Source organism: Hibiscus syriacus, unplaced genomic scaffold (genome assembly GCF_006381635.1).
Source record: "Hibiscus syriacus cultivar Baekdansim isolate YM2019G1 unplaced genomic scaffold, ASM638163v2 tig00110890_pilon, whole genome shotgun sequence".
Lineage (NCBI taxonomy): Eukaryota > Viridiplantae > Streptophyta > Magnoliopsida > Malvales > Malvaceae > Hibiscus > Hibiscus syriacus.
The window spans coordinates 9469801-9541889 of NW_024062900.1; the positions used below are offsets into that span (position 1 = coordinate 9469801).

Genomic DNA, 72089 nt, shown 5'->3' on the forward strand with positions numbered 1-72089 from the left:
TTGGGGCATCTTTGGAGATTCAACATCAAATATTGGGGCATTTTTGGATATTGGGGCATCATTTGGGGATTCAATATCCTAATTCAAATTATCAGACCTTTTTCAGGAGAAAAAATATAACCAATTCATGTTACATGCATCTTATGCATACATTTTAGAGCATCATATTTATCATTTTCCACATACATAATTTTTTGCAGCTTTTAGAGTCAAGTTTCAACTTCAAGACGAAGGATACTCAATTCAAAAGCACCTTTAAAGATTCATGTTGGTTGCTTAACTCAGCAACAAGAAGCTACACTTCGACCAACTCGACAGATTGAAAGTTTCTCTTGAAACAACACAATTTGCTCGAGAGTGGATTTCAACTTCACGAAGAAGGATATCTAGCTCGAAGCCAAACTTCACAATAAAGGGGTCTCCACGGTTTCAACTTCACGGCGAAGGGAATTGTGTCCACCCGCAACATACAATACTTGGATTTCAACTTCACGACGAAGGATATTCAAGTCAAGGCTCAACTTCACAACGAAGTGGCTATCCGCGATTTCAACTCCACGACGGAGGATATCGTGCCACTCGAGATAACACAAGTTCAACTTCACAACGAAGGGACGGCTGGTTGTCAACAAAAGACTTCCCAAATTCAGAGCCAATTTCAACTTCACAGCGAAGGATATTGGACTCCAGACAACACAAGTTCAACTTCACGACGAAGGGACCGCTGGTTGTCAACAAACAACTTCTCAATTTCAGAGCCAATTTCAACTTCACAACGAAGGATATTGGACTCCAGACAATGCAAGTTCAACTTCACGAAGAAGGGACCGCTGGTTGTCAATAAATAATTTCCTAATTTCAGAGCCAATTTCAACTTCACAGTGAAGGATATTGGACTCAAGACAACGCAAGTTCAACTTCATGACGAAGGGACCGCTGGTTGTCAATAAACAACTTCCTAATTTCAGAGCCAATTTCAACTTCATAGTGAAGGATATTGGACTCCAGACAACGTAAGTTCAACTTCACGATGAAGGGACCGCTGATTGTCAACAAACAACTTCTCAATTTCAGAGCCAATTTCAACTTCACAACGAAGGATATTGGACTCCAGACAACGCAAGTTCAACTTCACGACGAAGGGACCGCTGGTTGTCAATAAATAACTTCCCAATTTCAGAGCCAATTTCAACTTCACAGCGAAGGATATTGGACTCGAGACAACGCAAGTTCAACTTCATGAAGAATGGACCGCTGGTTGTCAACAAACAATTTCCAAATTTCGGAGCCAATTTCAACTTCACAGCGAAAGATATTGGACTCCAGACAACGCAAGTTCAACTTCACGACGAAGGGACCGTTGGTTGTCAACAAACAATTTCCCAATTTCAGAGCCAATTTCAACTTCACAGTGAAGGATATTGGACTCTAGACAACGCAAGTTCAACTTCACGACGAAGGGACCGCTGGTTGTCAACAAACAACTTCTTAATTTCAGAGCCAATTTCAACTTCACAACGAAGGATATTGGACTCCAGACAACGCAAGTTCAACTTCACGACGAAGGGACCGCTGGTTGTCAACAAACAACTTCCCAATTTCAGAGCCAATTTCAACTTCACATCGAAGGATATTGGACTCGAGACAATGCAAGTTCAACTTCACAACGAAGGGACCGCTGGTTGTCAACAAATAATTTCCCAATTTCGGAGTCAATTTCAACTTCACAACAAAGGATATTGGACTCGAGACAACACAAGTTCAACTTCACAACGAAGGGACGGCTGGTTGTCAACAAATAATTTCCCGATTCCAGAGCTAATTTTAACTTCACGACGGAGGATATTGGACTCGGAACAAGGCTACTTACTTGGATTTCAACTTCACGACGAAGGGGCCACCCGCGGTTTCAACTTCATGACGAAGGGAATCGTGAACACAAGCATCATCCATCTTTAGATTGGATTTCAACTTCATGACGAGGGATATCCAACTCAAAGAAGGATTATCTATCAACATAGATCTTCGAGTTCGACTACGCTCAGCTCCAAGGCACATCATTTACAACATAACTCAAGGCTAGAAGGGTTATCTGCCATCAAAATTGTCGAGTTCGATTCCATTCAGCTCGGTGACACATCAATCGCATTACTTTCCGGTTGCAGTCGAGGTTTTCAAGTCGAGAAGAGGACCTGGGTTAACCGTGCCTGAGTGACAAGCAACCATTTTCAAGCAACATAGCTTAAGTCAAGAAAACGCTATCTGTCAATGAAGATTTTTGAGTTCGATTCCGATCCAAGGTCTTTAAACCGAGAAGAAGACCGAAGGGCAACGGGAAGCCACGTGTTGATTTAAATTCCAAACTACGGCTTCAATTTAATATCATTTCAAGATGAACTCGACTTCACGATAGAGGAGTCATCCGTAACTCAATTCGACAGGGAGTTATTGAAACATCAGAGTCAATTTTCAACTCCACTGAACGAAAAGTGTGCCTTTTAATCTTTGCCCTATCCTCGTTACACGACTATGGGCAAAGAGGGGCAGCTGTCAACACACCTTTTCGTCCTACTAGGATTCAAACTCCTAAAAATAGGATATAATTTTGCTAGGATTCAAACTCCTAAAAATAGGATAGAGTTCTACTATTATTTAAACTCCTAAAGATAGGATCCACAAGCATTATAAATAGTCATTGTAACTCACTATTGTAGCACATTCGGAGGAGGATATACGAAATACCAAGCAAAAAATTACAAGCAACTCGTAGCCATTTTTCGAAGCATTTATATTTTGAAAGGTAAAGTTCATACGCATGTTATTTTCCTTACCCTTGCTGTGTTTTGATTTCGAAAGAAAACTGAGAGAAGTGTTTTTGGCCGATGAACGTGGGCGTTTTCGAGATCTATTTTTGTAGATCTAGTCCCCGAGGCTTGTGTTTTTGAAAAACTATTCGGATTTTTATAAACAGGTCGTGTGGATCCGCGTTTATCGTTTTTTCTTCGATTGGCTTTTAATTTTGACCCCTAATTCATTTTTATTTTAATTTAACCCTATTATTTATATGTATATATGTATATATTAATTATATTTTATTTTTTATTTATTATAATTTTTTTCATTTTTCTTTACGTTAGATTATATTATTTCCTATTATATATATATATATTATATTTTTTTTTATCTATGTTTACTTATTTACTATGTTTTTTTATATTTTCCTAACGTTATATATATATATATATATATTCTTATTTTATTTTTTATATTTCTATGATTACTATTTTTTAATTAATATTATATGTATATTTATTTTTCATTTATTTATTATTATTATTTTTATTTATTATTTTATTATATTATACATACATTTTTATATTTATATTTTTATATTTATATTTTTTATTATTTTATTTATACTATTTATTATTTTCATTATTTTTAGTTTCTTTTCTTTATTTATTTTCTTTTTTAAAAAAACTTTACATTTTTTATTCTTTTTGTATATATATATTTTATCTTCATTTATTTTATTTTATTCAATTTCATTTTTTTTCATCCAATTATTTTATGTTTATTATTATTGGTTTCATTTATTTCTTTGGTTTACGCTTTAGTTTTGTTACTTTCTTTTATTATTATTATTTTCTTTTAAAATCTTATTTTTTAAGGGTATTTCCGTAAACTCATTAAGGGTAAGTAATTCGGATCAAATTTTACCTTTTAATTTAACTTGCAATTTTCTTAATCAAAGACAACAGGAAATTACATAGTACCGAAAGGTCGGTTCAAGGGTGTTAATCCTTCCTTGACCGTAACTGACTCCCGAACCCGACACATCTTTGGAAAGACGCAGATCAGGTAAGAAATAGGGTATCCGATTAACCCATTTGTTTTAAATAAATGATCGGTGGTGACTCCAATCCACATTTTTCAAGTCGAAGCCCAATTCATGGGGCCCAACCGAAAGATAGTTGCGACAGGATGAATCACTAATCACTAAAAGTTATCTCTATTGAATGACTAAACTCGAAGGATTGTTTGGAGAAGAATTGGTATAGAGAAGAAAGAGAGAAAAAGATGGAGAAGGGGTGATATTGTAACAATCCTTACTCGATCCAGAAGACATCATGAGTTATATATATTACATTATCTATCATAATTAAGCCCTAGTAATTTTGGTTATAATTTAAAATAGTAGAGATTGAAAAACATATTTATAACATTTAGAAGACTTGAAATTGATCTAAATATCATGCATTTATGTATTACCTTAAACTGAAGAGGTCATTATGAAAACATGATGTAAAATAAGTTAATTTAAGCCAAACATACACATATAAATAAGCTTATTTGAATGCTTTTAGAACTTACAAAAACATACAAAGAAAATTAGGGTTTATTGGGGGGAAGAATTGGCTAAGCATGGGAGAGGTTTTTCGAAACCTACCTTAGGGTTTCAAAACCTCTTGGATAAAACTATTCATTTTTCATAATGGTTAAAAGGTTTCAAAATCTTCCTATACAAATTTTAAAACCTTTGGAGCAAAATGTTGAAATCATGCAAATAATTGATTTTAAAGCCTCTTACACCTAGTTTAGTCTAGAATCATTTAAAACTTTATAAACATGAAATAATGCATTCAACCTTACATTTTAATGCCTAATATACAAGCATTCATATTTCCCATAATCAATGCAAACATAATAAAAGGAGTTTCTCTAAAATATATAAAGCAAGCTAACATACCAATTCATCATAATAAGGACAATAAACCTGTTATCCGAAATAACAATCTGAGACGAAATCATTCCTAAGAAAAATAAAAAGAAGAAATTAAACTTCGTTAAAAAAAATAAAAAAGAATAAATTGAAGATAAAATACTCTTTGATTTTGATCTTGAGATCGAAAATAGTTGAGGCATGTTGCTACAAAATTTCCTTAAGATAGATTTTCGGCCACTCCTTAGGTGCTCGAGCTCTTTGGACGTCTGTCTCCTAGAATACAACAATTAGATGATCAATGAAAAGTTGCACAAACTTTTGAGATCATGAACTATCTTTGCCTTCAACTATCATCGGAAAAAACTAAAAAGGAGATAAAATATTTTCAAGAAAAGAGAAGTTATTGAATTTTGAAATGTGTTTAACCTAGAAGGTTAACACTCTATTTATAGGGGTTCTCAAAGGAAAATTTACTAAAAATAGTGTTATTCATTTATATTCAAACTCTAAAAGATAATATCTTTTAATTTAAAATATTCAAAAAAATATAAACTCTTTTTACTATTCAAACTTAAATTGACGTACATTACGTTAATTTAAAATATTCAAAGGTATATAATTATCTTTTAATAATCAAAGTTAAATATATAATAAATACCTATTTAATTTGACATATTCAAAAGAATAATTATCCTACAAATATTAAAATTAAATATTATATTTTTAATTTGCAATATTTAAAAGGAATATGAATTTAATATCAATATTAAATCCATGAATGAAATTCACTCATTTTCCAACAATCTCTCATATGAATGAAATTGATGATTTTATCAAAATATTTTTTACACGATGTGGTGATAACCTCTATGATCGATAGTTGCATAAGATAGGTAGGTGCCCTCTTTTAAATCTTTCATTGTGACAATATATTTACTGGCTAAACAATATACGTGTTGTCCTTGAATTGTTCTATTGTTTGTGTAAACGATGACATATTTCACACAACTACCCGTCTAACAAGAATTTAGTTCTCATGAGTATGTTCTTTAAGCCATGGAAATCGCCTGGTTCTGCAAGAGTTTGACAGAACTATCCCCAATAATCTCCTTGAAGCGGCCCCACTTCACTCTTACATAAGAGACTTATGTTGCTCATCACCGCAACACACAATGATCATTAAAAGCTTTGCTTAGCCTATACCACTTTGATCACTATTTACATCATAGGAACATACTTGGGGATAAGAATCCCTACATTGACTATAAACAACATTGACTATAAACAATTTATGCAATTAGGTTGTCCCTTTGTACCTATATCTTGAAATCTTCAGTCAACAAGGTAGCGTTTTCCTTCACATAAAGCATTTAAATTTCATGGGCTTTAGTCCCATTCTTTTAGATGTTTTATTTACTTGATCTCGATTTAGCCCTTTGGTTAGCAGATCCGCGATGTTATCCTTTGATATTACAAAATCAATAGAGATAAATCCATCTGAGATCAGTTGTCTGATGGTATTGTGTCGATGATGCATATGTGTCGATTTACCATTATAGATGAAATTTTGTGCTCTAACAATTGTTTTTTTGTTGTCACAGTATATACATACTGTGGGCATAGGTTTTGATCATTCTAGAATATCCTCAAGAAAGTTTCAAAGTTATTATACTTCTTTTCCATATTTGTATAAATCTACAAACTCAGATTCCATTGTGGATCTATTTATAATCATTTGTCTTGAGGATTTCCAAGACACAACTCCTCCTCCTAAAGTGAATACATATTCACTTGTACCTCTGATATCTTGAATATCATATATCCACCTAGCATCGGAGTATCCTTCTAAGATAACATAATATATGGAATAATGCAACCCATAATCCTGAGTATATATGAGATATCTCAGTATCCTTATTATCACTTTCTAGTGATTTTTACCTGGATTGTTCGTGATCTCTTAGACCGCTCACAGTAAAAGTTATTTTTGGTTTCATATAGCTCATATAGTACATTAGGTTGCGCATGACCCTTGAATATTTCCCTTGGTGTACACTTTCACCTTGTTTTTAGACAAATGTGAACTCGAGTCTATTATAGTTATGACTATACCAGAATTATCCTTGTTAAATTTCTAAAGGATTTTGTCAACATAGTGTGACTATATTAGTATAAGGCCTTTAAATGACATTTTAATTAGGATGCCTAGAATTGTATCAGCCAATACCATATCTTTCATGTCAAATCTTGAATTTAACATTTACCTGGTACATTTTACCATTTCATTGTTACTTCATGCAATGAGTATGTCATCAACATACAAGAATATAATAATATATCCAATGTTTATGGTTTTGATAATACACACTTGTCACAGTCATTTATCTTGAAGTAGTTTTTCATCATGACACTATTGATATTCTCATGCCATTGTTTTGGTGCTTATTTAAGTCTATACAATGACTTCACCAACCTACAAACTTTCATTTCTTGATCTAGAACTACATGACCCTCAGGCTATTCCATGTATATTTCTTTGTCAAGTTCTCCAATTAGGAAAGCTATTTTAACATCCATTTGATGTACTTATAGATTTCGCAAAATGAAAATTGCGAGTATCATTCTTATGAGTGTTATCCTTGACATAGGTCATAGGAGAGTATTATCAAAATAGTAAAGGCCTTCTTTTTATTGGTATCATTTTATTACCAATCTAGCCTTGTACTTATTAATTGTTTCATCTGCTTTCATTTTTGTTTGAAAATCCATTTATAATTTAGTGGTGTAATCCCTAGAAGAAGATCCATCAATTCCCAATTATGGTTCTGCATGATAGAATTTATTTCGCTCTTAATGACTTCGTTCCATAAGGTGCCTTCACAGGATCATATAGTTTCACTATATGTTTGAAGTTCAGCCTCTAATATAAAAGGTGAGGAAGTCTGGTCCAAAGGATTTTTCCACCATTGCTCGTTTACTCCTTATTGTTTCTATATTAGTTTTAGCCTCTTGTTTACTGTCTAGACCATCCTTATTGTTAGTCTATAAAGTCCGTTTTATTGAACTTTGATCAACCTCCTTAGATTTATAAGGGAAATACTTTCAAGAACGATACATTATTTGATTTCATTATCATATTCTTGTGAATATCAGAATTCTTTGATTCATACATAAGAAATTGATACACATTATTATGTTCTACATAGCCAATAAAAATGCAATCCACTATTTTAGGACCTATTTTCATTTGCTTTAGTAATGGGGTCATTACCTTGGCAAGACACCCCCACATTTTCAAATTTTTGTAGGATTGTTTTTGACCTTTCCATAATTTGTATGGTGTCATTTTTTTTCCTTTTGGGGTACCTTATTTAAAAGTTAATTAGTTGAAAGAATAACTTCCTCCAACATATTTTGTAATAACCCAAAACTGCCTAACAAGGCATTCATCATTTCTTTTAGAGCCTATTTTTTTCACTCGACTGCTCCATTTGATTGAGGAGAATATGGTGGTGTTATTTCGTGAAAAATACTATATTATGAACAAAATTCACCGAATGGTTTGAAATATTCACCACCACGATCACTTCTTACCATCTTAGTCTTTATTAAGTTGGTTTTCAACTTTTTATTTATAGAAAACAAAATCCTCTATAACTTCTCTTTTGCTCTTTTGGCAAATACACATAAAAATACTTTTAGTTATCATCAATAAAGTAATAAAATATTTATTCCCTCTCGTCTATGACATTATTACGAATTTGATAACTAGATCAATACCTTAGTGTTAGTATATTTCGTTTCATATTTATGGTTCAATGTCATCCATAATTCTTTAGTCATTTAAAACACGATACACTTCATAACGTGCATCAGATAAGGCTTTGAGAATGTGATTACATCTTAGAAAGCCATAGTTTTCCCATGCTTTTATTAGATACTTCTAAAAAATAAATTCAACGATTTATTTCTTTTTACAAAATAGAATCATAGTTGATTCTCAAGAAATAAATTCAACGATTTAATTCTTTTACAAAACAGAATCATACAAGACTCCATGAAAATAAATTTAAAAATTTATTTCCTTCGACAAAATGAAATAGTTCAAGATTTCCAAGAAAATAAATTCAACGTTTTATTTCCATTTGCAAACCAGAATCATATAAGATTCATAGAAAAATAAATTCAACAATTTATTTTCTTTTCAAAGTTAGAATCAATGCAGGATTCTAAGGTGAAATAAATAAACAATTTATGTATCTTTTTTTTTCGTGTTATATGGACTGTTAAACGATGGAATTAGTAGCACTAAAACCCAAAAAAATATATCAAGGCGACCCGATTCTGCTTAACAACTAGAAATGAAAAGAACTAATCCTAACTTTGACAACCAAGTATTCAAGAACCTTTGATTAAACTTTGAATCTATAAAATCTCTCAAAGGAAATTAATAGTATTGTGTTTACAAACACAAGCCATAATTATTATAATATTTTATAATAATTATAAATATATAAAGATATTCTCTATTTATGTCATATTTAATATTCTATATTAAAAGACCATGATTAATGTTTACAATTTTTTTTACATGTGGTAACAATGCTTACCTCATCCTCTCTAATAGTAGGAATATCATCTCACATTTAGTCTAATTCTCTATGACCAAATAAAATAACACCTGTGTTATCACATATTGAAATTCTATATTTACAATTTTACAAACTTCTCGTTGTGGCTCATGACCACCAATAATCATGATTTTGTTTAACACAGGAAATTAAAATTAATCATAATTACAAAAAATAAAGCAAAATGAATTCTGATTTATTCTACCAACAAGATTTAGTTAGAAACTAAATCAGTAACAAAGTCGTTACTTTCAAATTATTTCTATTATTAATAGTAATCAAATAATTCTTTCAGACAATAGTATTAAAATCTCACTTGATTTCAAATACGAAATCAAAGATTCTAATAAAAAAATTAATTATCGTTTACACCGATTTTGTTATCAAACATAATCAACATTTTTGAAACATAATCAACATTTTGAAACAAAATCATTAATCAAAGTTACTTCCACGACAATTTCTATTACACAAATTTGTCGACTTTGAGATTTTAGCAAATTCGTTAAAACAATACGATAAATCTCGAAACAAATTTATTTACTTTCTCAATTTTCTCACAACTTCTGAATCATCTCGAATTAAGAAAGGTAGAATAATGTGATTAATTTGTCTTAAGATTATTATCCGAAACAACAATCCAAGACAAAATCGAACCTGAGAAAAATAAAAGGAAGAAATTAAACTTCTTTTAAAAAAATAAAGGAGAATAAATGGAAGATAAATACTCTTTGATTTTGATCTTGAGATCGTAAACAGTTGAGGCATGCCGCTACACAGTTTCTTTAAGATAGATTTTCGACCACTCCTTAGGTGCTCGAGATCTTTGGTTATCTGTCTCCCAAGATACGACAACTAGATGATCAACGAACAATTGTATAAACTTTTGAGATCACGAACTATCCTTGTCTTCGACTATCACCCGAAAAAACTAAGAAAGAGAAAATATTTTTAAGAAAAGAGAAGTTCTTGAATTTTGAGATTGTTTAACCTAGAAAGTTAGCACTCAATTTATAGAGGATTCTCAAAGGTAAATTTACTAAAACATTATTATTCATTTATATTCAAACTCTAAAAGGTAATATCTTTTAATTTGAAATAATTAAAAATATATTGATATCTTTATTAATATCTTTTATATTTAAATTGAAAAAGGTAATAAATATCTTTTAGTTTAAAATATTCAAAAGATATAAACTCCTTTCACTATTCAAACTTAAATATATATTATGTTAATTCAAAATATTCAAAGGTATATAATTATCTTTTAATATTCAAAGTTAAATAGATAATAACAACCTATTTAATTTGACATATTCAAAAGAATAATTATCCTACTAATATTTAATTTAAATAATATATTTTAATTTACAATATTTAAAAGAAATATGAATTTAATATTAATATTAAATTCATCAGTGAAATTCACTCCTTTTTCCAACAAAAGCAACTAAAATATTGAAAGAGTCCCGTAGAAAGAGTTTTATGAGCTTTCATGTTAATATTTTTGAATTTAGTATTAAAGATTAATCTTATTTAAAAATATAATTATGATATAAGTAAAATATGTTATTGGGTAATATAATATTTTTTTTTCTAATTCTGAAAGAGAGATACTTAAAACATATGAGCTTGATCGTGCTCATACACAGCTGCAACCTCCGAGGGAGAAATTTGAAAGAGAATTTCACTAACTGAATAACCTTTAGCCATTTTAACAAGTTGATCCGCCACTACATTCGTCTCACGATGAACATATTGATTCTTGTTGCCCATGAACTAGAGCCACAACTGCATTCTCCTCCATTTTTTTTATATTGCCTGTTCAAGATGCTACCAACTTGCGGTCGGTTTCCACCTCCACACGTCTATATCCCATGTTCCAAGCAAGATTCAAAATATCATGAAGGGCCCATAGTTTAGCTTGCAAGGCCAAACATATTCCTAAGCTCCTTGAGAATCTGATAATCCATTCTCCTTGTAAATCCTTAAATGACAACCCCAGCTGCAGTAATCGAGTTCGATCCTCCCATCACTCCATCAGTGTTAGCCTTCACCCAATCCATCTCAGGTCCTTTCCACTTAATTTAAGCATGGTTAAGTCTTCCATACTTAGGATTAATGTTTGCTGTTAGGATTTTATGTTTAAGATGAAAACTTTATAATACCCTCAGACCGATGTGGGTAATCCGATCCGATCCGAGGTGTCACATTAGGGTCATCGGAGCGGCCCATAATAAAAATCCAGGAAAATTAAATTTTTTGTTCATCATAAAACAATTTATAAATAAATAAAAGGTCTCGACTCATTATAAAAATCAAATGTGACCTACATGCAATCTAATTACACTTGTACCGCACTCTGTAAGCAAAGACGAATGGAACTCCCCATACTGAAGTTGATAGTTGTGCTGGATAGATTCTTTTAACCTGAAAAGGAGAGTAAAAGATTGAGCTTTGGGAAACTCAAGAACACAAAACTACCAAGTGATGCTGAAGGACATGCAAATAATAGGCAAGCATAAAAATTTCCTTATCGATTCAGACATCTACAGGTTTTCGGGATGAGATATGGATCCACTGATATTTCTTCGAGTAAAAGATATGCATATTTCATTTCAGAGGAAACACTCAGAGGAACAAGTTCAAGAGATCATAATAGGATGTCTAGCGTGTTCCAACAAAACAAAATAATGTATATAAATCCTTTAAAAATGTTTGTAGTTTAAAACATATTTTAAAAACACCATAATACCCTCCAACCGAACACCATTATGTAGTTCCTCAGAACTGCATCCATAAGGACTTACCCTAAACACACAACAAAGGGGCCACCCTAAGGGAGTACCTTGGGGCCTACCCAAGGGTCTCCTTAGGTCTGTAAGGATTTACCAGCTTGATCAGAGCTGAACCTCTATACTCCAAAATCCTACCCATATAGTATTAAGTAGAAATCAGATTTAACAGTAAACTGTAATATCAGGATCGTGATCCAGTAAAATCTCATATGAGTGACAATGAAATAAACCACTTAACTGTCCTCCACCTGTACATCATATTTAGTCCCATGATTTACCCAAGGGAGTGCATTGGGGCCTAAGAGCCTACCCATGAGTCACCTTAGGATCGTAAGGAATTACCAGCTTGATCAGAGCTGAACCTCCATACTCTAGCCTACCCAGATAATTAACCAATAAAACAGTTCAAGTAGTAACCAGTAGAGCTTATGATCCATAAATCAGGAACGATTATATTTTCCAGTGAAAACGGTAATCAGAGAACACATACCATGCAGCCATGGTTCATAAGCGAATAAATAATAAATTTCGATGAAAAGCATTTGAAAATAAATAAAACAATCATTTGGTACATAGGGAACACACTATAGGATCCAATTATTTTCCAAAGGTACTTAGAAATTATCAAGTGGGGACCATGAAACTTCTGTAATTTAATAGGATTTCATAATCAAGATCTCTATAAAAAGTGGTTTGATAGCTAGCAGAGTCATCATTCATTCAGGAAGTGATTTATCAAGATCATATATTATTCAGATATTTTGCGGAGGCACTAAGCAATCAGGAAGATACTCAAAATCTTTTGCATCAGAGTTACTTAAGATTTCAAATATGACAAGAGTGATTCAATTATTTAGAAAATCAGGGGCATTTTGGATATTTAGTTCTTGGAGAATTCTTAGTAATTTGATCTAATAAGAGTGAAACGATGATTCATGGTGTTTAAGATTCGTGTCGATTTATCAGGATATCAAGTTAACTTGAACTGAACAAATCCCAATATTGTGATACTTGTAAACTAGTCAAATCGATGCACTTCAAAGGTATTCACACTTTAATACTGACAACTATTGTTGAACTGATCATCTTCATAATTATTGTTGAATGGATCTTAGGGAGACGGACATGTATTCCAATGATATTTATTTCATTTTTGTATTGTAACGATATCAAGAAATGTCGATGTGCTTGGTTCGTGGTTCAAAACCCTTACGGACGGTACAACATATAAGTTCATCAACATTTCCAGACTTATCTAAGTCCTTCACTTAATTTTAGGTCTTTAAGGGAACTTAGTTATTCTACGGCTTGGACGTACTTCAGGTCATTTTACATTTCAGGGGCATTTCAAATAGATCATGAATTTAACCGATGATTCCAAGGTTCAAGTGGATCAAAATATGAGTTCTCAGGTCATCTCCATTATCATATCCATCCATAGTCCTTTTTACACTTTAAGGGTATTATTTTCATTTCATTCATTTCTGTCAGTGGCATTACTTCTGTTAAATTAGGCTTCAAGTGTTTATTCAAGAATCAGAGTTTATAGGCCTTGTAATTTTTTTGAGGTTTAAAACTAATTATAAGATATTTTCCAAATAAATTAGAAGTTAACAGGTGCGTCATAAATTTTATCGGGTCAAAATACAAATTCTCGGGTAATTCCACTATCAGGACAAATACATACCATGTTTACAACTTAATGGTATTTTCATAATTTCTTATGCATATCCGACATTTAACCTTTACCGAAATAAATCAAAGTTTAAGGATCTCCAATTCAGTTGATTTACTGATTAATCATTGAACTTGAATTTATTTCTTATCTAACTTCTGATTCCTTACACGAGTTATTCGAGTCTTATACAATGTATTACCCTCTTATTGTAACCATACTGGGTTTACATCAATAAACGATATCCAAACATATTCATCTATGCATTAACCATTGCTAACATGCTCCATAAAGCATACATAAGGTAGTAATGTATTACCTCGATTTGTTTGCTCCACCAATCAAACATTTGAACTCCATTCGATTGCCCTTGAACTTTAATTCCCCATCCCATAATGTCTCATATACATAACAAACGAATTTACGTCAGAAATTGAACTTAATCGAAAAATCAAATTTGATTTCGAGGATTGAACACTGAAAAATGGCTTACCAAGTGCAAATTTGGCAAAACACACTTCGAATTCGGACTCATGATGTCAAAAAACATAAAATATGACTTTTTCAAAAATGTTAACTTTTTGGGTCAAATTCAACGGTCAAAGGGTTGACTCGGACGAGTTGACTTAAATGAGTTGACTCGAACGAGTTAACTCGGTCGGGTCAAACTGACTGGATTGGTTGTAAAAGAAACCAAAGCTGGAGGACGAGCCCTACGCATACGCGGTGGCGTGTGACAGTGCGTGATGGCATCGACGGGCTCGGGGTGATCGACTGATTATTCCTATAGCTATAATTAACCAATTACAATCAATATTTAACCAAGCATAAACCCAAAATCCATCGAAAATAAAAGAAAAAAACTAAAAAGCTTACCCACCCGACGATCAGTAAAAACGACGACGATGGGTGATGAACCCAGTCAGGTTTTGGCCACACGGAGGAGGGGATTTCGATTGTACAGGCGGTGAGGCGAGGGAACGACTTTGGTGGTCGAAATTTTGCAGTTAACCGAGTGAAGGGGTGGTTGTTTTCAGCTAAGCTTCTTCGACGTGTCCACGGCAAACGGAGGCTCCTTTCGACGAATTGACTGAGGGGTCTTAGACGCGCTAGCCTGGTACTCTGATTGGAGGTGGCAGTGACTTACACTGTCGACCGGAGCAAGGTGGATCGAATGAGGAAAGGCGATGGGGGGTTTTGGAGATTTCTCATAATTCGCGACGGACGATGACCGATTTGGGTGATCTAAGGGTTAAGTTGAGGTCACTGGTCAATGGCGAGCTCGGATGACGTGACGACGTGCTCTAAAGGCGAAGTGGGCGGATGTTGGGTTTAGGGTCAAATTTGGGGGAAGTGGGTTTGGGGCTCTCGATCACCGAGGGGTTTATTTTTCACTAACCAGAAAAAATGGGTTAATTTAGGATTAGATCCCTCAATTATCATCAAGCTTGCACAACAATCATCGTATTTCAAAATCAAGCATTTTAGTCCCTGAATTTTTTGCAACTTTCTAAAATTGCCTATAATTTCAAAAACTTACAATTTGACCCCTAAAGTGTGACAAACTCTGCACCAAGAAGTTTTCCACCTTTAGATTTGAGCATGATAATATAATATTTTTAATAATGTGTCGAGTAATCCTTCATCTAATCTAATTTTAAAATTAATCTTTCATCATGTTAATTAAAAGCTCTATAAAATCCAAAACCCATAAATTAATTTAAAAATAATTAGAGCATAAAACATAAGAAAAATACAATATAATTGATAAATTGTTAAAATATTGTAAAACCAAAATTTAAAAGTGTTTAATACTTTAAACTAGAATATATAATAATAATAAGGGTAAAGCACACAAATGATCTGTCAACTATAATGCGTTGCTATGTTGAGTTCATCGACTATCAAAAATTACAAAATGGTCCTCCGACTTAGGGTGTTGCTTTGTAGAGCTCCTCGACTACTAAAAGTTACAAAATGATCATCCAACTATTCATTATGTTCCAAACTCTTTTTTTCGTTAAAAATGAGGGCAATTTGAGATGAATGTTAATTTATCATATTTTAGATAACATATTAACATCCAACTAAGAATGTCATTAACTTTTTAATGAAGAAAGGATGGATTTGGAACATAGTAAATAGTCGAGTAATCGTTTTGTAACTTTTTATGATCGAGGGACTCAACAAAGTAATATTCTATAGTTGAAGGACTATTTTATAACTTTTGATAGTTGGTGGACACAACAAAGTAATATTCTATAGTTGAAGGACTATTTTATAACATTTTTATTTTGTTTCCAATAGAAATCATACTTTTATCTTTGCATTGCAAGTTGACTATCCATCGAGGGTTATAAACTATAATTATTTTATGTGGAACTCTGAAACCCGTGGTTATCCCTCCCAATCATCACAACATGGTGTGTTTTTTTTCTTCAGTTGAGTAAAAAAGGAATCAGAAAACAAAATAAAGCATGTATAAATGTTGTTCTTTGTATTCTTCAAGTTTGCTTGCTATAATATGAACTACTCTTTTGGTTGCTGGTCTTTGAACGAGATTACTTTTAGAATTTATAGTTATTGATCAATGAATTTGTTATAAGTATTCTGAATGATGATTTTATCCCCTTTTCTTATTGCAGCATGGTCCACGTAATTTGCCAAACCAGTGTATCATTAAGCGAAACAAAAAGAATTCTACGTTCTACCTTTACCTTGCTCTTACACCATGTAAGTGATATTTTCATGTCCCAGGACAAAACATGATAACAACTAAGGGTGTAAAAAGGATGCTTTCTAGTAGCCTATTTGGGTTTGTGGCTTGAATTTGGCTCGGTCATTGTCAAGCTTGTGATCGATATATTGAGTGAGCTAAATTTGAGTATCTTAGAGTACTCTTGAACATTTCTATGTTGTATTTACTTTATACTAGTTTAATCATATATGCTATTATAATACATCTCATGTTAAGGTTACTAGTTATGTAGTTAATAAATAACTTAGCATGAACACATCTTTACAATAGATGCACATTGTTATTTGAATATGTTAATCATATTAGAATAGTCTTGGATTTATAATAAGCATGATTCATTACATTTAAGAAATGACAACATACTTATCCTTCATTTGATTTGCTCATATGCATTTATTTAGCTATTAGGCCTTATACATTAGCTCACACATCTTATATGATGATATATTTAGCTCATGACATGCAATAATAGCTCACAATACCATAATCATGCACAACAGTAAGATATTTAGCTCATACAAGCTCAATGCCATTGAATTAACTTGTTTTCTTTGCACATCTAAGTATATTGGAGCATGACACACATTATGGTAGCTTGGTAGAGCATTTGGCATTAATATGCAGCTCACAATTAGCTCACGAAAGATATTTTAGCTCATGGAGACTTATGGAAAGCTCAACTTAGCTGAGGGAGCTAGCATGTACCTGAACCTAGCTTGGTGAACCATTTGAAGTAAAGTTGCTACAAGTGATGCCAAGTGCAGCTGAACATAGCTAAAGGAGATGCTAGGGAGCTTATGATGTCACGACTAGCATGTTTGCAACACATCAACCTTTATTTACATAGCTAGCAAACTACTAGCTTGAATGGAGCTAAGTCACGCTTAGTTACTACCCACCTTCAACCCATGCATGAAACCACACTTCACATAGCCATGTGCACACCTTGTGATGTGCAAAGCCATGTACCTAACATGTGCTTCCATCAGGCGCCAAATGAACAACCCCCTCTCTATTCAGCCAAGGCCTGAGCATGTGCTCTGTGTGTGCATCCTTTAGGCACCAAGATGAAGGGTTACCTATCCATTTGGCCAAGCATCACTTCCTCTCCAAATTTGGTGCCAACTTGAAAGGATACAAGTGCTATTCGGCCATGAGACATGTTCCTACATTTCAACCGAACCAGCACCTATTTATTAATGTTATTTGTGAATTAAATCATGTCATTTTAGGAAGGCACAAGGGCTGGCCGAACCAACATGTACCTATTCGGACAAGTCCCTTCAAAAACTATAAATAGACTTTTCTATTTCATTTGTAAACACACATTTCTTATCAATTAAAGTGAGATATTTCTCTTTACTTAAGTCCTTGTGACTTTTATCGACTTATAAAGTAATTCATTACTTGTGGCGTCAACCGCTTTCCCTTTGATACTTGTGGTTTCTATCTCTATATAGATAGTGGGTCCAAGTCCTTTCTACCACCCCTTAAAGAAACCATATATAGTCTGGGTCTTTTTTCTGTAACATTGGTTCTTCTTTGAGTCTTCTTTAAGATGCTATACTCACAACCATTCCATTGTTTCATCAACCAAAACCATAGCCATATCAACAATCTTCCGCTACTATCTCTCATATCATAAATAGCCTACCCTTTTCACCTTTACATCTACCACCAAACCATCTGTTTTGAGCCATTAACTTATGTATGTTGTTTTGCTTCCTTCCTAGATCCACAATCAATCAACAAGGTAGGAGTACCTTACATCATATGGTAATAAGAGCTTTGGTGGAAAAAGTAACGTGCACCAAAAAACCAAACAAAAAGAAGTGCAAGTGAAAGAAATCAAGAAAAATCAGCAAAGAAATTGAAGAACCAAAAGAACAAAAATTCAAGCACTCAAAAAGAAAAGAAAAGAAAAGAAAAAGTTGAAGCACACAACAACTAGTCTCATCACCAAGCCATTCAAGTAAGCCTTTTACATTGATTGTGGAGATAGAAGGTTGTGAAGTGACTTTGTGTAAGTAACCTCTTTTATTCTCTTCTTTCTATTTCTAAGACACCATTTCATTATATTTTGTTTTCCATTCCTACTAACCCTTTTGCAGCCGATGCACAACAAGTAAACTTTACTTGATATAGTTTTGAGTAAAGTCATTTAGAACTTGGGATAAAGAGAATTGAGAGGAAAAAGACTTGATTGTGTGAGAGCAGAAGAGGACAAGTAAAAGCCTAAGTCCCAGAGTGCATACATGAGCGGATTGAGTGACATTCAAGTTTCTTGGAGTGACTCATGAGGCTTTATGAGAATATTATCTGGTAAGGTCTTTTACACATTTTTTTCTTTTCTTATTTCACTAATCATGTCTCAGAGTCCAAGACGAACCCCTGAAAGAGAAGTCCTTAACTTGCAAACTCAAGCAATTATGCATGAAATGACAAGATTGTTGAAATTATAACTAGAGCCTTTGCATGATCATATGAATCAATTTGAAGCATCTTTGGGCAACCGGAGAATAAATCGCCCTAGAATGGAAGAATAATTTGAGGAAGAGGAGGCTGAAGTAACATCATAAGCAAGAAGAGATGTTCATCGAAATTAGAATGATAACTTTAGCAACATTAAGGTAATCATTCCTCCATTTCAAGGATGAACTGATCCTGAAGCCTATCTTGACTGGGTAATCAAGATCGAGCATATTGTTTAATGTCAAAACTATACGGAGCAAAAGAAAGTAAGGCTTGCTGCTATGAAATTTGTGGACTATACCCTAGTTTGGTGAGATCAATTGGTAAGTTCAAGAAGACAAAATGGTGAACGTCCAATCAATACTTGGGAAGAAATGAAGGCCATTATGAGGAAAAGGTTTGTGCCTACTCACTATCACCGAGTTTTTTTTCATAAGCTACAAAATCTTAAACAAGGAAGCAGAAGCGTTGAAGATTATTTCATGGAGATGGAGATAGCCATGGTTTAAGCCAATGTTGATGAAGACAAAGAAGCAACCATGACAAGGTTTTTATCTAGCCTAATTCCTAACATTGCTAACCTTGTTGAACTGCAACATTATGTAGAGATTGAGGAGATGGTACATATGACCATGAAAATTGAACGACAGATTAAAAGAAAAGCCTTCAACCGGAGGAGTCCAAATTTGGCCACCAAATGGAAACAAGAGCCTAATACTTTCCGGAAGCTAACTCCAGTCCAAGCAAAGGATCGTGTAGAGGTAACCAAAAATATACCATTGGGTGAATCCATAAAGGGAAAAGAAAAGCAAACTAACTCTTTTGAGAGGTTCAGAGACATCAAATGCTTTAAGTGTTTTGGAAAAGGACATGTGGCGAGTCAATGTCCCAACCAAAATGCTATGATAGTACTTGACAATGGAGATGTTGTCTTAGATTCTTAAGAACCTATCTATGATGAGGAACCTGAAGCAATCCAATACGAAGAATCAGAAGAGAATGCTGACCATGGAGAAATTCTTATTTTAAAAAGGTGCCTACAATCACAAACATCTCAAGAGGATTTACAAAGAAACAACATTTTCCATACAAGGTGTCATGTCAAGGAAAAAGTTTGCATAATGATTATAGATGGAGGGAGTTGCACAAATGTAGCAAGCACTCTTATTGTTGAAAAACTTGGTTTGCCAACATCAAAGCATCCCACTCCATATAAACTCCAATGGCTCAATGAAGGAGGTGAGTTAAACGTTACTAAATAGGTTCTAATTCCTTTTTTAGTTGGTGGGTACATGGATGAGGTACTTTGTGACATTGTCCCTATGCATGCTAGCCACATTCTACTTAGTAGACCATGGTAGTATGACAAAAGGGCCATTCATGACTGTTATCACAATCAATACTCCTTTAAGCATGAAGGAATCAAGGTATTTTTAGTGCCTTTGACGCCTAAAGAAGTACAATAAGATCAATTGCATATGCGAAAAAGTGTACAAGCATGGCGCAAAGACAAACTACCAATGAAAAATGAAGATGGACGAAACATGAAACAAAACTTCTTCATGAAGAAACATGATGGCTCATTGTTGGAAAATGAAGGGTCTCCTACGAAAAATGGTGATGGTTGGGATTCAAAGTCACAACTCTTCACCAAGGGTCTTAATCTTCAAAAGGTAAGTACCCCTTCATTTGAAACCTCATATCTCCTCACTTTTCAGGACCAACCACATGAAAGGTCACTTCTAAAAGGGATATCCCTAGAAGAAGACCCTTCCCAAAAGGTACTTGTTGGTAAATTATATTCCAAAGAAATGCCTAAAAGGAGATCTTATGAAAGGGTACCTATTGGAAGAATATATTCATTGAAAGGATGCTTTCTTTTAGCAAAGAAACATGAAGCTATGAAAGGACATAATGATAAACAACTCAAAGGTTTCGATTTGAGGACAAATCGCCCTAAAGAAGAGGGGATGATGCAAGCACATTTTCACATACAAAAGGAGCACTCTTGAACATTTCTATGTTGTATTTAATTTATACTAGTGTTGAAAACATTTTGATGTTTCGATATAAAAAATTAAGATAACTGAATTTTAAGATTTTATAAAAGATTTTCTAAGTATATTCGATATAATTATTCAAATATCAAAATATTACTCCAAGTCTTTCAAAGTTCAATTTCAATCCTTACTAAAGTGTAAAGTTGTGTTTTTATACTTAAAATATTTTTGAAACAATTTTCACAAAGTATTTTGAACCAAAAACAAGCCAAAAATCAAATTTGTGAAGGGATGCACCGATACACTCATTGATGCATCGATGCACACACCATTTCGAATGCATTTTATGCATCGATGCACTGCTATGCATCGATGCACTCAGGTTTTTATGAAAACATCAAATGCATTTTATGCATCGATGCCCTCAGGGTTGTTTGAAACATCGAATGCATTTTATGCATCGATGCACCCTTAGTGCACCGATGCACTAAGTGTTCCAACGGTCGAAATATTTGAATTTTACACTTGATGCATCGATGCACACACGCTCCCAACTAATTTTATTAATTATTTTCACACTTAAACGACTCTATTGACTCCACTAATCATCCCCAACTTTCAGAATCAATTGAAGGAGTATTTAAACAAGCTTAGAAGCCATTGATCAATAAGAAGAAACAACAAGAAACATGAATCAAGAGAGAATAAAAGAGAAAGCATCAAACCTCAAGTTTGAGCAATTTCTAGCCAAATTTCATTCAATATTCATCCTTGCTTTCAGGAACACTTATTGTGGTCAATTGTATTTTTCTTGAGTGTTCTTTCTTTGCTCTAGAATTGTGCAAATATCTTGCCTTGTGAGGATTTTCTTGTAAGTTTGCAAAAATTGTATTGTTCTCGTTGGGAGAGAGTGTTCTCAAGAATTTAGGGTATAATTCTTGAGGATTTGTAAGGTTACTCTTTTTCCTCAAAAGACAAATTAGTGAATTTGTGGAAAATCCTTAGTGTGGATAGCTAAGGGAGTAGACGTAGACTTTGGTTGAGAAAGTCGAACCACTCTAAATTGTTGTGCAAATATTTTCAATTTTCTGCAAAAGCATACACCAAATTTTTAATTGCCAATTCACCCCCTCTTGGTTATATTCGTCGATCGATTAACTCAAAAATTAGTATCAGAGCCTCACCCATTTGAAGGTTAAATAACCTCTTGATTCGATTCAGGAAGTGTTACATCGATATTCAAGTCATCAATGGCCGGCGTTTCAAACTCTGACTTCGTTCTCGATTCAATGCCTGTCAACAAGCCTCTTTTCTTCAATGAAGCTAACTATGCTTATTGGAAGAATAGAATGATGTACTTCATTCAAGAAAATGACATGGGAGCATGGAATGTCATAGAATATGGATACATCAAACCTTCCACTCATCCAAGATTGTGGAGTGAAGGAGAGACAATAATGTTCTAGTTCAATTCAAAAGCCATCCATATTATTTTTTGTGCTCTTGGACTAGATGAATATGGAAGAGTTTCATCTTGTACAACCGCCAAAGAAATATGGGACAAACTACAAGTCACTTATGAAGGCACCGAAGAGGTAAAGGAATCTAAAATTTGTCTTCTAACTAATAGCTATGAAAATTTCAGGATGAAACCGAATGAAGACATCAAAGCTATGACGGATAGATTTTCCACAATTGTCAATGGTCTCAAATCATATGGAGAGATCATTCCAAATGAAAAGCTTGTGAGGAAGTTGGTTTACTCACTTCCAAAATCATGGCAATTAAAGAAGACGGCAATCATCGAGGCTAAGAACTTAAAGTCCTTAACCCTTGAAGAACTAATTGGTTCACTCCTCACTCATGAAATGATGCTTCAAGATGAGGTAGACCTCGATAAGATTGATGAGACACCAAAGGAGAAGGAGAAGGAGAAGAAGAAGAACGTTGGAGTTTCTCTTAAATCCATAAAAGATGAGAGTGATTCATATGAAGATGACGATGACGAGGAAATGGCATTATTTTCCAAACGGTTCAGAAAATTAATGAGGCCCAACCGAGGAAGAAAATTCAAACGAAATGAAGGCTTCAAAACTGAACCAAAGGAGAAGGACCCGATCATTTGCTAGGAATGCAAAAAGTTGGGGCATTTCAAATATGATTGCCTTCAATTAAAGAAAAAGGGTCAGTCAAAGAAGAAGCACAAGGCTCATGTAGCTACATTGAGCGATGAAGAAGGCTCCGATGAAGAGGAACAAGAAGTAGCAAACTTATTCTTGATGGCTATCGGGGAAAACTCTTAGGTAACCTCTAACTCATTCGATTTAGATGATTTATCTTATGATGAGTTATTAGAGGATTATAATGGGTTGGCTTCAGATTATAAGACTTTGTTTTCAAAATACAAAAATGATATTTCAAAATTAAAAAGTGAAAATAATCTTATATCCAAAACCAACAATGATCTTGAAAGTAAGATCAAAGAATTAAAAATCAAATTAAATGAATTTGAAAAGAAAAATATTGATTTGCATAATCTACTTTCAAGAGTCAATGATGATCATCAGAAGAAAATTGATTGTCTTAAAGATTCTTTTGATAAAGTTGGATCAAAACGTTTTGAAAAAGGAGAAAATTCAAAATCCAACTTTGTTAGAAAAAGTTTTAGAAACTACAATCATAGAGGTCCTCAACGAACCTTAAATGAAAAAATCGTTAGAAGTATATGAGTTCCTAAAGAACTCATTACTACTAAAGATAAGGATATCCTACACCAATAGATACCTAAGGGGACTAGAATTTTGGAGACTAATGAATATGGACCCAAAAGAATTTGGGTACCAAAAATAAAAAATTAATCTATGTTTGTAGGAAAAGGAGCATTGCTACATGGTACGAGAAACAAATTCAAAGTCATGGTACCTTGATAGTGGATGCTCAAGACACATGACCGGAGACAAAAGCCGGTTCATAGAGCTCAATGCAAAAAATGGAGGAGAGGTGACTTTTGGTGATAACTCAAAAGGTCACATTGAAGGTATAGGCACTATAGGTAATACCTCTTCCATACAAATTAAGAATGTTTTATATGTGAATGAATTAAAGCATAATCTATTGAGTATTAGTCAATTGTGCGATAAGAGATTCAATGTCATATTTAAAACTAATGGTTGTAAAGTCATTGACATTGCATCTAATCAGATTATGCTTATTGGTCATAGAATAGGAAACATATATATCGTGCATTTAGATTATATAGATATGAAAAATTTATGCCTAGTTGCTAAGGATGAGTATGATAGTTGGTTATGGCATAGAAGACTAGGACATGCTAGTATGAGTGTTTTGCAATGACTAATTCAAGGAGATTTAGTTTGAGGGTTGCAAAAGCTAAAATTTTATAATGATAAAATCTGCGATGCTTGTGCTAAAGGAAAACAAAAGTGAGTTTCTTTTAAATCCATTAATGATGTATCCACTAGTAGAGTATTACAATTGATCCATTTAGATCTTTTTGGGCCATCTAGGACTACTAGCTTGGGTGGAAAACAATATGCATTTGTCTTGGTAGATGACTATTCTAGATACACTTGGGTTCTATTTTTAAGTTCTAAAGATGAAACATTAGAAAAATTCATCACGTTTTCAAAAGTAATCCAAAACGAAAAAGGTTACTCTATAACTAGTGTTAGGAGTGATCATGGAACTAAATTTGAAAATATTGGATTTACTGAATTTTGTAATTCTAATGATATTAGCCATAATTTTTCAGCACCTAGAACCCCTCAACAAAATGAAGTTGTTGAGAGAAAAAATTGAACTTTAGAAGAAATGGCTAGAACCTTGCTTCGTGAAAACAATTTGCCAAAATATTTTTAGGTAGAAGCCACAAATATCGCTTGTTATGTTATTAATCGAGTAACGATTAGGCCTATTTTGAAGAAAACTCCATATGAACTTTTTTAAAATAAAAAGCCTAACATTAGCTATTTTCATCCTTTTGGATGTAAATGTTTTGTTTTAAACAACGATAAAGACATTCTTGTCAAATTTTATGCTAAAAGTGATGAAGGAAATTTTCTGGGTTATTCATTAAATTCTAAATCTTATCGAGTATTTAATAAAAAAACTTTAGTTGTAGAAGAGTCTATACATGTTTTCGATGATAATCTCCTTTCGAGGAAGGATTCTTGTGTGAATGTTGATGTAGCTATTATAAATATAAATGACGTTGGACATGACGTTAAAGAACCATCATCGAAGGAAGAAACGAAAGATGAGGAAACTCAAGATCCTCTCAAGAATCCAACCATTGAAGAAAGGGAAGTCTCTTACCCAAGGGAATACAACTATGTCAAGGATGGTGAAATAATAGGTGATCCGTCCAAAGGGGTAACAACTCGATATTCCCTTAGAAATATTTGTAATTATGTTGCATTTATCTCATTCATAGAGACTAAGAATATTAAAGAAGCATTAAATGATGAACATTGGATTATGGCTATGCAAGAAGAGTTAAATCAATTTGAGAGAAGTAGAGTATGAACATTAGTTGAAAGGCCTAGTAATAAGTCTACTGTAGGTACTAGATGGGTATTTAGAAATAAGCTTGATGAAAGTAGTAATATAGTGAGAAATAAGGCTAGACTTGTTGCTCAAGGGTATACTCAAGAAGAAGGCATAGACTACGATGAAACATATGCTCCCGTAGCTAGAATGGAAGCAATTAGAATGTTATTAGCATTTACATGTTTTAATGAGTTTAAATTATATCAAATGGATTTTAAAAGTGCATTTTTAAATGGTTTTATAAAAGAAGAAATGTATGTGGAACAACCTCTTGGTTTTGAAGATTCAAAATTTCCAGATCATGTTTTTAAATTGACAAAAGAGCTTTATGGTTTAAAACAAGCTCCTAGAGCTTGGTATAAAAGATTGTCAAATTTTTTAATTGAAAAAGGTTTTTCAAAAGGAAAGGTTGACACTATATTGTTTTTAAAGCATAAAGGTAAAGATTTATTAGTAGTTCAAATTTATGTTGATGATATAATATTTGGTTCTACTAATGATGTTCTTTGCCAAGAATTTTCTAAGCTAATGAAAAGTGAATTCGAGATGAGCATGATGGGGGATCTCTCATTTTTCTTGGGACTCCAAATCAAGCAAAAAAAAGATGGAATCTTCATCAATCAATCCAAGTACGTCAAGGATATGCTCAAGAAGTTTGGAATGGAAAATGGGAAACCTCATGCTACTCCAATGAGCTCATCTACAAAGCTTGACAAAGATGAAGGAGGTAAATGTGTGGATGTTAAATTATATAGGTCAATGATTGGCTCTTTGCTTTATATAACCGCAAGTAGACCATACATTATGTTTAATGTTTGCTTATGTGCTAGATTTCAATCATGTCCTAAGGAATCACATTTACTAGCTATTAAAAGGATCTTTAGATACCTTAAGGACACTCCTAGTTTAGGTCTTTGGTATCCTAGAGACTCTAGCCTTAGCTTGCATGCCTTCTCTGATGCGGATTATGGAGGTTGAAAATTAGATAGGAAAAGCACCTCCGATACTTGCCAATTCCTTGGAAATATGCTGATTTATTGGTTTTCAAAGAAACAAAATTGTGTTGCATTATCTACCACTGAAGCAGAATACATTTCAGCTGGTAGTTGTTGTGCACAAGTTTTATGGATAAAACAAAAAAAATTTGATTATGAAATTGAATTAGGTACCATTTCTATCAAGTGTGAAAATACTAGTGCTTTTTGTCTCACTAAAAATCTCATCCAACACTCTAGAACTAAGCATATTGAAATTAGACATCACTTCATTAGATACCATGTCGTTAAGGAAAATGTAGTTCTAGAATTTGTTGATATTTTACACCAATTAGTGGGTATCTTTACAAAACCTTTAGACAAAGAAAGATTTTGGATTCTTAGGAGAGAATTAGGTTTAAATGACCTATCTTCACTTAGTGTTTAAATTAATTTTAGCACTTTTAAGAATAAATGAAAAATGCTTATAATAATAATTTTGATTGCATTCTTTGCTATTAGTTAGGGGGAGTTTATGATTCTTAGTGAAAATTAATTATATGTTCAAATGTAGTTTAAAGATAAAATTGAGTGATTGAACATGATTAATTTTCAATATATGAGTTGCCAATACCACTAGAGCTAAATTATTTAGCATTTTAAGTGTTTAAAACGGATTTTTGACATTTTTATGCGTAATGCATCGATACACTATGAATGTGCATCGATGCATCCCTTTGAATGTGCATCGATACATCATGAAGATGCACTGATGCACTCCTTGAATGTGCATCGATGCACAATGCCATGCATCGATGCATCCGTCGGGTTTTTGGTTAAAAACCCAATTTCTTCTTCATTTTCTCAAACACTCTTAAGCACTCCCAAACCGTCGTTCGTCCCTCTCTCTCTCTAAACTCTCCATTTGCCTCAAATCAATGTATTTTTGATGGATTTCGATCATTTTTCAACTCTAAATCATGCTTGTATCATTAAATTGTGCAAAACAACATCACATTCCTCTCAATCCGAAATTTTCAAGGTAATATTTCAAAACCTCTGTTTTATTGATTTATGAACTTAGAATTAGTTTTGATTAGTTCTAGGATGAACATTACATCGGGCATTGATTGTTTAGTGTTTAGAAACTAGATTCTATAATCAATTTCATCAAAAACACTAAATTTTTCAAGAATTTCGAAAAAAAAAATGAGAATCTTAATTTAATTTTAAATTTGATGTTTTTGTTTTCATTATGTTGATTTGAAAATTACACATTGTTTTTTTTTCAAACGTTGTTTTCAAAAATTTTCAAAAACATTGCCCATTAGGATTCGGTTTAGAGAACCTTGAATTATTGCGGACTCAATTGAGTTTTGGGATTGATTATATTGCATACATGTTTTTCAAATTACAGGTTACCTATTACATTCCATTCCTTAAACCATGTCTAATCCAAAACGACCTAGGTCCTCTTCTTGTCGATCTAACCGCCCTCCTATTCCTCCTCCACCATAAAATACAAACCCAAACGAACCCGAGTTAACTATTCTTAACTCTTGCTTAAACCAACTCGGTCGTCATAGAGTTGATTTATATGATAGGTTCGTTAGTCATTTTCAATCCTATAAAATTCAAGAGGAACGTATCCCTTCCATTCAAGCAATGGAAGATATTAACTTTACATACCTCCATGTTCTTCATTCCTGGAAATTTGATAAATTGTGTCAAATTCAGCCCATTGTCTATCAACAATTAGTTCACATTTTTTACTCAAATGCAATATGTGTTCCAAATGCTACTCAAGACGCTACCATAGGTATACGATCCTATCTCTTAGGATAAATCCTTTTTATCAATTCAAAAACAATTGCTGATGTTTTCGGTTTAGATGATGATGAGATAGACAATGAAAAAGATCTTGTGGCTACTCCCTATAAGTCTAATGATAGTGTTAGTACCTTACAAACTCATCATGATCGTTTCCTTCATTTGATGATCTCTTGGTGGTTTAGACCATCTGGAGGTAGGTACTCCAAACTTAGAGTCATAGATTTATGGTGGATACATTGTATCCAACATAATAAGAAAATTAATTTGCCACAGATTATCTTTGGTGAGCTTGTCGATAACGTAAACGTCATTCCCTCCAAAAATATAGAAACCTTAGTTTATGGTTGTCTTCTTTCTAATATTTTTATCAAGTTAGGACTTAAGGTCTCGGTTGACTTTCCAATGCCTCTCCAAAACCAAATCAACCTAACTTTCTTAAAGAAAGTCGGATAGAAACAAAATAAGATTACGGGTCAATAGGAATATAGACCCATTGAGCAAACTCCATGAGCCAGTTCTTACCGTGCTCCTCCTGCTCCTAGCTCTTCTCGTGCTCCACTTCCTCTGGCATCGACTGCTGACGATGATCCCGAGCTTCAACAGCTTATGCAAGATATTAATGAGGAAATACCCGACGATGATCCTCCGGCATCGGAACCAGCACAACAAGAGGAACAAATGCCTCCATAATTTCGGTCCTTCATGGAGACATTTGATCTCAGGTTTACATCCATCGAGTCCCAGTTATTCTTTATGGGGGCTCAATAATGGGAGATGAACGATCGTTTAGATGTGCTCACACTTGAGATGCGAGCACGTTATCCTCATCCTCCCGATCCTCCGATGGAGTAGATCTTTACTTGCCATGCTTTCTTGGATTTAGAACTTGGATTGATAAACATTTTGATGTTCTTGGGTTGTTTGATTTTGGATGATTATATGTTTGGATTTATGTTTTGGATGCTTGGATATTTGAACTTAATATATATTTGATGTGTTTGAATTTTTATCTTAATTTTTGTATCATTTAGACATAAATGACCAATTCTCCATTACACATTTTATGTATGAATATTGTTTTATGAAACTAATGGCTAATCTTTCTCTTGATTGTGATCTTAGCAACTTAAGCTATATTTATAAATATCAATTGGCTATATTTCAAAACTTTTTCTTTCAAATACTTTTAATAGTCTTTTTGATTTAACAAAAAGGGGGAGAAGATGTATCATAGTAAGGGGAAGTAATTTTCAAATTTGATTTCAAAAATGATTTTCTTAAAAATCTTAAAATTACTCAGATGTTTTGTTATATCAAAAAGGGGGAGATTGTTGAAAACATTTTGATGTTTCAATATAACAAATTAAGATAAATGAATTTTAAGATTTTAAAAAGATTTTCTAAGTATATTCGATATAATTATTCGAATATAAAAATATTACTCCAAGTATTTCAAGGTTCAATTTCAATCCTTACTAAAGTGTAAAGTTGTGTTTTATACTTAAAATATTTTTGAAACAATTTTCACAAAATATTTCGAACAAAAAAAAGGCAAAAATCAAATTTGTGAAGGGATGCATAGATGCACTCATTGATGCATCGATGCACAGACTATTTCGAATGCATTTTATGCATCGATGCACTCAGGTTTTTATGAAAACATCGAATGCATTTTATGCATCGATGCACAAACCATGCATCGATGCCCTCAGGCTTGTTTGAAACATCGAATGCATTTTATGCATCGATGCACCCTTAGTGCACCGATGCACTAAGTGTTCTAACGGTCGAAATATTTGAATTTTACACTTGATGCATTGATGCACCTTGAATATGCATCGATGCACCTTGAATATGCATCGATGCACCTTGAATATGCATCGATGCACACACGCTCCCAACTAATTTTATTAATTGTTTTCACACTTAAACGGCTCTATTGACTCCACTAATCATCCCCAACGTTCATAACCAATTGAAAGAGTATTTAAACAAGCTTAGAAGCCATTGATCAATAAAAAGAAACAACAAGAAACACGAATCAAGAGAGAAGCAAAGAGAAAGCATCAAACCTCAAGTTTGAGCAATTTCAAGCCAAATTTCATTCAATATTCATCATTGCTTTCAAGAACACATCTTGCCTTGTGAGGATTTTCTTGTAAGTTTGCAAAATTTGTATTGTTCTCTTTGGGAGAGAGTGTTCTCAAGAATTTGGGGTATAATTCTTGAGGGATTTGTAAGGTTACTCTTTGTCCTCAAAAAAGACAAATTAGTGAATTTGTGGAAAATCCTCAGTGTGGATAGCTAAGGTAGTAGACGTAGACTTTGGTTGAGAAAGTCGAACCACTCTAAATCGCTATGCAAATATTTTCAATTTTTTTGCAAAAGCATCCACCGAATATTTAATTGCCAATTCACCCCCTCTTGGCTATATTCGTCCATCGATTAACTTAACAACTAGTTTAATCATATATTCTATTATAATACATCTCATGTTAAGGTTACTAATTATGTAGTAAATAAATAACTTAGCATGAACACATCTTTACAATAGATGCACATTGTTATTTAAATATGTTAAGCATGTTAGAATAGTATTGCATTCATAATAAGCATGATTCATTACATTTAAGAAATGACATCATACTTATCCTTCATTTGATTAGCTCATATGAATTTATTTAGCTTTTAGGCCTTATACATTAGCTCACACATATTATATGATGATATATTTAGCTCATGACATGCAATCATAGCTCACAATACCATAATCATGCACGACAACAAGGTATTTAGCTCACAATGCCATTGAATTAACTTGTTTTCTTTGCACATGTAGGTACATTGGAGCATGACACAGATTATGGTAGCTTGGTGGACCATTTGGCATCAATATGCAGCTCAAAAAGGGTATTTTAGCTCATGGAGACTTATGGAAAGCTCAACTCAGCTGAGGGAGCTAGCATGTAGCTGAACCTAGCTGGATGAACCATTTGAAGTCAATTTGCTACAAGTGATGTCAAGTACAACTGAACATAGCTAAAAGAGATGATAGGGAGCTTATGAAGTCACAGCTAGCATGCTTGCAACACATTAGCCTTTACTTACATAACTAGCTCACTACTAGCTTGAATAGAGCTAAGTCACGCCTAGCAGCTGCCCACCTTCAACCCATGCACTAAACCACAATTCACATAGCCATGTGCATGCCTTGTGACTTGCACATCCATATGCCTAACATGTGCTTCCATTAGGCGCCAAATGAACATCCCCCTCTCTATTCGGCCAAGGCATGAGCATGTGCTATGTGTGTGCATCATTTAGGTGCCAAGATGAAGGGCCACCTATCCTTTCGGCCAAACATCACTTCCTCTTCAAATTTGGCGCCAACTTGAAAGGATACAAGTGCTATTCCGCCATGAGACATGTTCCTACATTTCAACCGAACCAACACCTATTTATTCATGTTATTTGTGAATTAAATCATGTCATTTTAGGAAGGCACAAGGGCTAGCTGAACCAACATGTACCTATTCGGCCAAGTCCCTTCAAAAACTATAATATAGGCTTTCCTATTTCATATGTAAACACACATTTCTTATCAATTAAAGTGAGATATTTCTCTTTTCTTAAGTTCTTGTGACTTTGATCGACTTATCAAGTAATTCATTACTTGTGGGTCAACCCCTTTCCCTTTGATACTTGTGGTTCCTATCTCTATATAAATAGTGGGTCCAAGTCCTTTTTACCACCCCTTAAAGAAGCAATATAAAGTCTTGGTCTTTGTTCTTTAACATTGGTTCTTCTTTGAGTCTTCTTTAAGATACTATCCTCACAACCATTCCATTGTTTCATCAACCAAAACCATAGCCATATCAACAATCTTCCGCTACCATCTCTCATATCATAAATAGCCTACCCTTTTCACCTTTACATCTACCGCCAAACCATATGTTTTGAGCCATTCACTTATGCAGGTTATTTTGCTTCCTTCCTTAATCCACAATCAATCAACAAGGTAGGAATACCTTACATCACTGGTCCATGTAATTTGCCAAACTAGTGTATCATAAAGCGAAACAAAAAGAACTCTACGTTCTACCTTTACCTTGGTCTTAGACCATGTAAGTGATATTTTCATGTCTGAGGCAAAAACATGATAACAACTAAGGTTGTAAAAAGGATGCTTCCTAGCAGCCTATTTGGGTTTGTGGCTTGAATTTGGCTCGGTCATTGTCAAGCTTGTGATCGATATATTGAGCGAGCTAAATTTGAGTATCCTAGTGCTCGACTCAAATAGCTCACGAGCCTAATCAGTTTTTTGTTTCTTCTATTTAATATATTTTTTCTTTTTAATTAATATTGAAAATTTCAATCTGAACATGAGCTCGAACTTGTGCATAAATAATTCAGTTTGAAGTCAAGCATTAGAATTGAACTCTTTTTCTACTAGGTAAATGAGCTTAATTGAGTGAGTTAAAGTTAGATTTTTATCTCAAATTCGGCTCAAGCTTTAGATAAACCTAAACTCAATCAAGTGTTAACCCTTGAATTTGGTTCAAGCTCGACTACATAGAGCCTATTATGAAGGAATAAAATGGTTGAAAGGGATATAATTGTTTTTTGTCAAAACTTTTAAATTAATTTTTGATTTTTTCCAGGCAGGGCCATAACCGGCTGCTGACCTAATACCTTTCAATAAGTCAGCTGGACTTAGTCTGAATCTCTAGAATGGTTGACTATCAATATGCTTAAGTTGATGGTCTTACACGCCCATTAGTTTTAAAAGGGTAATAAGATTTAATCCTATGGACCTGTCTATACTCTAGATGACATTTTGTTATCTTAGATTTGGATTTAGTGTCCCCACCCCTTTTCACTTTAGAACAATGTATGGTGGCAGTTGCTCATATTATGTAGAGTTTGTCTAGTCTTTCTTATATCCAGTTGATATATGATTTTACTCGCTAATATTTTTTCCTACTAAACTATGCTACATGCGTTTGGGTTTTTCTTTTTCTCTTATTTTAGAAATGCCTTGTGCCTGTATAAAAGCATTATAATAGGCTTGCCATGATGACGATAAGTTGGATTCTAAGGGAAAGGATACAAATCATTTAAAAATTGATAATTTCAAAATTCATGGCCTCACTAGTATTTCATTTTTGCATTGTTACATTATCTTCAGTGCGATATCAGGTTGATATATTTGTGTTCTATAGAGGCATATGAAGCTATTGCTCTATTCATACATCTGATGATTTTCTTGCTGGGTGTGGCAAATTTAGGTAGCCGAATTATGCAGGGCAGCCTTTATTTCTTTCATTTACTAATTTCTATTATGCATTTAACAACTATATTAGACCCTTGACAAGAATGAAATATGTTCCATTAAGTCTACTTACATTCATTTTTCCTTGAAGATGTTGCCAGTCTAAAAAGCTAGCTAAGTTTTGTTACCTTTTGTTTGCACACGAAGACATTTTATCTATAGCAAGTGATGTTAGTGGTTGAAATCTAATCTTATTTGGATAATATTTCTTGAACTGTTGCAGCATTTACTGAAATGGGGAAGTTTCTATTTGCTGCTCGAAGATATCGACTTGGTGCACATATCGAGTATATTATATCCCTTGATGCTGATGACCTGTCCCAAGGCAGTAACGCCTATGTTGGAAAGCTAAGCTAAGGGGTCAAAACTTTGGATGTGTTATTTTGTGATATGATTTTTCTCTTGCTGTCTTTCTGGAACGTGATTAACAATATACAGTCTTTTGAATTTAGTGAATGCGCTTTATATATATAATTCTCAGCTAAATCTTTTATGTAAAAAATCTGTCTACTGGAAGTGTAAAATTTTGCCTGGATCTTTTAGCTGAAAGGGTTCATGGTTGACATTCTATCCATGTTTCGTGCAATGTGAATAATGTTTTGGTCATTTTTTTTAGTGTGCTTTAGTATCTTTTACGTGGCACTCAAATGCAAATGTAAATTCTTGCAGTTCAGATTTTCTGGGCACCAGCTTTACTATCTTTGATAGTCGGCCACCTCACAGTGGTGCAAAGCCTGCAAGCAGTAGAGCCAGTCGGAGATTTGCAAGCATGCAAATCAGCCCCAAGTTCCAGCTGGCAATTTCGAGGTCGGTCAAGTGTCTTACAAGTTCAATATCTTGAATTCAAGAGGTCCTAGGAGAATGGTTTGCTCGATAAAATGCCCTTTGCCGGAAGAGGTCTATGACAAGCATTTAGATGACACCAAGATGAAAATGCCTGCGAATGCTGCCTCTGGTCATACAGTTTTGAAGAACAAAGCTCCAAGATGGCATGATCATTTACAATGTTGGTTCTTGAATTTCCATGGTTGGGTAATAGTAGCATTGGTGGAAAACTTCAAGCTGTGTGCGACTGTAGACCCAAGCCAACCAGGAGGGAAAGGAGACGAGGAAACGGTTGTCCTACAGTTTGGGAAGGTAGGGGACGATACATTCACCATGGATTATAGGCAGCCCTTGTCAGCCTTTCTTGCTTTTACCATGTCTTACAAGCTTTGGTATGAAATTGGCTTGCGAGTGATTTTATATTGTTATGTTACATATATAAGTTTTATGGTTACAAGATTTGGTTTTGATGGGACAAAGGCAAATCATGTAAATGTTCCTATTGTATCTTAACATTTGGCTGCATATATATATATATCTTACAGTTCATATGGTGTATTTTACATACAAGCTAAGGATCTTTTTCCTGTCTTGAAATTTGTGGTCATTTGTTTATGTTTCGTGTATTCATTATATTTTAGATGTTTTATAACTGATCGATTTTTTTGACGTGATGATTCGTTCTTACTGTTTATATAGTATATTAATACTTATCAATTTGATAAAATATCTTTTATCATTTAATTTGATTTTGAAATTGATTGGACTTCTTGACCTCAACATTTAGTTTATAAAATTTATTTATCAGAATGTTGAGTTCTAAATATTGTGTACGTTAACTTTATCGATTAACCGAATAACGCCTAGAGGGTTGAATTGGTCTTTTTAAGAATTTAGGTGGAAACAATCGAAAATTAAAATTTTTGCACAACGATTTAGAGTGATTCGACTTTCTCAATCAAAGTTTACATAAACTACCATAGCATCCACACTAAGTATTTCTCAAATCCACTAGATTTGCTTACCTTTGAGGACAAGATGTAACCTTACAACAACCCACAAAGATTATACCAAAAACCTTGTTTACACTTTTTCCACAAGAATTACAAATAAAGCAAATAAAGAGAAAATCTCACAAGGCAAATGTGTTTGCACTAATTAAGCTCTCACCCAAATCACATTTGAGCAAAATAAACAATTAAGTTCACAAGTGTGTTTACAACAAAGAATTTGACAAAATAAGCACAAAGGAATACTTTGAAGCTGGTAAGTTGGTTCAATATGTTTCTTGTTGATCTTGAGAAGCTTTGACCTTCAATTTATACCTTCTCCATTAATTCTAGTCGTTTGGAGCTGTTGGTGATAATTATAGTCATTGCCTACAACCAAAAACAACATTTATTGCACAAGGTATCGATCTTTTGGTGAAAAGGATCGATCATTTTTCAAATAATTCGACCATTGTAAGAAAGGGATCGATCCTTTAAGGGAAGGGATCAATCATTTTCCTTGAGAGATCGACCTTTTTTGTAAAGGGATCGATCCCAAACCTACTGGAATCTAAGGGATCGATCCTTTGGTCAAAGAGATCGATCCTTTCAGCTAGAAAAACTTGGAAACTCAACTTTAAAGCGCGAAAATGTTCGAGTACACTTTTGAAATGGTTCAACTAAGTTGGAAAACATTTAAAACATTTTTTTCAAGTTAATTTGAACTTTGAATTATTTTTGATAAAGTTTTGATAAATTCAATTAAGTCCAAAATCAAATTTGCAATTTATTGTTATATCAAAATCTTAATTCAACAATCTCTCCCTTTTTGACATAACAAAACTCTTTGAAAACTTGTTTTTTGAAAAATGCTCCCCTTTGAAAAATAATAGAATGATTTATGAATATAAAAATTTAATCTCTAATTTTAATTTGAAAAAAAAATCATTTTTCATTTTATACTTACTTCTCTCCTTTTTGTTATATCAAAAATAATTTATAAGTTAGTACAATATAACAAGGAGATAAAGTATTTAAAACAAGCTAGAATCAAGAATAAGCATTAAGGTAACAAAAGCATGAATATCCCAAAATAACAAATGTATATAAGTTCAATTATTCAACGTAAAAATCAACCAAATATCAAATCAAAATAGGTTCATAATACAAACATCCAAAAGACAAATATCCAAATGTAGCAAAGTCTAAAAATCTAATAATAAAAATGAAATGATATGCACGCATGAACTAATATGATGATGAAGGAGGAAACGAAAATCCATCAAGTTGATGCTGGATTGCTCGAAATTCCTTGATCATATGAGCCTCAAGAGCATCATGATGACACTCGATGATATCAAAGTGGGAGTCGAAATGGGCTCGAAGAAAACCAAAAGACTGAAGCATCATTTCCTCAAAACCTCGAAAAAATCCGCAGGAGGTGCAAGGTCTATATGAGTCACTCTCTCGGGCTCCTCGCTAATGTCGTCAACATGAGCCTCATCCATGTGCTCATCTCTATCATGGTCATCATCTATATGCTCTCCTTGGAGACTACGGACCCAATACATGGATCCCTCGAGCTCCTCCATGTAGTCGATCTTTGCCATTGTGCCACGACCAATGATCCTCTCATTAGAAGGGTATGTTATGGGCTCATAAGAAGTGTTGACGTCAAGAAGCTCGAAAAAGTGACTGAGATACATTTCATAGACAAGGTTCAGTCGAGCCTTCGATTTGATGAAACTCACGATATCATTGAAGATCATACTTGCGAGGTAAAGCCTAAGACTATGTTGAATGCAAAACATCCACTAATAGTCACTCTCGCGAATGGTAGAGAATTTTGTGCCTCGAGCACGGATTCAATGAAAGAAAAAGAGATGGAGAAAATGATCATTAAGGAAGAAAAGTGTGGATCTATTGTTTAGAAGATGCATCTCGAGAGAAAAAGGGTCGTCTTTTTCATTGTCATCGCCAATATGAGAAAGGTCAAAAGATTGGGCGATGAAGTCGATGGTAATAATGACAGTCTGACCCATAAGATATGAGATAATGGTCTGATAGATGGTGTTATCACGAGTAGCGGATGACACACGAGCATTCGAGTAAAAAGCTCGAACCAAAGTGTGATAAGTGGGGCCATGAAAGTTAAGAAAAGTGAAAAGTTTCATATCCCTTAAATTTTTCTCATAAGAAAAACCCAAATTATTTAAAACTTCAAAATCAATTTGACTTGTGGATTGTCCCTTCGAAGCCATAGTTTTTCTTTTTGGCATAATGAACGATTTTTGAGAAAAATATGTATTAAGGCTATGGCCGAATGATTTTTGACTTGTGGCTATGGTCGAATGGTTTTGAAGGTGGTTTTGGTTGGGGCCTTTACTGAACACCTTATGGGTGTAAGATAAAAAAATTAGGGTTTCGAAAGCAATTGTTATGGATAATACTCCCTGCAACAAAACAAGTGACAAACAATTTAAAATTTATTCTCTAACCACCTAATTCAACTAAATTATTCTGAATTTAAAAATTTGAAAAGTTAGGGTTTTTGATAAATCTTACCTAAAGTATTGATTCTTCAAAAAATGAAGAATGATATGTTCAGAGGATAAAAGGGGATTGATTTTCGCACAAAACTCAGTTGAAATTAATCCGGAATGAAGATTTTTGAAGAAAATTTGAATTTGGGAGGTTTATGGGGGGTTTTGCTTCGAAATATACGGTGGAAATGATGAAACACACCCAAATTGCCTTAAAATAACCTTTCCCTGCAAATTTAGCCTAAAGGGATTGATCATTCGCAAAAAGGGATCGATCCTTTTTCTGGAAAATGCAAGAGATCGATCCTTTACACATGAATTGATGCAACCTAAGTCATTTTATTGATAGAAAATTAATTTGAATGACTTAGAGGATTCTTAATGTGCATGAATGTCAACTTGAAACATCAAATTATGCAAATTTTTATTATTGATCAATTTAGTCCTTAATTTGCACAACTAAAGTCCAAATCAAGTCACAAAAAATACAATGGCTCTAAAGATCCTAAACATGCATAATTTCAATTTTGCTACATTTAAACATCATATTCTAAAAATTAACATATATGATCAATACAAAGCAATGAGAACATGATTTCACAACAACAAACAAAAATATTGCAAATTTAAGGTCAAAATTATCATCTTAAGCATAAAATTGCATGAAATTAAAACTTGTTACCACTCGAATTAAGGTTGATTTCTTAGGTCTCCCTTTCTTTAAGTATCTTTTGTTAGTGTGTTTTAGAGCTTCCAAATTCATTGTCATTGCTCACCATTGCTCCAACACACCTACAAGATACATTTACTTGTTTTTTGGTACCCAAATTGCTTTAGGTCCTTGAATGTTAGTTTCAATGCATATAGTTCCCTTAGGAACCCATACTTGTCTTATGTTATAAAATTTTATCTTCTTTTTAGGACAAGTATTAGAATTATGACCATGATAATGGCAATGTGAACATTTTACCATTATTGACTTTGATGAATTGTTAGAAATAATTTCTTTTTCTTTTCTTAAAATTTCAAGCTTGTTTTTCAAATCAAGATTTTGTTTCTCAAATTACTCAATTTTAATTTTTGAAAAATCTAACTCCCTTTTAAGATTTTATTTTGATTTTCAAAAATCCAATTTTGCCTTTAAAATAGAATCATTTTCAATTTTAAACTTAGAAGTTATTTTATTATATTTGGAATTCATGGTCTCAAATTCTAAAATCAATTCATCATAAGCATCTTGTAACTCATCAAAAGAATACAAATTTTTAATTTATTTGAGTTAGAAGATATTTTTGAATCTTCTTGGATGGCCATGAGACAAAGGTTGGGTACTTCATCATCCTCATCATCAGTGGAATCTTCATCACTCCATGTATCCACAAAAGCCTTCTTCGGCTTTCTTGATCCCTTCTTCCTAAATAGTGGACAATAATACTTGACATGCCTTGATTTTTTACAATTATTACATATGATGGGATCCTTCTCCTTTATCGATTCATCCTTCCTCTCGTTATCTTTGGATGATATGAATCACTTAAATCTTTTGAAGATCTTGGCCAACTCTTTATTTTCTTCTTCATCCTCTTCAATGGAATTACATTCTTCGTGTGTAGAGGATCTTAAAGAAACACCAACTTACCTTTTGTTTTGTTTCTTCTTTTCTTTATTTTCTTCTTCTTGCTCATTCTCTTTTACCATCAACTCATGAGTGAGCAAGGAACCAATAATCTCATCAAGAGAGAGAGACTTTAGGTTCTTTGCTTTAAGGATCATTTTTCTTCTTCAATTGCCAAGACTTTGTAAGAAAGTAAATAATCTCCCTTACAAGTTTTTCATTAGGGATAATCTCTCATATCATTTGAGGCTATTGACAATTACGAAAAATTTATTCGTCATAGGGTTGACTTCTTCATCCGATTTCATCTTGAAATTCTCATAGCTATGGTTGAGAAGACCAATTTATGTTTCCTTCACTTTATCGGTTCCTTCATGAGTGACTTGGAGCTTGTCCCAAATCTCCTTTGCATTTGAACAAGAGGAGACTCTTCTATATCATCTGGGCTTAATGCACAAAACAAAATGTGCATGTCCTTAGCATTGAGTTAAAACTTTTTCTTCTCTTCTCCACTCCACTCCAGCCCATCATTTCTCTAGTTGGAGTAGAATATCCGCTCATCATGATGCTCTATGCTCCCAAATCATTTGCTTGAATAAAGACCATCATCATATTCTTCCAATAAGCATAATTAGCTCCATTGAAATATGGTGGCTTGTTGACCGGTTGTGAATCTTTAACGTAGTAGGAGTTGGTGGTTGAAGCAATCTTTCTCATTTGATAGAGGAAGTTGATAGAGCTCTCCTAGGACCTTCTTAAGGTTGTTAAACAATCGATTGAGACTCGTACCGATACTAATTGTCATCTTTATTGATCAACTGAGTAATGCCAAGAGGGGATGAATTAGCTTTTTTAAGAATTTTGATGGAAGAAATCAAAAAATAAAATTTTTACACAACGATTTAGAGTGGTTCGACTTTCTCAATCAAATTCTGCATCCACTACCTTACTATCCACACTAAGGATTTCTCAAATCCACTAGATTTGCTTATCTTTGAGGACAAAGTGTAATCTTATAACAACCCATAAGGTTTATACCCCAAAACCTTATTTACGCTATTTCCATAAGAGGAAATACAAATAAAGCAAACTAAGAGAAAACATCACTTGACCTTGGGAAGCTTTGACCTTTAATTTATACATTCTCCATTATTTCTAGCCGTTTGAAGCCGTTAGAGATCATTATATTCGTCAACATTTATTGCACAAGGGATCAATCCTTTAGTGAAAGGGATATATTTGAAGGGATTGATCCTTTTCCTCAAGGGATCAATTCTTTTTGTAAAGTGATCGATCCCAAACCTACTAGAATCCAATAGATCGATGCTTTGGTCAAAGGAATCGATCCTTTTGCTAGGGGATCAATCCTTTGACCAAGAAAAGCTTGGAAACTTGAATTAAAAGTGTAAAACTTATCGAGTAAGTTTTTGAAAAAGTTCGACTAAGTTGGAAAACTTTTAAAACATATTTTTTCGAGTTAATTTGGACTTTGAATTATTTTTGATAAATTTTTTATAAATTCAATATAGTCCAAAATCATATTTTGCAATTTATTGTTATATCAAAATATGTATTCAATAATGTCTTTTCTATTGGAAATATCATCCTGACACCAATTGGTATTGAATTTCCCTTGACACCACATTTATATTATTATTTTTAAATATTTTCTTTGAAAAAGAATATTAAGTCCTTATCCTAACTCACTAGTTGAACATTATCTCTTTCAAGATATCTCAGAATCAATTTGTCACATTCTAATTTAGAGGCTAAAATTTTTAATTAGTTAAATTTGAGGATTATAGTGAATTTTTAATTAAATACAAACCAAATTGTTTTACTTGGAAACAATCAAAAGGCTTAAAGGGTGATTTACCCTTTTTAAGTTTGGCAGGGATTTAAATCACACTTATCTAAAACTTTTCCCATTTAGAAACACCAAACTCTTCTCTCTCTTTCTATTTCTTTTTTTAGCTTTCTCTTCCAAGAAAGTTTCAAACGTTGTTTCATCGTCAATTGTAGCTCTATTCATCTCACTATCCATACTATTGGAATCTTGGAGTTGTCCCGCGTCTATCGGTGATTGCTTTGTAGTCATTGTCGCCAGTAGAGGTGACCAAAACTCGACTCGAATTGACTTGAGTTATAAAATACAACTCGAATTTTTTAGTAATTAGTAGATTGATTTTAATGAGTTGAGTCACTTGAATTTGTATGGTATATGTAAATCACATATGAAAAAAATACGAAAAATATATATTTATTGTATATGGTTATAAAATACAATTTAAATTGGAATCAAATAAAGTCATAATATTGTAAATATTTACAATTAAATTTAAATAGAAACTCAAAATTTTGACTCGACTCGACTTGAACAAATTTCAAGTCAACTCTAACTTATAAAATATGATTCGTCAATTGGAATAACTTGAAATATTTTGACTTGGCTCGATTGAACGCTCACCCCTAACTACATCGTGTAAGGGGTAAAGGAAAACAAATTTCTGACGTTGCAAAATTGAGCTTTCTACCTTTCACCGTCGTGAACCGAACTTGGTAAGTGACTCAAAACCTCAATTTATGAATTAAAATATTTTTAACAAAATATTTTCAGCCACTAAGGCCGCCGCACACGCCCCCATACTCCTCCATAGATATTGACTTCAATCGTTGACCGACATTCAATTTTTTAAAAACTCCTCTCTTGATGTTTTCAACGTTCTGAGTTCGATTTTGTGATATGTTTCACCAAATTTTGTCTCGAAAGGCCATAAATAATCTTATTAACCTGATAATGCTTAGCATTTTTAAAATTTATACATGATTATTTGGTTATTGATTATAGAATTGATTTGAGAATATATTTATATAAAGATACTCTTGTTTCACTCGATCGAGGATCGATTAGATCTGACGTTTCTCATCCAGCATATCCGCACAATCCATGTACTTTGAGAGTTACTCGTAGGGTTTCGTAAAGTCTTTAAATAAAATTTATTAATTATTATATTAGGTTAGTAATATAGTTTTTCATGATTATGGGATCTAGTACTATCGTTGATCATGATAGGCAGACCTAACTGAAAGCTACCCTATCAGACTTTTTTAAACCGATAGAGGTGTGTTCTTGATGGTGTTAAATTTCTATCTTGATTTATTTATCTATACCGTTCTGAACTTTCGATGATACTAAAACATTTTAGTGGCATGGTCTCTAATTTAATTTATATTGATTATTGGATTCTAATTTACTATATATTTCTAGTATGATCCCGGGTTACCTTATTTTTTATGAATATGATTTTAAGCCATGGATTGTTTTCATGTTTTGATATTAAGGGTCCGTTTGTTTCACGTAAAACATTTTCTGAAAAATGTTTTCAGTGTTTGGTTGGAGAAAAAGAGATTGATCAATGTAAAATATTTTTCTGGTCAATAGAATTTCCTATGCATTTTCTGGAAAATGACTTACGGTTTAATTTTCCATAAGTCATTTTTCCAAAATTTTCACTTCGAAGCAAAAATACTCAAAATAATATTATTTTATAATTTTAATATTAATATGATATTTTAGTATTATTTTAATAAAAATATTAATTATTAACTTATTTAAAATATATTTATTAATATTTTTAATAATATAATATAATAATAATATTATTACAATAATATACTCAATTATATTATAATAATATATGATATTATTATATTCTTATTTTAATAATATATAATAAATTATTAATAAAAGTTATATTATTTATTAATTTCTTAAAACAATATTATTGAATTATTAATAGTGAATACTTTTATTTATTAAAACAATGTATTTAATATTAATACAATAGTCTAATAATATTATAAAAATTCCTAAAAATATATTTATTAATAATTTTTAAATATAATATAATATATTTATTTTTTATAGATATTCAATATAATTTATAATATTTTTATTTTAATAGAATATACTAGAGTTAATATTTTTATTTATAAAAGTATAGAAATAATATTTTAATAATAATATTGTCATAAATAGTATTAAATAAATTATTCTAATATTTTTTAAATAATAATATTAAGTTTTTATAATAAATAATATTATTTATTATATTTTATATTTTCAATAAACAATTTCTAAAAAAATTATCAACTAGTGAAAAATAGTTTACACAACATCTTCCAAACACCATAAAACATTTTACAGAAAATGTTTTCTTGAAGATTTAATTCATTTTACGGAAAACATTTTTGAAAAATGTTTTTAGTGAAACAAACACACCTTAAACTATTGTTTTGATTGAAATACATGTATATTTATTGTTATTAGGGGTATTGTTTAAGTATTTTAGTCTTAGTCTATGACTTGTAAGACCTTACCGCATGCCCTTCTCTTTGTACACAAGGTAAGACCTTATCGCAGATCCTTATATTATAAGTATAAGGTCCTTATCGGGTGTATAGGTGTGTGTATTGTTCAAGGGAACCTACACATTATGGCGTTCATATGGGGGTAGTGTTCATGTTTAAAAACGTGTTTTATTAAATTAATTTTTACTGAAGTATTTTATATATATTTTTCTATATGCACCTCAAGGAGTACAATGCACTTTTTAGCTCACTCTTTAATTTTTAACCTTGACAATATTACCAGACAGTAGACTAGTAGCGAACTTGGCATCAGGAGGATCGACTGTGACAAACGTCGTAATTGTCAAATAAATAATCCTTTTTCTCATATATTTATGCTAAGAAAGTAACATAGAGAAGAAATGTGTCCGTCCACAGGGATTCAAAAATTTATAATTCTAATTTGATTTGATCTTGAACCAAGAAACCTATAAAACAAGTAAATTAAAAAGAAAGGGGATTTTAAAGTAAACAAGTAAAATAAAATTAAAGTAAAACTAAGACTTAAACAATAAGAAAATTGAGAAAAGTAAATTGTAAAGGAATAATAAAGATGAGAAATAGCCTCCAGCTTCATTCGCCTCAACCCTACTCGACCACTGAAATAGATTTTACTTCGGATATTTGCTAGTTACAGTCTATAAGGCCCACCCTTGTAAATTGCTCTTCTCTTTTGTGAACTGATTTCCGAAGCCAATCCTTAAAAATTAGCCCTTGTTTGGATTAATATCGACGTCGTTATTAATGCCAATGCTGATTTAGAAATGGAAAAGCCCGTGATCGAATTATAGTGTCTTGATGAGAATCAAACCCGATCTTGATTTCCCTTAGTGGACAGCCGCTAAGATTGTTCTTAGGGAAATGAATTTGCTACAAGCCTACTCTCCTCCCTAACTATAGATCACATTGTCAATCAAACCAATGTGCTCTATACACTCTTTGATTGAAGTCATTGAGATGTTGAAGAAAGGTCAGTTGCCTATCCTTGTTTGCAGAAATATCAAGAAAGAAATATGAAGATGTTACATACCTTTTTGATTCTCACAAGACTGGATTGAGTTGTTACTCAACTATTAGCTAATGAAAAGTTTAGTCAAGCATGATAGAGATCATTCTTGGAGTGTACAAAGAAAGAAGATAAAGAAGAAAAATAATTTTATTAAAATAAACTGAAACAAAGAAAAAGTCAGAACTAGTATATAGTGAATTCTAAACTTGTACATCTCTCAAGTTCACCCCTAGGGGGTATTTATAGTCTTGAGTTAACCTAATGAAAATAAAATACTAATTCTTAAAATATTCAAACTCTTAATTCTAACAAACTAAAAATACAAATTAATAAATATTAAAAATCCTAAATACAAATTCTATGCAAACTAAAGTCCTAATAAAAATAATAAAACATAGAATGTTTAAAATTTAATTAAAACATCAAACTTTAAATCTGATTGACGTCAAATTTTCCCAAATAAATAGGAAAATATGTTTAATTCGCCTTTTAATTGTTATTTCATAAAAATAGAGTCGTGCACTATAAAAGGAGGTAACACATATTAATTAATAGCAAAAATATTAACTAAATAAAACACTCATAAAATTCCTCCTTACTTATTGAATGTTTGTCCTCAAGTATGACTTAATCAATTGTAAAAATCTCAAATCATTAATCATTTATCTCGCAATGTACCAAGGAAAACCAAACAAGCTAATGATCACATCAAGTATCGGAAGCAGGGTGATAATTAAGCAAATAGGCTTAACTAGTAAGAATTTTAAGTAAAGGCCAAGATATTCCAATTATCCATCAATTTCAATGTAACAAGACTCAATACCTCACAAGTATTCACCCATTATCACTAAAAGTGTTTAGGGTAAAAGAAATTGCTCAAAGTCGGGATTAATAAGGACATTACCATAGGCTTGTAAGAAAATCAAGTATCCACTCGTTCGAACAAGATGCATATAATAAAAGGGTCTTTAACAAGGTTGTAACGGGGCTTAGTTTGGGGTAGGGAAAAGGTCAAAAAATTGGGTTCAAAGGTCAAGAAAAGAGATGTTAAATATATGAATTCAAGCCACGAATTCAACAAAGTAAACACACTTGAGGAAGTGTAACCAAATAAATTGTTTTCTTTTTCTTTTTTTGTTTGAACGTTTTGTTCGATCCTGAATTTTTTCTGAACTGCTTTCTCTTTCTTCTCTTAATTTTTCTTTCATGGAGAAAATCTATCTCATGTCTCAATAAGGGTAACAAGATAGGAGAAAAAAATAAATAAATAAGACTTCAGGGTTTTGTAATGTGCTAAAAAAAGAAAAATAAAAGGGTAAAGGCTCAAAGGGGGTTCACTAGGGGATATGAATAAATGGGTAGGAAATTTGTGTAGAGAAGTGGTTTAATCCTAAGTGCCCTAATCATTTTAAAGCATCAAGTTTCAACATGTGGTCTTGATATGCATTTAATCACAAGTTCTAGAATGTTAAGATTAATCTTACACACTCAATCAAACAAATAAGCAAGAATAAGAAGGTATGCTCGTTTAGGCTCAAATCTCACAAGAAGGGGTAATGTGTATCGAGTCAAGAAACGTATCAACTAAAGGATTCATGAAACATCATTTTGTCCTTGTAGATTTGAACATTCTCACAAGCTTTTCTTCGGATCTTTTTAAGTTTCGGAAGATAAATTATCTACTTCACCTAAAAATATTTTCTTCAAATGTTCCAGAAGCGATTTTAATTCCAACTTTAATACCTAAAAAACATATGGAAAAAATTTAGATTGAGAATACATCGAATTTTAATTCTTACTTAGCTCTTCGCCAGATGAATACGAGTCCACGTTAGAAGCGATATCAATTCCAAACTTTGAATTCCTATACAATTCATAAAAAAAATATTTTCAACATGTTCATTCACAGGATGCTTAATTATATCAACAAAGCTAATGTTAGCTACAGAGTCAGGATACTTCATCGCTTTGTGAACATCGAAATTTAGCACTTCACCATCAAACTCCATGGTAAGATTTTCTCTTCTAACATCGATTTTAGTGTAAGTTGTGCTTAGGAAGGGGAGGCCAAGAAGGACTTCAGAGGAGGTGTTGGTTCGGTTGTTTTCCATGTCGATGACATAGAAATTTGCCAGAAAAATTAATTCATTTACCTTAAGCAATACATTTTCAAGAAGTCCTTCAAGAAAGATAACGGATCTATCAGTGAGTTGAATTGTCACCCTAGTTTCCTTCAAAGGCTCAGCAGAAAGTGAGTTGTACACAGAAAGAGGCATAACATTAATTGAAACATCAAGATCATACAACATGTTTAATTCATACATTACCAATTTTGGAGGGTATGGCAAACATACCTTGGTCCTTTAATTTAGGTGGGAGTCTACGTTGGAAAACAGCTGAGACATTCTCTCCAAAATTTACCTTTTCATTACCGGTAAGTATTTTTCTGTGTGCAAAGATCTTTAAAAATGTGGCATATCTTGGTACATTTTGGATTACCTATAGAAGGGGTATATTAATTTCCACATTTCAAAAAATTTTAGGAATCTCCTTTTCCTCGGCTTGTTTTTCATGTTTTACTAACCTCAGGGGAAGGAAGGTGGCGTGACATAGGGAGATAGCAAGAGAAGAAGTTGTGAGTCATTTTTCTTTTTCCTCTAGGATTTCACATCAACTTCTTCCTTTTATTTCTGGGATCTTGATTCTTCTTTTTGTTTCTTTGATTATGCGACAACTTCCTTAGGGATTGGTGCGATAATAGTGGCACTCCGAAGGGTGATATCACTAATGTTTTCTCGTGAGTTTGCCTTGGTTTGATATGGTAACTTTCCCTATAATGCCATTCGCCGCACGGTCTGAGCCAGTTGACTCATTTATTTTTCAAGCTCTTGGAAGCGAGCTTCAATTCTATTCTGAAATTGTTCTTGAGATATCACCAAACGTTCAACGATGGACTCTAAGGATGATTGCGACGGTTGGTATTGTTGGGGTGGAGTGGCCTTGATTGATACGCTTGGTTTGGAATCGGGTTTTGCCCATAGTTAAAATTTTGATGGTCCCTCCACCCCAGATTATATGTATTTTTATTAAGGTTATACTCTCTCTGGGGATGTCCTGGAAAATTTCCAACTGTATTAACTTATACAACAGTCTTCTTGTAACATCGGACAACAATATGTCTAATTGTTGTCATTTTTCCTGTAACAAGAGTTTTAACAATATTAACTAATTTATCAAGTTTATTTTCTAAAGAAATTGCACTTATCTTGTGAACATGTCGAGTGGGTTCACTCGCAGAGCCAAACTGTTGGGAGTTAGCAGCCATAGTTGAGATCAGATTTCTGGCTATACGTGGAGTCATATTAATGAGTACTCCTCCGCTAGCTATGTCAATCATCTTCATCTCCAAATGAAGTAATCATTTGTAAAAGTATTGAATAAGTGTTTGTTCCGAAAGTCCATGCTCTGGGAAACTAGCGTAGAGTTTATTGAATCGTTCCCAGTAGTCATATAATGATTCTCCATTTATTTGTTGCACTCCTAAGATTTTTCTTCTTAATTCACTCGCTTTTGCTGCAGGGAAAACCTGTCAAGAAAAAGCCGATTCATATCAGCCCATGTATTAACAGAATTAGGAGGTAAATAAAATAATCAATCTTTGGCCGAGTCAGTTAAAGAAAAAGGGAAAGCACATAGTTTAATTTGATCATCAGATACTCCATGTGGTTTCATGCTAGAGAAAATTAGATGAAACTCAGTAAGATGCTTGTGAGGACTTTTATTGGGCAGTTCACAGTAAGTAGGTAGAAGATAAATTAAACATGTTTTCAGCTCAAACGATGTTTCTCCATGAGGGAATGATATGCATAATGGTTGTTGTTCGACAGATGTTGCAGCTAATTCTTGGATTGTCTGTTGATCCATTGAAATCAGTTTCTCAAAGTTTTCTTTGACGTCAGAGAACGTTTCAGTGTCCAAAGGTGTCTCCGGATTAGGTTATGGATTGGATTCAGATTGCTATGATTGTTGTTGTTGTTGTCTCCTTTCTTGTAGCGTACGTGAACGTATTCTTTGAGATAATGCTTCAATCTCAGGTACCCAATCAACTAGTTTTCCTTTATTTTTCTTGGTCATAAATCGAAACAAATTTTAATCAGTAATTTTGTCGTGATCCCTGACAACGGCACCAATTTGACAAGTGTCACATTTTTCAAATAAATAATCATTTTTCTCAGATATTTATACTACGAAAGTAATATAGAGAAGAAGGGTGTCGGTCTATAGGGATTAAGAAATTTATAAATCTAATTCAATTTGATATTGAACCAAGAAACCTATAAAACAAGTAAATTAAAAAGAAAAGGGATTTTAAAGTAAACAAGTAAAATAAAAATAATGTAAAACTAATATGCAAACAATAAGAAAAATTGAGAAAATTAAATTGTAAAGGAATAATAAAGATGAGAAATAGCCTTCAGCTTCGCTTCCCCTCAATTTGTCTCGATCACTGAAACAGATTTTACTTCAAATTCTTGCATGTTACAATCTACAAGGCCTAACCCTTGTAACTTGCTCTTCTCTCTTATGAACTGATTTTCAAAGCCAATCATTGAAAATTAGCCCTTGTTTGGATTAATATTGACTATTGTTATTAATGCCAATGTTGGTTTTGAACTGGAAAAACCTGTGCTCGAATTATGGTGTCTCGATGAGAATCGAACCCGATCTTGATTTCTCTTAGCGGGTCGCCGTTAAGATTGTTCTTAGGGAATTGAATTTGCTACAAGCTTACTCTCCTCCCCAACTATAGATCACAACGTCAATCAAACCAATGTGCTCTATACACTCATTGGATTAAAGATATTGAGATGTTGAAGAAAGACCGATTGCCTATCTTTGTTTGCAGAAAAATCAAGAAAGAAATCTGAAGATGTTACATACCTTTTTGATTCTCACGAGACTAGATTGAGTTGTCGCTCAACTATTAGCTAACGAAAAGTTTAGCCAAGCATGGTAGAGACCGTGCTTGGCGTGCAGAAAGAAAGAAGATGAAGAAGAAAAATAATTTTATTGAAATAAACTAAATCAAAGAAAAAACCATAACTAGTTCTATAGAACAACTCTCAAGCATCACCCCTAGGGGTATTTATAGTCTTGAGTTAACTTGATGAAAATAAAATACTAACTCTTAAAATATTCAAACTCTTAATTCTAACAAACTAAAAATCCAAATTAATAAATATTAAAAATCCTAAATAAAAATTCTATGCAAACTAAATTCCTAATAAAAATAATAAAACATCAAATGTTTAAATTCCTAAAGAATTGTGGTTCGCCTTCCTTTCCTCTTTTGATTTTCCTACTTGGAATATTTAATCAGAGTTTGTTCTTGGATCGAACTTTGAATCTGATTGACGCCGAATTTTCCCAAATAATATGAAAATATGTTTAATCCGCTTTTTAATTGTTATTTCATGAAAAATAGAGTCCTGTACAAATTCGAATTAAAACAACCCAAATTAGCACTATAAAAGGAGGTAACACGGATTAATTAATAACAAAATATTAATCAAATAAAACACTCATCTGAGTGCTTCTCCTCTACCCATTGTATGTTCCTATAAGCTATTTTTGTTATATTTTGGTGAAACGGGTTTTTACTATTGACTTTATATATTTGTATGATCAGTATTTTGTTCTGGACATGTTTTATTCAGATTTTCGATATTGGTATTAACCTTACTTTTGGATATTTTTGTGTTTTTACTGTTATATGTATTTTATTCACTGAAATAAATTCCAACTACGTTTTAAATATAAAAAGGATTTCTGAATACGATAATGTGACCGTCTAGATTCGATTGTAACGTTTGGCCCGAGTCTAGGGTTACACAATTCCCCTGGTTTGCATTAGTGATTGTTACCTTTGGGTTGTTTTTCGTAATACGAATAATTGTTTCATTACTTTTAAAACATCACTGGAAAAATAATTAACTTACTAATACTTTAGTAATCATATATAAACTGTAATCTATTGCAAAGAGCTCGACACCTACTCGAATCAAGGTAATCTCATTATATATACAACTTCTATTCCTTAATTGGATTTCATTATCTCAAATTCACTCCAAAATCTTCCAATAATTTTCTCTACTACCATAATTTACTTCATATACCTCGCCAATTTGATTGCTTCTGAATGTCTAGACTACGGTTGCATGATACCCAAACGCATTGCTTCTCAGGCGGCTGTAAGCCTATAATATGGCATGTTCAAATTTATGTATTAGTTAACAAAAAGTGTATTTAGGTAAGGGGAAAACTAAGAATGTGTAGGAGAATATTGCGCTTAGTGGTTTGTTTAGGGTATAGGGTTATGATTTTATTATTATGTCATTTTATTGAACTTTACGGTCAAATCTACACATCATATATATATTGGTGTTTTTAATAGCTGAAACTTTCATCTGTGTATCAAAGGGATGCCATAGGAGAAAAAGAAATGAAAGCAAAACACAAACTGCTCCTGTAACAGTCAAAGAAACACACTTCATTTTCATAGTCATACAGTCACCACACAAAGATTGTACTTACAAGCAAACCATGATGGTAGAGAAACATTCATTTACACTCCATAAGTTTTATGACTCGAAGATACTGGTAGATATTTGATTGTTCTAGTTCTTGTTTCTACAAGAAAACAGCCTGTCTCACTTCTTTCCTCGCAGCTTCGTACCAAGGGCCCTCTCGAGTTTACCAATTATCTGTTGATTAGGAATGGCTTTTCCGGATTCGTACTCTTGTATGATCTGGGGTTTCTCATTTATCAACTGTGAGATGAAAAGAATGATTCAATTTTAAAACTTAAAATTTAAAAGGCTCCACACTCTTAGCCTTAGGGATGTGGGGAATGCACGGAGGGAGAGAGACAAGAGACCTGTGCAAGTTGAGCCTGGGTAAGTTTCTTGTCCATTCGAGCCTGCATAATGGCTTTCTTCAGTTCAGTTGGCACTCGGTCATCTGTTCATAAGAATAAAAATTAACAATTCTCATTCTACGGTTGAAGTACGGTCAGATATGCAATTAGTATGGCAGGTAGAATATACACATTTATTATACAAGTTCAAAACATAGTATTGGAGGCTAGGTTGAGGATCATTCGATATAGAAATAGTCGATTTTGCAAATGCAAAATCATTTCCCTTGTTATGTATGAGAATACCAAATATTGTGTAACAAGGTAAGCCATGGTTGTTATAAAAAGAATATGGCAAGTTACAAAAGCAATATGTATGTAAATCATATGTTGCTCTGATTCTTCAGGTTACTTGAGGTACCTGTGTTCAACGTATATCGAAATATAGACATGGGAATAAGATCCTTCAAATGTATGAAAATCTTTAATAAATAAATAAACATAAATCTTGTAGGACACATACTCATTTCTGTCACTGACATCGAAGTCTAAGCAAAAGATCAATCACAAAAAAAACAAATTGGACTTGCCATATTCTTTTTATAACAACCATGGCTTACCTCCAGAACAAGATGCTATCAATAAACTGAAAAAGGCCAGATCCAGGGATGAATAATGCCCCAACTAAGTCCATCCTCATGTTACTATACACTACCATTGCCAACAATTTATGCCTCAATGTTCACCCCCTCAAAATAAGCAGAAAATCGAGATATTTTAACAAAACACAAATCAGTGCACTTAAACTTGCATTGGTTCCTAGCCTCACAATAAGAAATGAATTCATAACGCTTCTCTCCATTGGTAAATCCCTTGTGCTAAGAACTTAATGAAAAATTACTAGTTCTATATATTCAAGATCGAGCTGGGGATTTCAATTGCAGCGATGAACATGTTTTTTAGTGACATGATAGTTGCTGTGACTGTGAACAAAACAACCTACTAGAATCCTTCGAGCGATAGATTTGAGGATTTTCATACATAAGGACTGAATCATATATAATTAAAGCTATAATGGCGTATAAAAAGGATAAGAATAAAAAAAAAGATAACATATTTCTTACGTGCAAGGTTTTCAGTTTCCTCGTCAAGCTTCCTTGTATTGAGAGAAGTACTACTAGATGCTGCCCTGTTCGTCCCAGCATTTGCTGCATGTTTCCATTTATAAAAAAAAATGGTGTATTATTCTCACTAACAAAAAAAACGAATCCTTACTGAGAAACAGAAATCGTTTCGATTCAAATGATGGGTATTTTCTTCTTTTATATTTAATTCAAAAGGAAAGGGTAAAATTAGAAAAAAAAATACTACATTTTTTGACGGATTCGATCTCGGCACCGGCACGACGAGCGGCGTTGACGACTTTCTCATCCTTGTTGGTGGCGGCGTTAGGGGCTTTTTTGCGAATAACGACGGGCTCCCAGTCTTGAGTTAGAGGTCCTATTCCGGCCATTGAGCTTCCTTTTGTTGGATGAAATTAAAAGGACTGGAATTCAAAGATTTGTTTTTTGGGAGTGAAAGAGATTGGGTGCTCTATCTGTCGTATATTATATAGGTGAAGACATTAAACCTAGAGTAGAGTTCTTTGGGCGTTTCTGGCCCATTACCGAATATAGAAAACAACAATTAGGGTTTTAAGGAACACTGGATTTTAATTAGTGATCTACAACAATTTTTATGGTACGAAAAGAATTTCTCATCTCGAGGATGACGAGTTTATTGATATATTATTTTTATAATATATTTTTATTATTTTAATTTTTTTAAAAATTCATCATTTCGAGATGATGGGTTTTTTTACAATATTATTATATTTTTGTGCAGTAATATATTTAAAATTAGAATTGAAAAAAATTATTGAAACTCGTCATCTTGAGGTGATGAGTTTAGTGAAGACACTATTGATTACTTCAGTTTTTTAAGTTTTTTCATGGTTGTTTTTTGTTTAATATTATATTTAAATAAGAAAGTTGTAATGCTGAGATTATGTGATTTGAGTGGTCATATTCAGTTACTTTTTTTTATCTCCTTAATGTGAGAAGTTCAAACAGTCATACTAATATATGGAGAAAAAAACAACGAACCATGAGAAATGCTCATTAAGAATTAATATTACAACACAGTTAATACATTACCTTAAGGACATAAATAGGACAAACCTTACTTACACACTAAATAGTAAACGAAATCATAAATTAATAAACACATGTTGCATTATTTGTTATGATGTTATACTCTTCGTAATAAGTAGACTCGTCAGTAGTAATATTAATTTTTTCAATTCTCCATGCTTTTTCTTTTGTCGTTCACGTACAAATTAAAACTATGTTTTTGGGTCTCCATCATCTATGTTTGTTGCTTCGTCATTTATCTGAGTTGTTGGGATGTTCGATCTGGAAGCAGCATCCTCAACCATACGAGAAAGGTTGAGATCATCGAACTCTATAACAAATCGACATTAGACAAAGAATAGTTGAAATATGTCTTTACCATACCAACAAGGTCGATATCATCGCTTATATGAAAACTTGTGCATGATAGTGGAATTCTATAATATAACAACAATATTCTTCTAATGTTTCCCAATTGAACCCTTCTTTGTATATTAAACTTCAACTCGCCTTGTTGAACATTTTTTTAAAACACATGGTTAAAGATTTACAATCATAAAAAATAGTTCCACAAATATTTTTCATGTTCACAAAAAACTAAAGATTTGGAAGTGAAAAATTGAGGTTGTTCTAGATCGATAAAATAGGTTTCACCAGACACGCATTTATAGGCAAAAAAAGTTTGTGAACTGACTATTTTATGGCATGGTGCATTATTTTAGATTACTATTGAAATGCAGGTTATACCTGATATGAAGTGATATATTAGTATTGAAAATTTTCATAAATGAGTTGCCATTTCACTGAAAAGTTGCTCAAGATCATTGATGGGACACTGAAAAGTTATTTGCATTTTCTGGCATACTGCATTATTAATGACATGTTCTAAAGATTATTAATGGTTCGTTTTGACATTTTCGAGAATGGTGCATTATTAGAGATGACATTTCATTGAAAAGTTGTTGAATATGATGATGGGACACTGAAAAGCTGCTAAAAAGTTTTGTGGCATCCTGCATTATTAATGACCCGTTTTGAAGATAACTAATGGCCCGTTTTGACATTTTCAGGCATGGTGCATTATTAGAGATGACATTTCACTGAAAAGTTATTGAAGATGATTGATGGGGCACTGAAAAGTTTTATGGCATCCTGCATTATTAATGACCCGTTCTGAAGATTATTAATGGCCCGTTTTGACATTTTCTTGCTAAAAGCTTATTAAATGGGCTTACTTCATGTAAATCTTCAGCAAAAACCTTTCTCCAAAAACCTTTCTGAAGCTATGGCTAACAAATTTTTCACTCTCATTCACTCAAATGGCCAAGTCACTGAAAATGATGATGGTGCTGTGTTTATATCACAGAAGCCTATAAACATGATGGTCCCTGTGATGTATCACATCGGCAAATGAAGAAAAAAATTGATAGTTTCTATCTTATAGAGAATATGGAGCAATTCAGCTTGACGACGATGGCGATGTAGCTGTTATGATTGGTGATAACTTCGTAAAAAGACTACTTTTAAGGCCTTTTTTACTTCAGTTATTGTTTGTTTAAGGGTACATATAGATCATTTCATATTTATGTAGCTGCATATAATTGCATTTTTTGTGGTTATTAAGGTGTTCTATGAGGAGGAAGGTATGATTTTTAGTGACGTGCAGTAAATAACAAGTAAAAAAGGGCAAGCTGGGAAGGAATGTCGTGACATCACACATTCCTGAAGCAGATTAAAATGCTTTGGCATTTATGGTGCAAAAAAGGACAAAAAGATATTTTCATAAAAGGACAACTGTCAAATCACGTGTCTGCTACTTGTAAGCAACCTGCTGGGGAACCACTGCCACCTGGAGGATAAGGTTCATGCACAAGGAAATGACCCTAGGGGTTTGAGGGGTATTTTGAGTGTAACAACCTCATCATTTCCCTTAGATATTTTTATTATACATTACACCTCACAAGAGAGAGAGTGTGTGGAAGAAATGAGAGGTTCCCAAGCTAGAAAATCATCATCTTCTCCACCATTTTTCTTCCTTCATTTTTCTTGGTGTTCCTCTATTGGTGAAGCTTGAGGGAGTGGCGAGCTAGGCTTCCGAGAGGAGATAGCGAGCTAAGGCAGTTCGTGGTGGCCGAGGGGAGCTCCGATAGCACGTGTCAAAGGCTTTTTCCTTCATCCCTTTGTTGTTTTCTTTTATTTATTTTATTTGGGTTGTTTGGCACGAATGATTTTCATGTTTTATTTCATGGAATATTCGAGCCCCACCATGAACTAACCTTATTTGGTGGGGTTTTTTTATGGATGTTTAACTTTATTTTAAAGGTAGATTAATATTTATCTTTTATATTTGCTTGCTTTTCTTATGAATGCTTCATCATCTAAGTTTGTAAGAGGCATGAGAGTGTCCATTTCTTAGATAAAGGCTAGGTGTTTGAGAGAAACTTAGCTAATAATACTTGTAGTATTTGAGAGAAACACAAGAAAGGATCCAAATAAGCAATGGGCTATAGTATTTTCTTAAGCATTGAACCGACCTAGTAATACTAAATCCTAATCCCTTAGTACTTGAGAGAGACTAAGATAGGATTTCAACGACTAAAAAGGGTAGTTTTTATCAATAGTATAGACTGTCATAGTTGAGACTTAGAGGAGATGTCGTGGCATTCTATTCTGTTAGGTTCCTTTGACTAGAGATAGCGGAAGCATTTCAGCAAACCCCGTCCAGCAAGTGACGTCAGATAGATTAAATCTGCTAGACAGATAAGTTTTAGCATTCTTAAATCATTCCCCGTCACTCATTCCTGAAGTAGTTTCATGTGTGAGGATTATCAAATTATTTCATTTATTTGCTATCTTTACCATTTTCCTTTGCCATGAAATTTCCTTTTGTTACTCATACACATTTCATTTGCCTCGTCATAATCATTTGTGAATACCGTTAGCTATACTTAATTACTTTAGAGTAGTGCATAAACTTTACTTAATATAATTCTGTTGAAAACATTTTAATGTTTCGATATAACAAATTAAATGTTATTAGATTTCAAGATTTTCCTAATCATTTTCAAATATATATTCGATTAAACTATTCGAATATCAAAATATTACTCCAAGTTTTTCAAATGTCAATTTCAATCCTTACTCAAGTGTAAAAGTGTGTTTTAATCTTTTAAACAATTTTACAAAGTATTTCGAGCCTTAATCAAGCCAAAAATATTTTCTTAATATATCTTAAACCGAAAAACCAGATTGCCCAGAGGGTACCGATACCCCCCCAAGAGGGTACCGATACCCCCCAAGAGGGTACCAAGACCCCTATATAAGATTTGGCTCTGATAAATAACAAATTTCTCGGAGGGTACTGATACCCCCAGGAGGTACCGATACCCCCTGTCTCATAATGGTTGAAATATTTGAATTTTACACTATAGGTACTGATACCCTATGCATGGGTACCAATACCCCCCCAACGCTTCAAGTTGTTTTATTAATTATTTTCACACAATAACGACTCTATTGACTCCACTAATGATCCCCAATGTTCAGAAGTGATCCAAGTAGTATTTAAACAAGCTTAGGAGCCATTGATCAATAACAATTATCAAGAATCAAGAGAGAATCAAAGAGAAAGCATCAAACCTCAAGTTTGAAGCATTTTCAAGCCTATTTCATTCAATATTCATTTTGCTTTCAATAACACTTATTTTGCTCAATTGTATCATTCTTGAGTGTTCTTTCTTTATTCTCGAATTGTGCAAACATCTTTCCTTGTGAGAATTTTCTTGTAAGTTTGCAAAATTTGTATTGTTCTATTTGGGAGAGAGTGTTCTCAAGAATTTGGGGTATAATTCTTGAGGGATTTGTAAGGTTACTCTTTGTCCTCAAAAGAAAGGCAAATTAGTGAATTTTTGGAAAATTCTTAGTGTGGATAGCTAAGGTAGTTGATATAGACTTTGGTTAAGAAAGTCGAACCACTCTAAATCGCTATGCAAATATTTTTAATTTTCTACAAAAGCTTCTACCAAAATTTTTATTGCCAATTCACCCCCTCTTGGCCTATTCTGTCGATCGATTTACTCAATAATTGGTATCAGAGCTTGACTCATTTGAAGTTTTAATCATCTCTTGAGAAGATCCGGGAAGAGTTACATCGATAATCAAGTCATCAATGGCCTCCACTTCAAACTTCGACTTCGGTCTTGATTCATTACCCGTTAACAAGCCTTCTTTCTTCAATGGAGATAATTATGCTTATCGGAAGAATAGAATTATGTACTTCATTCAAGAAAGTAACATGAAAGCATGGAATATCATAGAAGACGGATATATCAAACCTTCCACTCATCAAAGATTATGGAGTGAAGGAGAGACAAGAATGTTCCAGCTCAACTCCAAAGCTATCCATATTATTTTTTGTGCTCTTGGACCGGATGAATACGGGAGAGTTTCATCTTGTACAGTCGCCAAGGAGATATGGGACAAACTACAATTCACTCATGAAGGCACAAACGAGGTAAAAGAATCTAAAATTAGTCTTCTAACTCATAGCTATAAAAATTTCAGGATGAATCCGGATGAAGTTATCAAAGCTATGACAGATAGATTCTCCACGATTGTTAATGGTCTCAAATCATATGGAGAAATTATTCCAAATGACAAGCTTGTGAGGAAGTTAGTTTACTCTCTTCCAAAAGCTTGGCAATCAAAGAAGACGGTGATCATCGAGGCTAAGAACTTAAAATCATTGACCCTCGATGAGCTTATTGGCTCTCTCCTCATGTATGAAATGATGCTTAAAGAAGAGGAAGACCTTAAGAAAAGAGACGAGACAAAGAAGAAGATGGAAAAGAAGAAGAACGTGAGAATTGATCTCAACTTCACAAGAGATGAGAGTGATTCGAATGAAGATGATGATGACGAGGAAATGTCATTATTTGCCAAACGGTTCAAAAAATTAATGAGGCCCAACTGAGGAAGAAAAATCAATCGAAATGAAGGCTTCGAAATTAACCAAAAGAGGACCCGATCATTTGCTACGAATGTAAAAAGCCAGGACATGTCAAATATGATTTCCCATAATTGAAGAAGAATGGTCAATCAAAGAATAAGTACAAGGCTCATGTGGCTACATGGAGTGATGAAGAAGGTTCCAATAAAGAGGAACAAGAAGTTGTAAACTTATGCTTGATGGCTATCAGGGAAAACTCTCAGGTAACCTCTAACTCATTCGACTTAGATGATTTATCTTATGATGAGTTATTAGAGGATTACAATGGATTGGCTTCGGATTATAAGACTTTAAATACAAAAATGATGTTTCAAAATTAAAAAATGAAAATAGTGTTATGTCCAAGACCAACAATGAGCTTGAAAGTAAGATTAAAGAATTGCAAATCAAAATTAATGATTTTGAAAAGAAAAATACTAATTTGCATAACTTACTTTCAAAAGTTCATGATGATCATCAAAAGGAAATTGATGATCTTAAAGTTTCTTTTAATAAAGTTAGAACAAAATGTTTTGAAAAAGGTAAAAATTCAAAATCCAACTATGTTAAAAAGAGCTTTAAAAAACTACAATCATAGAAGTCTCCAAAGAACCTCAAATAGAAAAATCATTAGAAAAATATGGGTTCCTAAAGGACTCATTACTACTAAAGATAAGGATATCCTACATAAATATATACCCAAGGGGACTAGGATTTTGAATATTAATGAATATGGACCAAAAGAATTTGGGTACCAACAATCAGAAATTAATCTATGTTTGTAGGAAAAGGAGCATTGCTACAAGGAAAGGGAAACAAATTCAAATTCATGTTACCTTGATAGTGGATGCTCAAGACACATGACCAGAGACAAAAGCCGGTTCATAGAGATTAATGCCAAAAATGGAGGAGATGTGACTTTTGGTGATAATTCAAAAGGTCACATTGAATGTATATGTACTATAGGTAATACCTCTTCCATACAAATTAAGAATGTTTTATATGTGAATGAATTAAAGCATAATCTATTGAGTATTAGTCAATTATGCGATAAGGGATTCAATGTCATGTTTGAAACTAATGGTTATAAAGTCATTGACATTGCATCTAATCGGATTATGCTTGTTGGTCATAGAATAGGAAACATATACATGGTGCATTTAGATTCTATAGATATGACTAATTTATTCCTAGTTGCTAAGGATGGGCATGATAGTTGGTTATGGCATAGGAGACTAAGACACGCTAGTATGAGTGTTTTTCAACGGTTAATTCAATGAGATTTAGTTCGAGGGTTGCCGAAACTAAAACTTGATAATGATAAAATCTGTGATGCTTGTGCTAAAGGAAAACAAAAGCGAATTTCTTTTAAATCCATTAATGACGTATCCACTAGAAGAGTATTACAATTGATCCATATAAATCTTTTTGGGCCATCTAGGACTACTAGCTTGGGTGGAAAACAATATGCATTTGTCTTGGTAGATGACTATTCTAGATATACTTGGGTTCTATTTTTAAGTACTAAAGATTAAGCATTAGAAAAATTCATCCCGTTTTCAAAAGTAATCCAAAATGGAAAATGTTACTCCATAACTAGTGTCAGGAGTGATCATGGTACTGAATTTGAAAATCTTAGATTTATTGAGTTTTGTAATTTTAATGGTATTAGCCATAATTTTTCAGCACCTAGAATCCCTCAACAAAATGGAGTTATTGAGAGGAAAAATCGAACTTTAAAAGAAATGGCTAGAACCATGCTTTGTGAAAACAATTTGCCATAAAAGTTTTAGGCGGAAGCCACAAATTCCGCGTGTTATATTATTAATCGAGTAATAATTAGGCCTATTTTAAAGAAAACTCCATATGAACTTTTTAAAAATAAAAAGCCTAACATTAGCTATTTTCATCCTTTCAGATGTAAATGTTTTGTTTTAAACAACGGTAAAGAAAATCTTGTCAAATTTGATGCTAAAAGTGATGAAGGAATTTTTCTGGGTTATTCCTTAAATTCTAAGGCTTATCGAGTATTTAATAAAAGAACTTTAGTTGTAGAAGAGTCTATACATGTTGTTTTCGATGATAATCCTCTTCCAAGGAAGGATTCTTGTGTAAATGATGATATAGGTATTATAAAGCAAATGATGTTAAACATGACGTTGGAGAACCATCATCAAAGGAAGAAACAAAAGATGATGAAACTCATGATGTTCTCGAGAATCCAACCATTGAAGAAAGGGAAGTCTCTTACCCAAGAGAGTATAATTATGTCAAGGATAGTGAAATAATAGGTGATCCATCCAAACGGGTAACAACTCGATCCTCTCTTAGAAATATTTGTAATTATGTTGCATTTATCTCATGCATAGAGCCTAAGAATATTAAAGAAGCATTAAATGATGAACATTGGATTATGGCTATGCAAGAAGAGTTAAATCAATTTGAGAAAAGTAAAGTATGGACATTAGTTGAAAGGCCTAGTAATAAATCTACTGTAGGTACTAGATGAGTATTTAGGAATAAGCTTGATGAAAGTGGTAATATAGTGAGAAACAAGGCTAGACAAGTTGCTAGACTTGTTGGGTATACTCAAGAAGAGGGCATAGACTATGAAGAAGAAACATAGACTATGATGAAACATACGCTCCTGTAGCTAGGATGGAAGCAATTAGAATGTTACTAGCATTTGCATGTTTCAATGAATTTAAATTATATCAAATGTATGTTAAAAGTGCATTTTTAAATGGTTTTATAAAAGAAGAAGTGTATGTGGAACAACCTTCTCGCTTTGAAGACTCAAAATTTCCAAATCATGTTTTTAAATTGACAAAAGCACTGTATGGTTTAAAACAAGCTCCTAGAGCTTGGTATGAGAGATTGTCAAAGTTTTTAATTTAAAAAAGTTTTTCAAAAGGGAAGGTTGACACTACATAATTTTAAAGCATAAAGGTAAAGATTTATTAGTAGTTCAAATTTATGTTGATGATATAATATTTGGTTCTACTAATGATGTTCTTTGCTAAGAATTTTCTAAGCTAATGCAGAGTGAATTTGAGATGAGCATGATGGGGGAGCTCTCATTTTTCTTAGGACTCCAAATCAAGCAAAGAAAAGATGGCATCTTCATTAATCAATCTAAGTACGTCAAGGATATGCTCAAGAAGTTTGGAATGAAAAATGGGAAACCTCATGCCACTCCAATGAGCTCATCAACAAAGCTTGACAAAGATGATGGAGGTAAATTGTGGATGTTAAATTGTATAGGTCAATGATTGGCTCTTTGCTTTATCTAACTGCAAGTCGACCAGACATTATGTTTAGTGTTTGCTTATGTGCTGTATTTCAATCATGCCCTAAGGAATCACATTTACTAGCTGTTAAGAGAATGTTTATATACCTTAAGGATACTCCTAGTGTAGGAATTTGGTATCCTAGAGACTCTAGCTTTAGCTTGCATGCCTTCTCTGATGCGAATTATGGAAGATGCAAAATAGATAGGAAAAACACCTCCAGTACTTGCCAATTCCTAGGAAATATGATGATTTCTTGGTTTTCAAAGAAATAAAATTGTGTTGCATTATCTACCACTGAAGCGGAATACATTTCAGCGGGTAGTTGTTGTGCATAAGTTTTATGGATGAAACAACAAATTTTTTATTATGGAATTAAAGTAGGTACCATACCTAACAATTGTGACAATACTAGTGATATTTGTCTCACTAAAAATCCCATCCAACACTCTAGAACTAAGCACATTGAAATTAGACATCATTTCATTAGAGATCATGTTGATAAAGAAGATATAGTTTTATAATATATTGATACTTTGCACCAATTAGCGGATATATTTACAAAACCTTTAGATAAAGAAAGATTTTGGACACTTAGGAGAGAATTAGGTTTGACCAACCTACATTGACTTAGTGTTTAAAATAAGTTTAGCACTTTTAATAAGTTTTAGAAAATGCTTATAAAAATAATACTTTTGATTGCATTCTTTTCTATTAGTTAGGGGGAGTTTAGGATTCTTAGTGAGAATTAATTATATGTTGAAATAATGTTTTAGGATAGATTTACATTGATTGAACATTGTTAATTTTCATAATATGAGTTTCTAATACCACTAGAGCTGATTAATTTAGCTTTATAAGTGTCTAAAATCAGATTTTTTGACATTTTGGCGCAGTAGGTATCGATACCCCCTTTGAATGGGTACCGATACCCTCTACGGGTTTTGGTTATTAAACGCCCAGAAGAACCCTTTCTCTTAAAACCCTCTCTTCTCTCTTACATGCCGTTCCTCCTCTCTTTATCTCTAAATCTCCACTTTTACCTAAATCATCAAATACAAGTTGGAATTGCTTCAATTTTCAACTTATAATCTTGCTGGAATCATTAAAAACGTGCAATCAACAACAAAACCCACTCAAATCCTAATTTTTTAAGGTAATTTTTCTAAACCCATTATTTCATTGATTTTGAACATAGAACTAGTTTTAATCAGTTCTAGGTTGAAATGTATATTGGGCATTGTTTATATTTTGGTTTAGAACTATAATCTACAACTAATTTCATCAAAAACACAATATTTTTCAAAATGTTTTCAAATTTTCGAATTTAAAAAATAATCGATTTTAATTATTGTTTTTGATTTAATTATGTTGTTCTTATGAAAACTATACGTATATTGATTTTTTCAAACATTGTTCTCAAAAACAATCTTTCAAAATTGTCCATTAGGATTATTTTAGAGAACCTTGAAATAATGAGGACTCATTTGAGTTTTGGGATTGATATTATTGCATACCTGTGTTTTTGAAATTACAGGTTAATCTTTTCTATTCTGATTTCCTAAGTCATGTCTCACAAACGCCCTAGGACGTCCACTAGTCGACCAAACCCACCTCTAAATACACCTCCTATCCAACAAATTCCTAATCCTGATGATCATAATATGACTATTCATAATACATGCTTCAATGAACCTGGTCGTAAACAAAATCTCTTCTTCAGGTATTCTCAATACTTTGAGTCATATAAAATTTGAGAAGAACGAATTCATTCTCTTCAAGCTATGGTAGAAATAGATTTTAGATATATTCCTACCATACGAGAGTGGAAATTTGAAAAACGTTTTGAACTCGAACCAATAGTTTATCATCAACTTGTTCGAATCTTCTATTCCAATGCCATTTGTGTCCAAAATCGATATAAAACCGAAACCATAGCAATTATATCCTACATTCTAGGAAAATTAATCTATATTGACCCAGAATACATAGCTCGTGCATTTGGATTAGATAATGTCGACTTAGACAATAAAAAACAAACGGTAGGTACTCCTTATAAAAGAAAGGAGAGTGCGAGTGTATTAGATCTTCATTATCATTTTCTTCGTCTGATGATCTTGTGGTGATTTCGATCATCCGGAGGAAAATCCTCCACTCTTAGAGCCCTAGATCTTTGGTGGATACATTGTATCCAAAACAATAATAAAATAAACCTACCTCATATTATCTTTGCTGAAATTGTTGAAATCGTAAACCTTGTTTCTAATAAGAAACTTTGTGCATCTCTAGTTTACGGTTGTCTTCTAAGTAATCCATTTGTCAAAGTCGAGCTTAGGGTACAACTTGATGTAGCCTTCCCTCTAAAAAATCAAATTAATCTTATTTACATAACAAAATCGAGATGGATAAAGGATAAGAAAACTGGGCAATGGGTTCGATCTACTGAGCAAACATCGGGAGCTAGTTCTTCAAGAGCTCCACCGGCATCGGCTGCGGATGATGATCCTGAACTTCAACAGCTAATGCAAGACATTGACGAAGTCCCCGACGACAAGCCAGAGCAGCACGAGGAACAAGCACAACAAGATGATCAAATGCCTCCATATTTTCAATCTTTTATGGAGGCATTCGACTTCCGATATGCATCCATGGATTCTCGATTTACATCCATAGAGTCCTACTTATCCGCGATGGGGGCTCAACAATTGGAGAATCAACAAGAGATTTGAGCTAACCGTGAAGCAATGAATAATCGATTCAATGCTATAGACGATAGACTCGATGCGCTTACACGAGATGTGGCTAATATATGGACACATCTATCTCCTCCCGATTCTCTAATGGAGTAGACCTTGCCTAGCTTCGATTTTTCTTAAGATTGAACTTCGGATTTTGAACTTTAATTTGTTAAACATTTTAATGTTTTTGGATTGAATGTTTGAATTTGTTATGGATATTGAATGTTTAACTTTGAATGCTTATATTTATTTGGTTTGGTTTAATGTTTTTGCATCAATTACATTATAGTTGCAATATGACCAAATTACCATTTCACATTATTTTTTAATATTGAATTATGGAACTAATGTCTAACATTTCTCTTGATTGTGATCTTAGCAGCTTACGCTTTATCTTAATCTATCAATTAACTTAAATTTTAAAAAACGTGTTTAAACTTTTTTAGTATCTTTTTGATTTAACAAAAAGGGGGAGAAGTATTAGAGTAAGAGGGAGTAATTTCAAAACTTGATTTCAAAAAAGATTATCAATTAGAAAATCCTAAAATTACTAAAATGTTTTGTTATATCAAAAAGGGGGAGATTGTTGAAAACATTTTGATTTTTCGATATAACAAATTAAATGTTATTAGATTTCAAGATTTTCTAATCATTTCAAATATATATTCGATTAAACTATTCGAATATCAATATATTACTCCAAGTTTTTCAAATGTCAATTTCAATCCTTACTCAAGTGTAAAAGTGTGTTTTAATCTTTTAAACAATTTTACAAAGTATTTCGAGCCTTAATTGAGCCAAAAATATTTTCTTAATATATCTTAAACTGAAAAACCAGATTGTCCAAAGGGTACCGATACCCCCCCAAGAGGGTACCGATACTCCTGTGTAAGATTTGGCTCTGAGAAATAATAGATTGCTCGGAGGGTATCCATACCCCCCATGATGTACCGATACTCCTTGTCTCATAACGGTCGAAATATTTGAATTTTACATTGTAGGTATCGATACCCTATACAGGGGTACTGATACCCCCCCAATGTTTTAAGCTATTGTATTAATTGTTTTCACACAATAACGGCTCTATTGACTCCACTAATGATCTCCAACATTCAGAAGTGATCCAAGGAGTATTTAAACAAGCTTAGGATCCATTGATCAATAATAATTATCAAGAATCAAGAGAGAATCAAAGAGAAAGCATCAAACCTCAAGTTTGAAGCATTTTCAAGCCTATTTCATTCGATATTCATTTTTGCTTTCAAGAACACTTATTGTGCTCAATTGTATCATTCTTGAGTGTTCTTTCTATGTTCTAGAATTGTGCAAACATATTTTCTTGTGAGGATTTTCTTGTAAGTTTGCAAAATTTATATTGTTCTCTTTGGGAGAGAGTGTTCTCTAGAATTTGGGGTATAATTCTTGAGGGATTTGTAAGGTTACTCTTTGTCGTCAAAAGAAAGACAAATTAGTGAATTTGTGGAAAATCCTTAGTGTATATAGCTAAGGTAGTGGATGTAGACTTTTGTTAAGAAAGTCGAACCACTCTAAATCATTGTGCAAATATTTTCAGTTTTCTTCAAAAGCTTCCATCGAAATTTTTATTACCAATTCACCCCCCTCTTGCCCTATTTCGTCGATCGATTAACTCAACACCTTCCAATCCCTGTGGAGAAGATACTCGCTCATCACTTTATTACTTTTGTGATTGTGTATACTTGCACATTATTTGCGTATAATTTTATAGTACTCATAATACGCAACAAGTTTTTGGCGTCATTGCCAGGGATTGGCAATTGACGATGTTGAGTTTAGGTGTTGCACCGCTTTATTTATTTTCTTTGTACATAGTTACTTGTTTTTGTGTTTACCTTTTTCAGGTGTTACGTTGTCGCATGACACGTAAAAGACCCAAAGAATCATTATTTCATATTGAACCTGAGGCTTATATTGTTCAAAATCAAGTGAAGGATCTTGTAGTTCTAACTGCCACGATAATTTCAAATGCTGGGAATGCTTCTCGACCATAAACTATTAGAGATTACTTAGCTCCCATCTTGGATGACCTAAAACCTGCTATTATAGCTCCCAAGATTCAGGCAACCCAATTCCAGCTTAAACCAATTATGTTCGACATGTTGGACTTGATTGAAAAGTTTGGTAGTGCTCCTCATGAGGATGCAAGGCAACATGTTCGAGAATTTTTTGAGGTTTATAATTCTTTTTTACAACAAGGTGTGCATTAAGATGTTTTGAAATTGAAGTTTTTTTCATATTCTTTGAAAGATTATGCCAGGGCATGGCTCAATGGATTACCTTCTGGCTCGATAAGGTCTTGGGATGACTTGTGAAAAACTCTTTTTCTACGGCATAATCCACCCAATATGAACAACCATCTTAGGAATGCCATAGCATCATTTCATCAAGCTGATGACAAGTCAATGTATGACTGTTGGGACCGCTACAAAGAATTACTTTTCTAATGTACCAACCATGGATTCCACGACTGGACTCAAGTCGTGATGTTCTACAATGGAGCCAATGCACACTCGAGGATAATGCTAGATGCCTTGGAAAATGGTATTTTGCTTGACAAATCACTTGAAGAGGCTTTTCACATTCTTTATAGAATTGCTAACCATGATTACCAATTTCCCTCTTCAAGGTTTGAACCTAGAAGGAAGACATCTGGGACATTCAAGTTAGAAGTTGAAGATTCAGTATCGACCCAACTCTCTACCATCACCAATTTGTTGAAGAATTTGCAATATTCTAATAAGGTGAAAGAAGTAAAGGTTGCTAGCCCAGCATGTTTGTTGTGTCGTGGCAATCATCATGAATGTGAATGCCCGAACAATCAAAAATCCATAAACTATGTGGGAAGCTTCAATGGAGGCAATAACAACCCTTACTCCAACACTTACAACCAAGGATGGAGTCAACATCCTAATTTTTCATGGGAATATTAAGGAGCTCGTAATGTCTGTCATCTCGCTCAGTAACAGTATATAGATGAGGCCCCAGTCATTCAAATGAATATGCCATGTCATACTTTTAATAAAGGGACAATATCTTCACTTAATACAAGTTCTCTAGAGGCCACCATGAAAGACTTTATGATCACTACAAAGGCTCTATTACAAGATCATGACACATCTATTAAGAGTCAAGAAGAATTATTACAAAGCCAAGGGGAATGGTTGCAAAGTCATAATTTTTCCTTGAGAGCATTGGAAATGCAAGTGGGTCCAATTGCCACGGCATTACAAGAATACCAACCAGATAGATTAACTAGTGATACTAAAGTCACTAAGGCTAAAGGTAAGGAGCAATTTAGTACATTCACCTTATAGAGTGGCATCCATATCTACAAAGATGCTAAGTTTGGGGGGGGCACACTCGAGGACTCACATTTGCTGGAGAATAAAGTTGAAGGTTCAAAGAGTAAACCTAATGATGGCAGGCAAAATAATGCCACGATAAAAGAAAAACCTACTAGCATGAGTTGATGACCAAAGGGAAGCTACAGAATTCTTCCACGACAATTTTTCATGCACTGGTGATTACTTGAAGCTTGATGAAGAAGATAAAGATTAGCTTAAGGATATTCCAAAGGAGATGAGTCAGTCTAGCTTACTCATAGCTAGACTAGGTACGGAATTTGAACCTTTGGATTTCATTGAATATACTCATCCTAAACCCCAAGTAGCTGCTCATTTTTCTAGGCTAGAAACTGTGAAAGAACTACGGATTAAAATGGAGAAACAATTCACTGATGAGAAATTATTATTTTCCACGACATTGTCGTGATATGCTAACATTGTCAATTTTCTCGTTAGTGGTGTTTTGCTTCCATACTTGAATAGCCAGGGCAAGAACAGGTTGTTGCAGGATGTTTGCTACTATCACTGGGATGACCCCTACTTGTTCAAAGAGTTCTATTGGCATACATTGAAGGTGGTGCTATTATATGTGTGGAGCATTTTGGTCTATACTGGTGCTCCAATCGAACGCTATAAAAATGCCATAATAATTCATGATGTTTTGGAGTTTGCATCCCTTCAACCCTCTTTAATTTATGTTTTAGAAGTTTTGTTTTGTCGTGAGTGTTTGTTTGTTTATTTTTCTTTGTTTATTTCTTTACTTTTAATGTTAATATTAGTTTTTTTTAGGATGAAGGGTGTTTTGGAGGATGAATATGATGAAATTTCACCTGGGTTGAAAGACAATACTAATGCAAAACTGTCCGTGATATTAGGATTAATCAAGGATAAAGCTAAGGACAAGGACGAGGGAACATCACAGGCTACTGCAAACCAATATGCCACGGTAAAGCTAGATGCAATCGAGGCTCTAACAAGATGCAGTCTTGGCACCTATTCATAAGGAGATGCTCATACATTTGGCTTATAGTCTTCCAGTCATCTTGGACGTGATATGAGGATGCCACAATATTTTCAAATGTCATTCAGTAAGACAGTACACCCAAGCCAAAGGATGTTAACCCAATCAACATGGTATGGTGCCTGAGCAAGTACCTAAGTCTCAGCCCCAATCCCAAACTGAGCCCGAAAAGTCAAGGAGACCCACAATGCTGATGAGTCCTCAAGTGAGATACCCAACTAGATAGAAATGCCGCTGCAACCTTTGCCATGTAGGACTAAATGACGTCTGAAGACATCTGTTAGGCGTGTGGAGACCTGAACATCCAAGAACACTGAAAGCCCTAGCACACCACCTGTTGAACCCAATATTGACCCTGACACAAACCCAATATATGATGATGAAGAACTTTTTAGGCTAGAAATTGAATGTAAATGACTGTTGAGAATGATAGAACTAACTCTAGGGCTTGATGCTTTGTGAATTATTCTTACATGATTTGTATGTTCTCTATACTTAAGGAACTTAGGAAGTTTTATGAAAGAACTATGGTTAGCCTTGGCATTAAAATATGGTATTATGCTTAAATGATAAATCACTGTGTAAGAACTCCCTTATGTCTGAATTTTGTTTAATCATGAATAAATGTTTCGGCATAGCTGTAGAGGGACACTTCTCTTTGTCGTGGCATTGCCTGGAACTCTCTTTAATAAATGGCAGCCACGCGCATACGAATGAATGAAAGTAGTCACGGGATGACTCTACCTGACTAGTTTGGGGGTGGAAGGTATGTTCCCATTCACCTAGAGTGTGGGATAGTAGTTGTGATGAGCTGACTCCCTTCGTAGCAGCGTAAAAAAATGAAAAAAATAAGAAGAAAAAAATGTGTACTAAGTGAAAAGGGAGTATAAATATGCTTAATGAATGAGTTAATGTTGCGGTGAAACTAGGGAACTTAATTATAAAATGCCTAAATTTGTTATGTATATATTAGATACAATCACACACACACAACACCATAAAGAATCTTGACCTAGGGAAAAGTACTTCAATTCTTGATATGTCTAGCATGTTGAAGCCAATTTTTCTGAGGGTTGAAATCTAATTTTTGTTTTGTTGTCCTATTGTTCAAAATTGCCATGACATTTTAATTGTGTTAATTGTTATCTATTGCTTGAGGACAAGCAATAACTTACATTTGGGGTGTGATAACTCCGTAAAAAGTACTTTTAAGGCATTTTCACTTAAGTTATTGTTTGTTTAAGGGTACATATAGATCATTTTTTATTTATGTAGTTGTATATAATTACATTTTTTATGGTTATGTTATTTTATTTTATTAAGGTGTTGTATGAGGAGGAAGGTATGGTTTTTAGTGATGTACAGTAAATAAAAAGCAAAAAGGGTGAGCTGGGAAGGAATGCCGTGACATAACACATTGCTAAAGAAGATTGAAATGCCTTGGCATTTCTGGCGCAAAAAAGGACAAAAAGATATTTTCTAAAAATGACAGTTGTCAAATCACAGGTTTGCTGCTTGTAACTGCCTGCTGGTGGACCACTTCCACCTGGAGGATAAGGTTAACGCACAAGGAATTACCCTAGGGGTATAAGGGGTATTTTGAGTGCAACTACCTCATCATTACCCTTAGATATTTTTGTTATACATTACACCTCACAAGAGAGAGAGCGTGTGGAAGAAATTAGAGGTTTCCCAAGCTAGAAAAATTATCATCTTCTCCACCATTTTTCTTCCTTCATTTTTCTTGGTGTTCCTCTATTGGTGAAGCTTGAGGGAGTGGCGAGCTAGGCATCCGAGAGGAGCTAGCTAGCTAAGGCGGTTCATGGTGGCCGATGGGAGCTCCGTTAGCACGCTTCGAAGGCTTTTTTCTCCATCTCTTTGTTGTTTTCTTTCATTTATTTTATTTTGGTTGTTTGGCACAATTGATTTTCATGTTTTATTTCATGGAATATTCGAGCCCCAGCATGAACTAACCTTATTTGGTAGGGTTGTTTTATGGATGTTTAACTTTATTTTACTGGTAGATTAATATTTATCTTTTATATTTGCTTGCTTTGCTTATGAATGCTTAATCATCTAAGTTTGTAGGAGGCATGAGAGTGTCCATTTCTTAGATGAAGGATAGGTGTTTGAGAAACTTAGCTAATAATACTTGTAGTATTCGAGAGAAACACAAGGAAAGATCCACATAAGCAATGGGCTATAGTATTTTCTTAATCTTTGAACCTGTCTAGAAATACTATATCCTAATCCCTTAGTACTTGAGAGAGATTAAGATAGGATTTCAACGACTAAAAGGGGTAGTTTTTATCAATAGTATAGACTATCATAGCTGAGACTGAGAGGAGATGCCGTGGCATTATATTCTGTTAGGTTCCTTTGACTAGAGATAGCAGGAGCATTTTCAACAAACCCTGTCGAGCA

At 33.3% G+C, this 72089-nt stretch overlaps 1 protein-coding gene and 1 pseudogene across 1 annotated transcript; one reads left to right on the top strand and one right to left on the bottom strand.

Annotated features, from left to right (window-relative positions):
• Nucleotides 1–34078: 34078 nt before the first annotated feature.
• On the top strand, nt 34079–35071 carry LOC120144701 (annotated as a pseudogene).
• Nucleotides 35072–51688: 16617 nt separating this feature from the next.
• LOC120144635 (multiprotein-bridging factor 1b-like) lies at nt 51689–53664 on the bottom strand. Its single transcript, XM_039158664.1, has 4 exons — nt 53447–53664; nt 53200–53283; nt 52097–52179; nt 51689–51989 (listed from the first exon to the last, which is right to left on the bottom strand). The coding sequence occupies exons 1-4, from the start codon at nt 53586–53588 to the stop codon at nt 51870–51872; spliced, it is 429 nt and encodes a 142-aa protein (XP_039014595.1). The 5' UTR covers nt 53589–53664; the 3' UTR covers nt 51689–51869.
• Between the last annotated feature and the right edge of the window lie 18425 nt (nt 53665–72089).

What these genes read in the sequence shown, in the direction of transcription:
- LOC120144635 (XM_039158664.1), bottom strand. Translation starts at nt 53,588, where the DNA reads ATGGCCGGAATAGGACCTCTAACTCAAGACTGGGAGCCCGTCGTTATT. An exon ending in GATCGAATCCGTCAAAAAAT is followed by an intron (nt 53,284 to 53,446) that starts GTAGTATTTTTT and finishes GGAAACATGCAG; the next exon opens with CAAATGCTGGGACGAACAGG. An exon ending in GGAAACTGAAAACCTTGCAC is followed by an intron (nt 52,180 to 53,199) that starts GTAAGAAATATG and finishes TCTTATGAACAG; the next exon opens with ATGACCGAGTGCCAACTGAA.